Raw genomic sequence first — 60,948 nt, forward strand, 5'->3', positions numbered from 1 at the left:
GTGAAGCTCTGGTGGGGCTGGTGAAAAGGAGCTGTGAGGCAGAACTTGAAGTACCATCTTACTGCAATCAACTGTCAAAGCCTGCACAGACATACCCATGATTAACAAGTTGGTGATTGACACACAGCAGAGGACATTAACCGCCTCTCCTTTCCTACCACTCATCCTTCTGACTGGCTTCACCCTTTCTGGTTTTAATGTTGTCACCCCTCATTTTAATTAATAAGAGCTGGTTGTGGCGCAAACTGTCCACCTGTTCCCCTCAAAGTGCAGTGAAAGCCCATTAATAACTGAAATACAGGACACATGTAAGCTTTCCAGCAATGAAACGAAAGCCTAGGAAATACCTTGATACTGTTGTCCCAGGGAACGCTGACTTTCATTTCTGTTCATTTCTCTAACATCTGGTACGCATTGCTGGGGAATGATGCTCCGTTCAGCCTTGGACTCCTTCCACCCTGCGGATTCAGTAACAGAGTCAAGACACCTGTACCTAAAGACAAAGCCATCCAAGTCTGATCGGATATGCTGCCTGAGAGTTATTATTCTTTTCAGATGAGAGTTAACTATTAGGCCCTGGCTATACTGGAAAGACAACACTATATTTCTTGCAAGGACTGGGATATTAGTTTCTGGCACAATTTAGAGTCGAGACATTTTTGCTCTCCTAAAATTCCCCCACCCTGAGTTTACAGTTGGTGGTATTAATCTCTATTACCCCACCAAAAAGCACAAACTCAATTTCTGTTGCCTTGCCAGTATCGTCTGGCTCAACAGCCCCAACGCAGAGTTACGATGTTGAAGGAATGTGCTGCAATGCCGGGGCTTGCCAAGCCTGAGGTAGGATTATTCTGGCCTCTCCAGGCCTATAAAAACGGCTGTACTTTTTTACCTACCTCGCTTTCCGGCTGAAGGCTGCTCTGCAGCAGGCAGGAGGCCACAAGCCCCCTCAGATGTGTTGCCAGGAAGGGGATATACGCTGCTGCTGTTGGGGTGATAGCACCGATCTCCGGAGGAGGCAGGATGGCACTGATGGATCAGTCTGTGCATTGGCACAGCTGAAACAACATGCACGTTTTTGCAGTCACCGTTGTGGGAGTCACCCTGGGCTGTTTGCTCGCCGTAGTCCCAACAGTGGCTGTTGCGGTGATGTAAATACAAAAGCAGAGACACGCCAGTGACAGTTCAGGTCACGGAGTATCTGTGACGGAGGAGCTTTGACCATGGTCCTTGGCAGGCGGAATCATGAGCCAATACTGCCAAAGTGGTATATTTTACTGATGCAATATTATCACAGCATAAATAATGGTGCAAATAGAAAACAGATTCATTTACAACAGTCAAAAGTGACACTCTAAATCTCAATCTGTCTCCAAATAAAACCTCTCGATGCCATTGCTAAGACATGCACTCTCCACCGCAGGCTTTGTCTAGCAAGAGTGCAGACTCAAATAAATATTGCTTATGCCAAGCTCACAAAACATTTCTTTCCAATCCAGGGCTTGGACAACCCGGCCCAAAAGGCAAAAATCATCTCAGGTAGATCTGAACGCCTACAGGCATTGAGCAAACAGCCTTGCAAGAGCCGAGCGCAGTAGACGGGGCTATTTATCATAAGCAGGGGCCAGAAACAAATGAAGTGACCTGTAAAACCAAACACTTCTGTGGCTCTGATTGAAAGAGCGCAGGATATTCCCGTTCCAGGATCCGACACAATGGCTGTGTCTAGCCGGACATGCCTTTAAGCGATTGAACTCAAGCTCTGTCTGGGCAAGGCGTCAAACTCCACAAATCTCTATCCAAGCCTCACACCTGATGGCACTTTGAGCCAGTCCAGACAATAATCTGGAGTTTATGTTCCACATCTTCAAGCCCCTCCATCCCCACCACCAGCTGCCAGCCAGCCTGCCTTCGTTCAGAGAGAGTAGGGGAGATCAAATGCAAGCGGAGCATTTCAAAAAGCAAAGAAGCCCTGCAAAAAATCAGACGTCTGGCATCGGTGTGGATCTTAGGGCTGAGGAGGTGTGAAACCATGTGGTCAGCACTCACCTCCAGGCACCGGCTGCAAGAAAGACAGCATCACAGAGCAATGTGGCTTCAAAGGGGCCTCTGGTAGGACCAACTCCCTGCTGAAAACAGGGCCAACTACTAAATTATATCAGGTTTCTCACAGCCTTGTCCAGCCAAGCTTTAAAAATCTCCAAAAATGGGGATTTCACAGCCTCTCTAGGACTTTGTTTCAGCATTTGAGCACACTTGTTGAGTGGCCACCTCTCACTGCTGACTTTCACATGGACACAGCGTCGTCAGTTCCTCATGATCCTTATTCCCACTAGACATTACATTACAAAGATGCATCAGCACTGGACACCATTCCTAGGGGGACAGAATGAACTAAAATTTGAAGTGAGGCCTTTATTGATGGACTCAAACTATTCAGAAGGCAAGAATATGATACTTTAGTCAGGGTGATTCTTTGGGGGGGTTCCTTCTCCAACGTTACTGAAGTGTCAGCATTGCTGTCACCTTAGCAGTAATGTATAGAGTCTGCAAATCAGCTGAACTGTCACTGTATTTGACGCAGACACAGGACTTCAAGATGAAAGGAGGAAAACACAATTTCCCTCTTGTCCCACTCACCTCAGATTTTGTTGTGGTCTAAAGTCCTAATTTAGGGAAAAAAAAAGTAAATAAAATTAACACCTAAGCAAAAGTCGCTCCTGAGCAACCTGCTCTTGTTGACCTTGCTTTGAGCAGAGATTCCCTCCAACATCAAATATTTTGTGAGATTTTAGTGGAACTTAAAATAATTTTTCATGTCGTTTTGAACATAACTGTATTTAAACATGCATTTACATGCATTCCTGAAATGCAGCATTAGTGAATCACTTGTTGATAAAGCCGTGGTCTAAAACCGAGAAATTTTTTACAGTCAGATTTTATGTAATTCCAACCCTGGTCTGGAAATGAATTTAGCTGCTTTAGCATTTTTCTGCATGAGCTCCCCAACTCCTACATTTACCAGCATGGCTGTATGGATTTCATGGGAGCGATGATGATTTGCACTCTCTGAGGCACTGACCCCACTTTGTTATGTCCACACTCATATTGTCTCCCTATCAAAGCCACATGCCTTCTTTACTTAATTTATTGCACTGACCCCTGAAACCGTTTAATTCTCTGGATTCTTTCTAAAGCATTCGGATGGATGACATTCAACAGGAAAGAAAAAAAAAAAAAAAGCCAAAGAAAAACACCCTTCTCACAGAGGAAGAATAACCTGTAATCTTATGTATGTGGCTTTCAATTTTTGGCAAGAGCAAACTGACAATTTGCATATTCTAATATGCATCCTTTTGATAGTAATTACGCTGCCCAAGGTGCGCTTTGAATGAGCCATCCTTGGGGTCCTGATGCAGTGAGTTTCCAGAGGAAAATATTGCCTGTTTCATCCTAGCAAAAGGAGGACCTTAAAAGGTATAAAATGTTAAGCTTGAGAAGGGATGGAGGCTGAGGGAAGAGTGAGATGAATGTGGATATGGATTTAAAAAGGGAGAGAGGACCAGAGGGTGGGAAGCTCTGGGGTCTGAGCATATATGCACACTCTGCACAGGCAGCGATATTGCACCAGGGAACAACAGCTTCCCCATCTTCTGCTCTAAATGTCCCATCAGTCCCACATTTAAGTAAACTGCAGACAGAAAATGCAAATATTTCCAAAACCTAAACCCTTCTGCAGCTCAGCTCATACTAGAGAACGATTTGGTTGGAGCAGAGATGGCTTGCAACGTGAAGGTCTTCTAACAGTTTTCAGAAGACTGAGAAGGACCGCAAGGAAACAGCCTGTCCCTGAAGATAATCAAGTCCTATAACTATGACAAAAAACTGGGAATAACGCTGGCAACAGAACAGACAGTCTCTTCCTGGGGACAAAAGCCAGAACACACTGATTTATTGCAAGAGGAGGAGGGAATTATTTTTTTAACCAAGTCAATCTGAATCATTGTAGAGGCAAGAACTTAAAAATAAAGACCAGATCCCATGTCCTGTCTCAGTTTAATTGCAGTCACTTTAACAGGATTTTGTTTGAACAAGGATGCTTGATGTTATGTCTACTCAAAAAAGAAAAAAATGTTTTTATTTCAGTTTGGTCAACCCCAATGAGCTAGCCCGGGTTAAAATAGAGGTGAAAAGACTACAAGAACACAAGAACATATGGACTGGTTCAGATCAAAGGTCCTTATATGCTCAGGGAGGAACATATAAGCATGGGAAGAAGTGACTAATTCCCATACTATATTCAGCCCTTAGAAACCCACATCTTTAGAAATGTTTGAAGTCAGAGGTCCCAACCGACAGACATGTTTAAGAGCCTCTCACGGGCCCATGCTTCATATGACAGTTCAGCCTTCACAATATCCCACAGAAATGAGCTCCTCATCAGGCGATGGATGGTGGGACAAATTACTGCTTCTCAGTTGATTTAAACTGGGTGCGTGAGCACTCCAGCTTCTTCAGTTATGAGTAACAGCCAAAAGATGATTTAGGTTTTAGGTTGGGGTTGAATTCAAATTGCTGAACTGAGTGAGAACCTATGCTATTTTCCCTTCTATTTTTCATCAGTGTTAATTAATATAAATCGGTGAATTGGCACTAAAAACATATTTTTTCTGCTTCTGTATGTGTATAAACATACCTTAAGCTAAAACAGAATGAGGATGTAGAGATAAACCAAGCCAAGAATCCAAGCACACTCCAGGCTTAAGGAAAGCCCATGCTCCAATCTAAAGTTTGTGCTCCAAGTCAAGAAAAAAAATATTTCAAATTGGTGAGAACAGTTTATTAGTCTACAGAATTTTAGTCTACCTGGGTTTTATTTTAGCTAAGCCTACCTGATATGCAACAAGGATGAATGACTAAGTTTTTTTCTCCTAAGGCTCTAATCCAGGTAGCATACATCCCTTCATTTTTCTTTCTTTTTCTTTTTCTTTTTTTTTTTAATATTTTTGGCAAATTATTTCCTCCTCTGGCTTCTTACACCATATTTTGTATAGGAAGGCTAAGGACATGCCTGGCTACACAAAGAGGTCACCGTCCAGGTTACAGATTAGGAAATAGTACAGTTTGTCAACATCTGGCTCTGAAAAACTTTTAAAATATAAATACAGATGGTTTTATTTAAAAGAGAAAAAGTCCACATTCTAGTAAAGGTTGAAGCTTGTTTTCTTTCCAATCTTATTTCTCCCTGAATGTTTGGTACATTGCGTTCCATTGTTATCAAGTTTAATCACATTTATGTAATAAAATGTAATTAGGAAATGGAAATAGAAATTGGGAGTCCTTTGGTTTTGTGGTTTATTCAAGAAACTCCAAGCCCAAACTGTGTAGAATTCATATGTGTCAAGTATTTCTGGGAGTATATTCCCATGTCAGGAGGGAATACAAGCCCAAGTAAAGCAGAATAAGGAGTACAACTCATCTAATTGATACATCTGTAGACCAGAAGATTAATTCCCTTCTCTCACAGTGTGACTCTGAACTGCTGTGGCTGAGCCACTCTGAGCTCTGATCCTGTATAAGTTGCACAATGCCCTGAATGCATTTTAGCAGTTCTTGCTCAGGTGGAGATTTCTACCCCAGAAGATAAAAATTGAAGCCTTTACAGTCCAGCTCTGCAATAGATCTCTCTGCATCAAAGTTCACAGACTGACAGTGGGGTCCTGAATTACTAAAGAAAACTGCGCAATAAATTTGGCATAACAAAAACAAACTCTCCACCAAATGCCTATAATGTTGATAACCTAACATACGGCTTTCAAGAAACCATGCGATCCAGCACTTGAACGTCAAGAAATCAGTGTAACATGCATCTCAAGCCTGACACTTTCAGTGACCTTTGGATGCTACTACTTTAAAAATACCATGTATCATGCAAACTTCATGCCCCAGGGCTAATAATCCAATAAACCCACATCTTGTCATTGCTTCCTGTTTTGCTGAAGCTTTTCATCTCAGTCTCTCCTAACAAAAGCAGAGGGGTTCATTCGCTATGTGAAGCATAGAGTAGACGATAGCCCTGGGTTGAATAAAGTAAAAACAGTGCTATTGCTCAAAAAAGGGACACATTGAGAAGCACAGAATCAACATTGTGGAGAAAAGGTCTGGGTTAAGACCACTGTTTTTATCAAGAGAGGTGAAAAAATACAGCATTCCTTAGCTAAGAGCTAGATAATGTTCATAGCAGGACACCCGTGAGTATGGAGAAGAAACAAAGTCTTGGAGATTTATTTCCCTGGGAATCTTACTGCAACTCTGCATGACATTTGGACAAGCTAACATGGGTAAATATGGTGGAGACAAAACCCCTTTAACATGAATCTGAAACTAATTAAAACATCCTGCTCAGTTTTGTCGGTTCAGAGTCAGGTCTTTGGGGTAGACCCGAGAATCTCTTCTAGGTAGTATTTGTGCTCAGGACTTGGACAAAGAAACAAAGAGCAAACTTGCAAAGGCTGAGATTGTATCACAGTAGGAAGGTTTGCAAGAGATTTACCAGCCAAGATTAAATTCCAAATATTCTTGGAAAACTGGTGAAATAGGCTGAAAAAAAAATCATCAAATTGCACAAAGAGCAAAGGGTTGTACTTAGAAAGGAGAAACCAAGTGTGAATGGGGAACTGGTGGCAGGGGCTGTACTTCGGTGTGAAGAACCCAGGAGCAAGACGGAGACGCAGACTGTCAACTGGGATGAAGTTGCTTGAGATAAAGCCAACCTCGTGCAGGGCTGCAGTAACATGAGTGCTTCAGGGTTACTCCATCCTGCTGCTGGCTCTTAACTCAACCATCACCTTCGTTCAGGGATGGGAAAGGTAAAGAGAATGAACTTGAAAGAAGACAGAAGAGAACAGCTGGCAAAAAAAAAAAGGACTTTGGAAAGCACAGTGTATGAACAAGAATTTAATTTGTCTAAACTAGAAAAGCAGCAACAGGAGATGGGAAATGTGTGTTCACAGCTAAGCACATAAAGATCGTTATCAGGAAAACAGCAACCAGCAGATCTCCAAAGCTGATGCAATTGGCTTCATTTGTAACAAAGAATACTGAGGCTGGGTAGTACAAAACATTTCAGATCCTAAGGACAGCTGGGGCAGGCTCAATAGTGACAGTTACCTGTCCCAGATAAGCCAGATATATCTGATTCTGCCTCAAAGCAGAAAGGACCAAGTATCATTTTGCCACCCTCTTCAGCCAAAAACACATTTCTGGAATTTCTCCAGCTGGGAACCCTGAACACGTCTTTGGGCTTAAGCACTGTGTGTAATTGATACTTTGGTATAATTTCACCCCCCCCTTTACATCAAACATCCTAAAGGCAGCAGTAAATGTATGTATTAACAACGTGATAGCTTAGCCATGCCCCCCACAGAAAAGCTTGAAAAACTTAAATTTGGCACAGACGCAAAGACACTCCAACCTCAAGAAGAATGTGGTCCATTTTGCCATGGACACTTTGTTTTCAATGCAGTTTTTGTCCTGAGCCCATAATAACTATGACATCTGTCCCCTGGGACCCGCAGCTGAAGGAGCAATGAGTTACACGTTGAGTTTTCTGTCATCAACATGCAAGGCTGGTTTGTATTATGCAGAACGTGTGGTCCAAATGCATCACACAGTACAAAGCATGAGCTATACTTCATGGTTAGATTTTGATTAAAATATGGTTTTGATCTCCTTAAGATTTAAAGACAATTAAAAGAAAAGTAGACCTGAATAGGAAGGAGAATGCACTTGAGGAGCACAGTGACATTAGGGTGACATTTGCACCCTTCCTATCTGAATGGAGACAAAATACATTCACTGAGGCAACAGCTGAAACTCCCCTGAAGCCCCTCTACTGGCCTCAGCAACCTGCAAAGCTGCCTTTGCACCAGGTGCAAATCTCACCCAAAAAGCGCTATTTTTGTCCCTTGCTGTGCCTGTGCTTTGCAGAAGCACAATTCTTGCAACACCTGCACTCCTGCAGCGCCAGGAAAACCTATGGGGACGTGCCGAATTCCCAGCATAGGAAAATCTCCGCTTTCCTCAATAGGGTGCAGATAATCATTTGACTATATGACGTATGATCGCATTGGGCAATGTTTCCTGAAGCAATCTATTCCCCAATCCAGATGGGAAGTGATGTAAAAACTGAGAGGGGCTGCGGCTAGCAAATTATAACGGAGATTAAGGAGATTGTAGAAAATATTCCTGAAGCTTTCAACTCCATGTGCAGCTGCAGCATGGAAGGCAAACAGGATGTCGGTTGCACTGATAGAGGAATGTAATATAATCAAAAAGATTTGGTTATTATTGTATGCGGAAATGATAAGATCTTGTGCAGAGTATGGTTTGGTCAAGAAATGATATGGGAAATAAATTATATCAGTTCTTCAGGCTTAAGACAGGAGAAACATCCAGGACAATGGGCTTATTCTCATTTCTAACAGCCTCTGGTAGCTGGACCAGCTATAATGTTCAAGAGAATGATGTTTTGTGTCTGTCTGCTTTGTCCAGCTGCCAAATGTGAAAAAACACTTTCAAGCAAACTCTCAAAAAAGTTTCCCCTCCTCTGCCAGCACAGCTCTGCAGCCACACACCCAGCCTCACCAGCGCTGCCAGAGCCTGCTCCGGCATCCAGCACTGCAAAGCTCCTCTCCTCTGAGAAGACTGCAATGCAGTGCCACCACAAATAGTCCCAGGGACAACCTCAAAAAAATAAATAAAAGGAAGAAACTGCCTCTTAGCATAAGGTAACACTCAGGGTCACCTCTGGTGACGTGACCTCAGACAACTCTGGTTTTCATTTGCAGATGTCATGCAAGGGACTATACTCCAAAGATCTCTGACACAGCAAACCATTGCCAGCTTGGGCTTCACCCTGAGCTACATTTCACGCTTTGCCACATGTAACGCAAATATTTTGCAAACATTACTCCAGCAACTCACCGATGAAAGAGAGAAAAATAACAAAACAAAACTGTTACTAAATTGAGCAAATGACGTAAGATTGATTAATGAAAGGGGTGACTACTACACCATCAGCCTTCTGTGAGGGCAAAACCAGAATGAGTTTGTTGATATACCTTCAAAAATAGATGTAGCAGCAAGAACAGATGTACTCACATTCATGAAACTACAGTTTTGGACAGATGTTAGCTTTGCTGGGGCCAGCCACACACGATGATTTGTCAACCATGGCTCTGAAAAATTTTCATAAAGACACATACTTAAACCTATACATCTATAATAAAGGCAGGGCAGCTATTGGATTTGGTTACTGAGAGAGAACAGCAATGACGACACCTGGAGACATCAAATCCCACTTTTCAGAAGGGACAACGGGACTGGGAAGGGTTTGTGGGATCCCTAGAACCCTGTATCTGCCTTGGTGCTTCTCACACAACCAACTCCAATAACGTAACTTCACCAGTGGCTGCCTTTAACGCCAGTTTAAACTGGCTTAGCCTCGTTGTTCCTCCCAGTTCCTCCCATAACACAGACTTTCCTTACCTCAATTAAGAGCTGACCTCTTTCGGACAAGTCTTCAGATGGCTTGTAAAAAATGAGAGATACCATCTAAAGTAATGATCTGCCCTCCTTCTCTGGTCTCTCAACCATCAATAGAAGATCCTTGGGGTCCCCAGGGACACCTGTCTTTCTGCAGGGATGCGGAGGCAGGCGTAGATGCTCAGCATAGACCACTTGACTCTCATTAGATGCTAGAAGGTATGTATGACCTCATGGATGCCCATCCAGGACACCAAGCCACAGCAAGCCCAGTTACAACACTATCCTGGAGTCTTCAGTAATAAATGCCTCTTCAAGGAGGAAAGTCACCAAATCATGCTCTTCTCATTGTTACTGGGCACTTTTTTAACTTTTGGTGATTCAATGAAACCCCTGAAGTTCAAGCAGTTGTCTAAAACTTTGTGGCTGCCAAAGACTGGATGGGCGACAGGTGCCAGATTTTAGACACATTATTTCACTGGGGAACAGATGACAATATTCCATGGAAACCAGTGGAAATTATCATAGTATTGTCTAGTGCTTAGTGGTGGTCAAGCATAAGAGCAAACTTCATCCTTCTCCATTTGATCTAAGCACAACTACCTCTTTTTCTTTCTTCTCCACATTTCAGTACCTGTTTAGATGATAAAAATGCAGGGAGCTGGGGAAACCAAACAGAAAACAAGCCCCAGAGGAATATGCAGAGACACGGGGTTTTCTCAAAGCATCAGTAGGCTTTTTTCTTAATTTTACCTGTTCTGAATTTTACGTATCAGCTCTGGTTCTTCTGGAGTATACCATGGTAGCTTTATACATTTTCGCAGTAGCAGAGATTTTACACAAACGTCTTGTATTTTTCAATAGCTTCAAGAAAAGAACAAAGAGAAAAATATATGTGATTTTTGAAAGCATTCCTTGTGCTCTAGTTTTGCAAAAGACCAGGCCAGATATCTGCCAAAGAAAAATTCAGCAAATGAGAGAGATTTGAAGGAAACTTGAAAGTGGTAGAGCAGGGAAGGAAAACAAATTAAGCAGATTTATTTTAGTCTATTTTTTCATCTCTTAAGTATAATTGAGCATTATCTGACTATAGACAGAGACACAGGTCATTTTTGCTAAAGCATTTAGCTGTTTATCTTTTCTGCTCTGTATGCTGTGATATTTCTGGCCAGAAAAAGGCGATATATCAAGTTCATACCTTTCTACTCATTTCTTAATAAAAATCAGCTAATTGCATCATGTCCTCTCCCTGCCAAATGGAGACTGTCGTTTTACTTGGCCTACTCCAACTTGTTTTCTGTAGAAGTCATGATATTTCTGGATGTTTCTTTCTCGTTTGAGAAAATAAACTTTGCAAAATGGCATAAAACTTCCACAAACACAAGCCGATTTGGACCTAAAAAATGCTGTGTTCAGACTAGGACATTTCTTCTGAGGCCAGTGGAACTATTACTCAGTGTTTGCCAGTGATATATTTTAGAAAAAAAAAAAAAAAGCACGTTTAATTCTGTCTAAATCTCCTCAACTTGTATTACATTGGGCTTCAATGTAGAGCTTCAGTGAAGTTGAGTAAAGTAAATGGAAATGTTTGCTGACTCAGCAGATCTTCTCTTGCAGCCCTACCAAATGAATTGGTGCAGTCACAATCATACTTTAGAACAGAACATACAAACTTGGCTAAGTGGCTTCTCAGATTATACGATTTGTTTACCTCTTGCACACAAAGAACACATGAAATATTTTGTGTCATCACTATTACTTTTATCCTTCCAGCTATCAGAAAACTATGTTCCTTTTTGCATCTCAAGGCTTTTGAAGAAACATTCATTAGAAGATAAAGTAGTCTTAGAGGATGGGTTTCGCCTTGTACTGCCTCATGAATGACAGCTCAGCTACCTCTGAAAGGTTGCTGCTTGAGGGAGCACAAAGCACTGCTGAGAGTGTCTTGCACAGACCTCCAGAAGCACACACGTGTATCTGCACATGCAGCTTCTCCTCCTGACTTTCTAGTCCCTCAAATCACTACCAGAAATACAGTCATTGCAACCCAGTGATATATTTCCCTATGAGCAACGCAGACATATGTCTTTAGTTTGTTGTGCTTGATCTTTCATGTTGGTTTTTTTTTTTTTCTAATGACTATCTCTAATGCTGATACCTCCCTCACATGAAACATGACAGACACAGGGATTCAAGAGCCTTTAAAAACCTCAGAGGAGGTAAATAAAGTCAGGTTTGTGGGAGACATCATAGCTTCATAAGACCAAGTGGACAAGCGCTAACTATAACTAACACAGTGCTTGAGATACAGCCACACAGGAATACTCTGCCTTCCTTACACCCCATCTTCTGGCAGCTTTTTGGAGAAGGGGGGGTCTCTTGCAATGGGTACATACAGCACCTCCAACCCCATTTGTGATTAAAGCATTGGTGGCCTTATATGTTATGACACAGTTAATGCAATATAATTATTTCTCACCAGACTTTCAAGTGCTACTACATATTTGTATTTGATGAGTTTTAATTCTGAGAGGCCTTTCCGTGACCGAAGTCTTCTGCAACCTTTATGTGAAATGACAAGACACAAAATGGTGACCATACCTCCCCCTGCAAGGCACCGAGCTTCTTTATTCAATTACACGCAACTACTTTGAATAATGTGGTCCTGCTTTTTCCTTCGGGAAAGTCTGGTTTGCCCATACTCAAACAGGAACCCTTTGATGCTCATGGGCTGCAACGGCTCCGAGGCTGCCAAAGCCAACTGTCGAAGTGCAAACAAGAATAGACTCATCCATCCCACCACAGTGCCATGTCTGCAGACATTGCCCTCAAAGACACTTTCTTTGGGCTATGCTCTTCTCTCAGTTACGCAGCCTGGGAGAGAAGCTGGGTCACTCACACAAGAGCCGGGTGGCAGAGGAAGGGACCATCTCCCTCTCCTGCTACAGGGCTGATGGCAGCCCTATACAAACCTTGCTATAATTAAACAGGGTGGCTGCTGGGGTAAAGATAACAGGCCATACATCAGTGAATTCTGTAAGATAGTTTCTCCTATCACCTCTTTCTGTATTAGCTGTCTCTGTGCTTGCATCCCACTGAAGGGGGGCCAGGATGAGCAAATGCTCAGCACAGGCTGAGTCGGGGGTAGGCTGCCTTTTCCCTTGGTTCTGCCCTCAGGACCTCCAAGCAGACATGGAGGGCTCCCACCAGGCACAGAAGCTGCAGTCCGTGGTGATGCATCCTCTCCATGTCTATCCCTTCGGTTCCCAGCCCTCTCAGCTGTATCCTGCACCCTTGCAAGCAAACCAGAGGACACCTCATTAACACTTCAACAGTAGGATCCAAGAGCACAGGCTTCCTCCCGCAGGAAGATAAGAAGAAAGAATAACAAGAATGCAAACACCACTTGGCACTTCCAGTGATACTGGAAGTATCCACTTTTGGGATAAAGCCTTTCCATTCGAAAACTCAGATGCTGAGAGGCTGAAAATGATCTGCTGCTGGGATTTTAGCCTGGTTTTCTAAGGAAACAACAAATCAAATACTGCAAAAGGCAGTGAAGGTTGGCACTGGGGTCGTGTGGGTGTTTGGCTGCTTCTGTATCCCCCCCCTTCGCCTCCCTCCAACTCCAATTTCAGCTAACTCCAACAATGAGACCCAGGCTATCTGCCCTGGTTGCTCTTCCAAATCACATTCTGCTTGCAGATATCCTTAACTTTGACTCTTATTGATCAGCAGTGTCCAAAAGCATATTCTGAGTTGGAGAAGCCAAACATCCCTGCAGCTCGGCACCATCAGTTCACCTCCATGGCCACCTCCACGGCCATCTCCACCACTTCCAGCTAGTGGTGTGTCCCGGCACCAGCCCTCACGTTGCAACCTCTTTGTGCTGCACGCTAAGCAAGAGGATTTTGGCCCGAAAGTTTAAAGCAAAGCAAAACTCTGTGCAGATGCCCAGAGTCAGGAAAAGCACAAATGGTTTGCATTGGCCTGCTGAAATGTTGGCCATGTTGTATAATTGTACTTTTGCACACCGGTTTCCAAAAGAAAAAAAGAGCAACTATGTGCATTTTATTGCTGAGGTCAGGTTCCTGTCTTCCCAGTCCTGTTTCTCACTCTCTAATCAAACCATTACTCTTAATATGACTAGCTCCTAAGAGCCTGTTTTGCCATAAAGTACTTTAACCTTAGAATCTTATTTTCTATGACATTAATTGAAGTGTTTATTCAGACTTAATCTATAAACTGTTTTGTGTAATCAGCCAAAAACTCAAGATCAGCAGCAAGTCCTGGGCCCAGAAGCCAGCTGTGCCAAGCTCAACCACTCTCTAGGTGACCTTAAACGGGGTTGAAATAACACTCTGGAAATGTAGAACAATACAGTAGAGTACAGCACATTTAGAGGAAACCACCCCAGCTACAGCTTTTTGTTAGCCTTTCATGAGGATGTAAGGTTAATCTAGAATAAACTGGGTCTGAGCCACCTCACTTTCAGACCTAATTTTTCAAGTTCTCTCATGATGAAGTCAAGGAGAGTCCCACCTCTTTTCCCCACTTAGGAAAAGAGGCAAAGTATCAGGCATGCACTGAGAAATTTTTCCAGGGAAAAGTCATGAGCTGGTAAGTAAGAGCTTTTTGTGATCATTTTGTACTGCTGGAAGCAACATATCAGGGACACTGAAATGTCACGATCTGGTCATCTGTTTCCAGGAAATGATCAGCAGAAAATATCTTACTCCAGGCCACTGATATATGTCTGAAGGTGCCCTTCTTCCCTATACATCTCCAGTTATTGGTTTGTTTACAAGATGCTTTTTGCTGAATTTAGCAAGAAAGAAACCAAGTGAAGTCTCTCATGCAAGTGGCTTTATAAGGTTGCTGTGTCTTTTTACAGATCACACATTGCTTCCCATACTGAAAGACATTCTACTCAGCATGAAGCATTCAGCATCATGGACAGTCATGTCTTTATAGTCACAGCTTGAACTTAACATGGCTTTAAAAAAAAAAAAAAAAAAAGTGTGCCCAAACTTTCATGTTTTCTGGAAACATTTTGATTTTCAAACTATTTGGGTATCCTAAGACAGGAAAAATGCTTGACAAAGAAGAGCTGCTTGTTGAAAACATTACTTGTTTCATATTTCAAAGAGAAAATTGAAAACACTTATGAAGGGTGTAGCTATTTACCAGTCAAGAGTGTTCTTATAAACAAAATAATATAAAACATGTCCTCTTTGCTGTTTTGTTGGTTAATGTCTCCCAGTGTATCACCACGTAGAGAGCAGAACAGAAGAGAAAATAGAGTGTAGTTCCAAGAAGCCTTGCAATAGATAAAAAGGGTAAAGGCCAATAGTGTGGCAGCAATATGTTTTAGCTTTGTATGCACAGGAATCAAGAGATATGAGATAGGTATCAATTTTCCATCAGTAAAGCTGAAGAGTATCTCTTACGACATCTACCTCCAGTTCCAGTTGGGCACACCAGGAAAAGTGAAGAAACCTGAAGGCTGAGAGAAGAGTTGAGTTCATCCAATGGGCAAATGCACGTAGGAAATCCTTGAACTTCTTTGACAATCTCTTCACAGAAATTCAGCTCAAGAAAACAAATTAGTAAGTGAACAAATTCAAGCTCACTGTTAAATTATTCTTATTAAACATTGTTTTCCATTTTATTTACAGCTGTTATGCTCATTGTAATTACTTTACTCACGCCATTTTACCCACAAAGAGCCCTGAGACTATGAAAAATATATTAATGTACAAAGCCTAAAACGCATCTCTCGCAGATGGGTTTCCAACAGTGAAAGCATGGTGAGGGTGTTTGTTCTTTCTACTGGGGTGGAGAGGCTGTGACAGTGCTTAAGAGACTGCATGCTGAAGAAGCAAAGAAGCTGGTTTGTTTTAAAAAGAGACAGAACCAAATGGCTTTCTATCATTTCACATCTGTAGAACAGCTGAATTTACCCTGTGCTTTATCCAACGATTTTAGCAGCTTTCTGTTCTTTGTAAACCAAGCAAACTTCTAGAAATAACATTATAGTAAGTGAAGAGTGATGCATTTGCTGACGCTGGTCTCTTGATACACCATATACCTCAGAGGAGCAAGCAGTCAGTCAGAAGAAATGCCATCTGAAGTTTATTTCTGTTTCCAGGCCCACGTGATTCCCTGAGAGAGGGAAGCTCTGCCTGAATCCATGCAGCCTTTCCAACCGTAACAGGAAACCACCATCAGCAATGGCATAATTCACGGCTAAGACTTGCAAGCCCCACCAGGTCATGTTCTGAACCCTGGACAGTGATGAGATTGCTTTTAAGCCTAACTGCCCCTGAATGTGAGGTTGGGTTTAGCATGCATGACATTATATATCTTACTGTGTTAGCAGCAATAGTGTGTGGCTTTGTAGGCTGCAAACACCTGCAGCAAGAATGTGAAGCAGGTCCATCGACTGCAGTGAGATTGTGCCAACTTACACCACCTCAGATACTGCCCGTGAGGATTCACTGTGCCTTGAAAAACCGTGCCCCATTCAAACCCTGAACAAGTAATTTACAGTTTCAGTCTTATGGATAACTTATGAGCAAGAACACAGGCTGAGCCATGTATTCAAGTGCTGCAAATCCAAAGCAGAATACCAGGTTTCTTTCATCAGGGAAAATGAATTTCTGAGATTAAACTTTCCTTTAAGAGTCTCATTCATTCAGCTAAGAAGTTGAAATAGGATTACAAATTGTATTTGCCAGATACCTGGGACCAGTTAGACAGATTTTCCAAGACATCAAAAGAGATCAAAAAATTTATTGCAAAGCAGAGAAATTGCGTCTAATAAGGACATGCTTCTATCAAAATCAGGAGTACTGCAATATAGTAATTGTCAGAGCATAATGCAAGAACTCTCTCTCCTACTGTCCAAATTCCTATCGTGCAGTGTCAGAAGTCAGGGTGGCACACCTACAGGACAGGTTGGAGGGGTTTTCTGTAAAGCAAAAGAACCACACTTGATAACTGCACACACACTTCCATGGAAGAAGTGTTTCAAGCAATAGGTGACTTTCTTTAGCATGTAGATTTTGTGTGCTCTCATCTTCCCAGGAGAGAACTAAAATTTTCCAGAGAAAAAGTCAACTCCTTACTTAAAACGCCACAAAATTCAGATGTCAGAAGCTCAACTTTCCCACCAAAAAAGTTTTGATCAGAAAATGGCCACACCTTAGACCAACTTTGCTAAAGTAAGACTCAAAGCTTTCCAAATGACTTGTGCATCTCTGTTTCTCTGCTGTCCATTGACAAAAACCCAGTTGCTATCTTGGGGCAAATAATTCATAAAGGAGAGCGCAGTGTTGTGTTGATCTGCTCTACGATCAGAAGAATGTCCTGAGTTGACATGTTTTTTTTGGAGATGTACTAGGCAATCTTATCTTCATTCCAAAAATAAAGCTCAGATTGATACTAGTGGACATTGTATTGAAGAGGACAAGATAGGGGTAAAGGAGAGTACAAGACTATAGTGCAATATGGAACTGTTTGTTCTTTGTATCCTTTGATGACTGCTGATGGGAAGTTTTACTTGGAAATCATCCACACAAGGAACTTGAGAGTCCAACTCAATGGTTTGGGTGTATTGCTAGCAGTTGGCTTTCTGAGCAGGCAATACTTATTTCTCTCTTTCCCGAAGCCATGAGTCAGGCTGTGTACAGGGATCCAACATGAGTAAAAGCACAATGAAGGAAAATCTACTAAGCTTCAAAATGTGGCTGCCTTTTCCGTGTCTCAGGACATGGGCCTGGTCTCTTTGGCTCATGGTTAAGATTGGTTCCTCTGGGTGAACAAGGATGTGAGCAGCTCTTGCTTTTATTGTGAAGAGGCACAAACACTGGAAAACCTGAATCAACCAAATAGGGCTAGAAACAATGTAATAACATCTTTGACGTTATTGGAAAGATGTTTCACATCTGCCTTCCCTACTTCTGGAAGGGAATAACTGGCCTTGTTAGTAAGGAGACAAGCAACCTTTCTTCTTCCCAGCCCTCCTCTCCAGAATCCATGTCTCACTGACCCAGAGCAACACAGGCTCCTGCTGACAGGCAGTACTTGGAAGCTGATTTCGCCTCCTGGCCCAATGCCCATGGCACATCATGAAGACCTCCATGTCTGCTCTTGATGCAGTCAAGAACTGAAACAGTTATGTCACACTCTCTTGAGACTTTCTTGCTTTTCTCACACATATTTCATCAAAATACAGTCTTTCTTCCTAAAAGTTCATTTTATTCCCTCCTATCTTGTTATTGGCTACCCAATAGAAAGAAAACTATATCCATATAGCTTGAACACTAAGCCCTGCTACAATGACAGGTTTGTGGACAATTGTCCAGGCTAGTGCGAGGCAGAAGAGTGGCTGAACATCTGAGAGCATGCATCTATCAGACCCATCACAGTCGTATCCTGTTCTCTGAAGTCAAGACATACTTGGAAATGTTCTTCTCGCTTGTGCTGTGCATCACGGGTCCTCCCTCACAGTGCCTGATTCTGGATTAGCAATAGTAAACACCTTTCCCACCCTGTAACTCCTGCTCCTGCCATAAAGCAAGCTAAGACACCAAAAGCTCATGTTGCACCGTGCGATGGAGATGCAGTGTAAGGCGTGACACCATCTCATCATCCATTGACTCAATTGTGCAACGGTTGGTGTCCAAGCCAGGGCTCTGCCAGCAGAGTTATGTGGCTTAACGAGGGGTGATTATGTTCAGGAAGAGGTACTACCGTGCCCAGAGGGGACCGTCTGTGCAAAACACTCCATTCAAACACCAAATGACGCAACGCACCAACATTGCTCCACATCAGCCCACCAACACTCTGCAGTTATTTTAACAATGGCCCTAAAGCAGACCTCAATAAAATAAATGAGGAAATGAGCACCAAGATAGTTGCAATTTAGTAAGCGGCTGTTACCAAATGGCGCATCACGTATACGTGAATCAGAGCAGCGCAGTTTGCAGACTAGGACGTACACAGCTGCGGTTCAAGTCTGTGGAGTTACTATGGCCCCCGATTGCCTCTTTTTTGCTAGGCAATATCCTCCAACAAATTGTGAAGACCACTCATGACCCTTTAATTAGAAAATTCATTGGTGAGCCTGTGTCACAGACCCCATTCCACAGCTCTGTGGCTACCCACAGGAGACATTGCACATACTATTATCTTAATGCCAACTGTGACAGCACAGACATCAACAACCAGAGGCATGGCTTGATGCCATCTACTGCCCTGCTTCTTCCATGGTGGATATCATTTGTCCTGTAAAGACACCCTCACCAAGGTGCCACTGCTCCAGAACATCTGCATTCTCCTGCCTGGCTGGTTTAGAGCCCCTAATTTGTACAGAAACCTGAACAGGCAAACTTGGGGCAGAAGTGTAATGACTACCTCGGGCCCTGGCTTAATGGTTCCATAAATGAGATCTTAACAGTATTTTGTGAGCCTTTCTTTTAGAAAGGCTATCCGTGTCTTTGCACCCTTTGCAATACTGAGTTCCTGTCCCAGTCAAAACAGATGTTGAAATCTACAGTAATTTTCAGTACACTCGTTAAAAGAAATCAGTGGTTCATTTTTGCTTCCTCTTCTAATAGTTTTCTTGTTACTCTGCTCTCCCAGCAAAAAAATTCCCCCTCGTCCATTAATATGATGCAATAATACTCTGAGCACAGCCCACGCCTACAGATTGCTGCCTCTGCTGCCCTCCATGCTCAGCACAGCCCTGTCTGCCCCCCTCTGCCACCAGGGAATGGAGAGGGAATGCAAAGGGGAGTGTGTGTGCAAGTCCCAGGGGTCTCCAGTCTGCTTTTAATTAAAGGTGGAGATCACAGAAGACTAGACTGGTCGGCAGGCGGTAATAAGAAGGGATGGGAGAGCTCAGCACAAAGTAGGGCTTTGATGAGAAATTCACATCTGGCAAAATTACTGTGCCCAGAGGGCTGGGAGGTAAAAGGTGTTGGTGGGAAGAGGATTTCCCTGTGTTTTGCATGCCCCTAGCTGTGGGAATGACTGCTTTACCCATCTACAAAAAATGAGATGCTCCCATGGATGGGATGCAGCTAACCAAGACACAAAGCCTCACTGCACCCCAGCAAGGGAGCAGACTGGTGTGCATCAACAGGTGGGTGTTTAAACTGGGTCTACAAATGGGGTCACTACCAGGGACCATCCACTTGCCAGAGATCAAGCACAAAATTAACGATACCTGTCATTGATGTAACAGCAGAAGCTGGGGGTTTTGTCCAGGCTTGTAATCCCTGGCAGTTTTCCAGGTTGCAGGCATCTCGGTGCTATTTGAGCAGCTGAGTTAGCTGTTCCACTTCATTTTCTCTGAGGAAGGCCTGCTGGGAAGCCATCGATATGAAGAGGTAGAAACAATGACCTTGTTGTCTGCCCACCCACCAAGCTGGAAAACCGCCCATTAATTTCCAGAAAGGCCAAACGTTAGCTCAGGAAAAGCGAGGCTGCTTGTGGCTGTCCTTTCCTCATGAGAAATTTCCTTTACATTGCATTTAGTTGAAGTGCAGAGTATTGCAGTCTGGTACCTCACAGTAGATGGTTTTCCTGGAAGAAGGCAGAGCTGATAGGGGTACCCTTCCACATGCTTTCAGGGGAAGGGTGAAACATGTCTTCCACATTTTTGGACAATTTCAGCATGATGTGAGACCTTTCAGTAGAAACCATCTGGAGCAGGTTCGAAAGACACGGAGTTATCGCCTACAACCCTGAAACCCTCAGGCTAAGAGGAAAGAAAACCAGCTCTGAGTGTATTTGCTGGCATCTCCATGCCAATACAGCTCTCAGCTCAGTAACGAGGTATTTTCCCTAGAGCCTTTTCTCTTCACATCAGAGCAGATCCAGGGTCAAAAACCAAAATCTGAAGATAAACATCCATTCCCAGAAAAGGACCTCCACCTGCACTGCCACATAGGACCAAAAAGCTACCACTGAGAGGTGCAGACCTTCAAGCTAATGTGTGTGTTAATTAACAAATCAACTGCTCAGAGTGAAAAGCTCTCAAGGATTCCTTGCAAAGCTAGGGTTTGGCTTAAAGGAGCTGAGGAACAAGAAGCCGGAAGTAATTTGGACCACCTAAGTGGCAGCAGGCTCCCCACCGCCACACTGGACCAGTCTTGGTGGGATGGGCTGCAGAGCCAGGGCACAGTGTCGTGAAATTAGGCACTAATGATGAAACTGGGTCTTTCATAACTGGCAGAACAAAATGCTTTTCTTTTGGGGAGGAAGAGGAAAATATGTTTGTGGTGGTTCAAAGCACCAGGATCACCTCACATCCTGACTTCCACTCACCCTACTGGTTTTTGGGGACTGGCTTTCATTCAATGTCCAAGGCAAAACTGCCCTCAGATTTGACAAAAATAAGGCCTTAGACTCCAGTTTGAGTCTTCGTCGTAGACCCTTGATCCTCACTCCTCCTTTTGCTACATCCCTCTGAGAAAGGTCTTTCTCCTTCACAGTTCTGGCTGGAATCTCTCTCTCTTTTTTTTTTTTTTTTAACTTGACAACTTGACACTCCTTTTCAATTTCAACAAAAAAATTGTCCCCCCTTTCACACAGACAACACCTCAACCTCCACCATGAGCCAGCAAATACCAGTTTTACACCATGGAAAACTAAAAAAGAAAAAACCTAATTAAAATTTTCCATTAATGCTTTTCAGTGCCAACAGACTTTTAAGAAATCATGCTTTCAAACATCAAATGACTCAAATAATTGCAATTTCACTTTTTAAAACTCCAAATTTTTTCTCATTTTAACTTTTCCATTTTGATCAAGAAAACCACTTTTCACTTAAAACTGCCTCGCTAGAAAAACGAGGGATGGTTCTCACTCCATTTTGCTCCTTCATACGACAAAAGTGCTTTGGAGGATTGGGTGGTTGCATAAACCTTGCATAAATGTGGTTGGCTTGGGGTTGTGTTTTTTTTTTTTCCAGAGGTCAGTCTGGCAATGAAAAAAACCACCCCTCATTTATCTGCAATTTGCAATTATGGACTCAAACCCTTCAATTCCTCAGGAGTGCCCCGCTATTGACCCCCGGACGAGGAACGCTGCTCAATGCCCTCCCTGCTTGGGTCCCTTCCTGTCCCGTTGTGGGACTCAGACACCAACCAGCTTCGCCGACCCAAGACCTCGGACCAGCTCCAAGCCTGCATCTCAGACGTGAAAGGTTGGCACACGTAAGACAAAAAAAAAAAAAAAGAAAAAAAAGAGAGAAGAACACATACCCAATTCTGTAATACTGCACATAAAAAAGACCTTCCTTACAGACCCTGCTAGTATTTCTGTTCCCAATGTATGAATTATTAGTATTTAGTATCTGTGACTCACTAATATTTACTTTAGGAAGTATTTTTATAAAGTTCGACTGGTTTTCTCGACGTAGGAGCTAATGGAGGCTCCTGTTGTTAACAGCCAGGGAGCCCTCCCTGAACAAACTTTTCTGGTCACTGTTTAAACTGGGCTGCTGGGCTCTTTTATGGCCCTGAACCTCTAACACCGAGCACTGAGGCTGGCAGGGATCGCTGCCGATGGCTCTGCTGAGATGCAGCTAATTTTAAATCTGGATCTCAAGGCAAAGGAAAAACCTCTCTTTTACTGGCAAAACTGTCACAGTCGAACGCTGTGTTCAGATTACGGGAAGAGGCTGCGAGACAGCACACACAATCCCTTTTTTGGGTACTTGGCATTAATTTTATCTGAAGTCATGGATTATATAAGAGAAGAGCAGAGACCTCACACAAGTTTCTCCTGCGTCAGCACGGGACACTCGGGGGGGGCGGGGACCCCCTCAGCACCCAGCCCTTGCCATCATGCTGTGCTGCACCCATGGCCAAGAGGTCAAGGCTTGACCATTTTCCCAGTAACTCTCCTCAAAAGAGGATCACAAACATTTTCTGGAACTGCATCCTGAGCTGTCCACAATATCAACTAGAGTTGGGTTTTAAAGTCCTTTTCTTGGTCTAGACTAGAGAGTTTTGAGCTCATCAAAACTTGAGTGTTTTCATAATTTTATTGCTCTTGTTAAAATGGTTGGTGTCCAAAACAAATTCCAATTAAGTGCTTTGGATTTACAAAGATCATTGTTTTCTGATAAAGAAGCTGATCCCCAGAAAAGTGTTGACCAGCAAGCAGTAGGCTACTTAGCTCTGGGCATCTGTTTTGCTGTAACGGTTTAAGACAGTTTGACTTCACTCGCGTATTTGGAAAGGCAAACGCAGCCTGCTGAGCTGGCCGGCTGCCCTCGGACGCCTGAGATTGTTTCATGACTCTGCAGATGAGAAAATTTCCATGGTCTCCCTCTTCCCACCAAAAGCCTGTCCTCAGATAGTGCTACATGCCTGGCAGTGGTATGAGATGCCTCCTCCGCATTTCAGCAGTCCATGTTGCTCTACAACAGCCAATGCTCAGTTTGTGTTACTCTGCTCAGTGACATCCCTACAGCGATGCCCTAAATCATCCCTTGTCAGCATTTCAAATCGGCATTTTCCTAGGTTTGTCCCCAGTACTTTACCTCAGAGGTAGCAGGAGGTCCATGGGTCCATCTGCAAACCCACCTCAGATTCCCACAGGACTCATTTGTCTGCCAAAAGACCTACAGCAAAAAGAATCTGAACAGCAAACAGTTAGGAGAGCAATTTTTGTTATCTCAAAGTTAGTTTTTTATCTCAATCCATACTAGCATGACACTGCACACCTTTACCTAGGCCACTTCTACTGGAAGGTGTCCCTCTGTATAACCCATGGGACAATGCTGGTCCATGATTGTGCACTATCATGGTCCAAATAGAAGATAACCCTTCTCATATGATTTTATGTTTCCTTTATCCTTGAAAATTATAGACATTGCAGTTGGGAGGGCCATCCAGACACTTTCTAGTCCATCCTCTGCTCAAAGCAGGGTCAGCGGTGGCTATCTCATTCTTAGGAGCTATTCAACATTTTCTTAAAAACCTTGAACAAAAGCCTGAAAGGTGATGCAGAGTACCCGTCCCAGTCAGAGCCCTTCCTAATGGCCAGTCTCAATGTTTCCTACTACAGTTTAAGCCCATTATTCCTCAGTGGGGCCCCTTTGGGCATGAAGAACAAACGCCCTCTCTTCCCTTTCAGTGCCTTTACACACTTCAGGAGTTCTCTCCCTCTCCTTTGTTATCCTCTGCAATCCTTCCTCCTTTCTCAAGGGTTGCTTTAGCTCTCAGGTCACTTCCTTTGCTTCCTCCTGGACTTCCCACAGTCGGTTGCATACTTTATGGGCAGTATTGTACAAATCCAGACATCATACTACACTAGAGACCTTAACAGCATGAAGTAAAGCTGAAAGGTTCCTCACGTGTCTTGCAGACTGCGTCCCTCTTTGCACATCTGAGATGACATTTATCTCTTTGGCAATAGAGTGATGCTTTTGACTTTTTTATCTCAGTTGGGCTGAGTTATTGCTGGCTTATTTTCTCAGACTATTTCTCCAACTTGTAGGGTGATTTTTGTTTTCTGGCCTTACCTTTCAGCGCACTCTCAGTCCTTCTCAGCTCTGTGCCATCCATCCCTGTGCAGACTTTATAAGCATATTCTCCACTCTACCACACAGATTATTAATGAAATTATTAGATTTAAACAGATGAAACAAAACAGATATTAGCTGTGAACCATTGAGAATTACTCTCCAGACAGACACAGTTACTGATCCAGTTACGGAGCCCCCTTGGATTCACCTAAACCATATTTTGATTACAAGCACATCAAGTGAGATGGTATCAAAACCCCTCCTACAGTTAATCTGTATCAGGTTTTACTCATTTTTAAATTATTTTTTTTTCTACTCACAAGGCCTGGTAAGCTGGTAGAGAAGGAAATTAGGCTGCTTTTAAGATTTGTTTCTAACAAACTTGTCCTTCGGCCCCTTGGCATAGTTCATAGATGGTATTTTCTTAGCTTTCACAAGTGCATAAGATGGGTGTGCAGAAATAACCCTTGAAGCAGCTACTAAAATAAAAACCCGAGGATCAGTGTCAAGCACTTTTCAGGACAATGTGTTGGCAGGTCCTTTCTCAGGGTCATAGTCACCCACAGCACCCGACCCAGAGGAGCCCCAAGCCTGTGAGAAGCAGCATTTACTTGTAAGACATTCTTAAGCACTGAATTTGTTTTACAAGCCAATGCTCCCTTCTCCTCCAGCTTTCAGCTATAATATTCCAACCTGAGCCTCCTGACTTTTAGCCTGCCAGAAATAGCCTTGTATTCAATTTGACACTCAATAGCACTGCGATGTGCTCGGCTACGCAGCGGGTGATGAGGGAAACTGCATATAGCCCTTGCCCGCTCACGTGGTCCGAAGGGTGAGGAGCAAATGCTGCAGAGAAGAGTGCTGCATAAGGGAGACCTTGTCTGTTGATTTAACTCCATAACCCTATTTTAACCACTGTCAACAAGATATAAGGGTGGTTTCTATTTACACTGAGGCTTCTTTACACTGCTCTGTCCACACCCTAAAGTGGCATAAATGTCTTCTAAGTGCCTTAAAGTAGGTCCTTAGTGTAAATGAGAATGAACCCCATCGTTTGCAAAATGACTTTGAAAACATCACCCGGGTGCATCCTATAAATGAATGTGGGTTTTTGGAAGAACACCCACCCCAAGGTATGCCCGTGCTATACATAGCCTCTGATGAGCTCAGCATGGGGTGAGGAGCAGCCAGCAGAAGGCAGAGCAACAGGCAACAAGACATTTCTCCTGAATCAGCAAGCAGGGACAGCCCTGCATCTTGCTGATCCCAGAGGACTCCCAGCAATGTGGGAAAACAGGGTTATCAGATCCCCTCCTTTTGTAGCCATCTACCCTCTCTCAGGTCCACATGGGTTTCTCTGTCCTTTCCCCTCTACTTTAATTCAACCTTCCAGTTTTTATGTTTTCTCCACTAAAGCACGAACCTGAATCCCACCCCCAGCTGGGAAAAAAAAAAAATTAAATGTCGCTTTTGCACCCCTTTGTGTTGTCCTCTGTCTTCACTTACCCGATTTGTGCAGCTGCTGTACAGAAAGAAGACACCACTTTGTCCGCAGCATCGCTCACACACAGCCCTTGCGGTAACACTGTGCTTTTTGTTGACCAACATAGGATAAAGCACACGGCTGGAGCAGGAGGAGACAACAGTTAGCAAAACCAGAGACAGCATCAAAGGGAGGAAAGCTAATATAAAGAATAGGAACATCAGCCTTAAATTTTGGGTGTTATGCTGTTTTCCTCCCTAGGCCAACCAGGATCTAAATTTTGCAATAGTGCTTATTTTGTAGCACTAGCAAATAGGAGATCACATAAACGGTGTAATCAATAGGATGGTCTAAGCAGACTCAGCATGAGTCTGAATACCCTTCGCTTGCTTTTAAGCTCATGAAAATCTTTCCTGGTATTTTCAGCAAGGGTGATATTTTTGCAGCAGTGAGTGGGGGAGAGCAAGCACAAGCTGGGAATGAGCAGGTTCAAGCAGGCAGTTTGCAACTACAGAGCATGCAATAGCCATGAAACTTTCCTTCTGCAGAAATCATCGGCAGCTCAATAACTGTGCTACCACGTCAGTCCTTGGTTTGGGTTTTACGGGTAAATATTGTTCAACCATAACTGTCTCGGGCCAGCCTTGGAGTAATGCAAACATCTCTGTATTTTATGTTGATCTTGTTGTATATGTAATGGCTTTCTTGTCAATCAGGACTCCCTCCCATGGCTCAGTCCACATTTTTGGTTAAAAGCCATATGGTGCTCATTGCCTGGAGGCTGAGTTGCAAACCTCCTTGTCGTGATGCTCCTTTAACCAAGATGGTGTTGAATTACCATGAAACAACTTGGTTTGATTTGTGGTGCTGTCGGCAAGTATGAGCTTGGAGAAAATTTCAAGGGGAATTACAAAAAAACAACCCCAATCCCCCCCCCCCCCCCCCCGCCCTCCCCCAGCACCACATCTATATACTTTTCCCTTCAAAAAAATAAGGGTACATTTAAGAGCAGCCTGGTCAGGTGGGGAGGAGTTCATCTCACTTGTTCTTTGCAGCACTACTTCATTGAACGCTATTTCCAACTCTATTAATCTACTTCATCCCTTATGTTGCAAGGACTTAAAGACAGACACCGATTTTCCCTTACTCTCAGGATGTTTCAGGAAAGGCTGTATCTTAGTCTTGATGCGGTAAAGGTTGACTTTTAATACGTGGGTACTGGGCAGTTTTATTTATTTGTTTGTGGAACAGACTCTGCACATCCTGATCTCGCTTAGGCTCTCCGGAGGATGCTCCAGTCCCTGGGGGTAATCCCAAATAGCTCTTCTAAATTCAACCCCAGCTCTGGCTGAGCATTTAAGACAAGGGAGGCAGTCATTCTGGGAAAGTTTTATTTCACAAATAATTCAGAAATCAAAAGAAAATGGCGGGGGGGAAGGGGGGGAAGGAGGGAAGATATTTTACAATTCTGTATTTAGAAAAAAAATTTATAGTTTATAAACAAACACACAGCCCCTTGAAAAACATGCAAAGGCACACAAAAATTTACAAGAAACTTTTATACATAGGAAGTAAAATACATCATTTTTCATAGAAAAAAAAGCAACTCTATGAACTGGCCCTAAATATTTAGACTGCACCACCGACCAACTGGAGACTCCGCAATCAGCTGTTGGCTGAACATCTTAAAATGAAGAAATTAATGGAGCCCACAGACCCGACAGCACCAGGGGAAGCGCCACGCTGGTTGTGTCTTCTGGGGATTTGGCTATGCTGAGCCAGATGCTCTGCAAGGGCAGGGTCTGCACTGGCCGTCTCGGTTTCAAAAATAGTTTTATTGGAAAAGAACCGCCAGGCAGCATCAGCTTTGCCAGGGGTTTAACCAGACACTTCAGCAAGGCTATGCCCGGGTGCTTCTAGTCGGCACATGCTTACTAATCTGCTGAGCTGAGGTCTAAGGAGGAACGTATCTGTTGGTATAAAGATATGCTGCATCTTTAAGCTGCAATGAAATACATTAGGCTGAGAAATGTTTTGATATCAGAAATAAAATCAGTAAATATTTGGCTAAAAACTGGTACTGTCCCACCTAGGTATGAATAGCTAGCACACATGATTGCAAGTAATTGATATATCATGACTGCCTTGGAGGACCTGATCGCACCTAATTCTGGTGGAGGTATGTTTAAATTAATAGCACCCAGGACCTCGAATAATATTTGTGTAGTAAAGTCACAATTTCTCTTTTGTACAACAAATATAAAAATAAACAGATACAGACTTAAATTAACATCGGTTTTTAAAAATCCAAACCAGTTGGCTGAAGATAAAAATAGGCAATTGTAACTTGAATTAAGCATTTTAGGATATTTCTGTTGGAATAATAATTCTTCCCTTGCTCCCTTTTTGTCAGGTAGATACATCCCAAGCTGTTAGGATTTTTATGTGCTCACAATAATCCCCTGGACTTTTCTCTAAGAGCCCTCATGTTTCCTTCCATTATTTTACAGTATACGTAATTGTCACAGACAGCATATTCGAGGTGGGATCCTACTTTAGCATCGAGGCGTTACGTGCTCGTGCAGTCCCCATACCTGACTGCACCTCTTACACTTTCCAATTCAATAAATAGTACTGTGGCCCATGATGGTCATAGATTCATGCTGCAGTATTTAGTGGGCTTGAACCAGACCATGTATAGCATAATTATTCACAGTGGGCAGAAACAGGGAAGCCTTATCTCACTGCCAAGATCTCAAGCACTTCCAACCAGCAGCTTTTCTAAGACTTGTTCCAGCTGTTTTAACATCAATTTACCTAGTAAGAAAAAAATAATTCAGTTTTCCTATCTAAAGCAAATACTGTACACCTTGGAAGACGATACTATATAAACAACGACAACACTCGAGTCATTTCAATGATGACAGGAGAGTCATTTCTCCCTGTCCACCCCAAAGGTAGGTTTGCTGTGCAGCACTTTTGGAGACGATGCAAAGCAGCTCCAATTTCATATTTTACAAAACGTCTCTTTCCAAATTCAGATTTCACAGAGAAAGAAACCACAACGGTGAGACAAACTGAGTGATAAATGCAATTTTCTTGCTGAGTTTGTGGTTTTTACAGAATTAAAGAAGTGCTTAATCATACAAACATTTTTGGTCTGTGTTTTGAAACAGTTTGAAGAGATGGCTTTTATATCTCTCTAGATTAAACCAAACGTAGCCTGAGCATAAGAGCAGCTATGAGACTTCTGCCAAACGGGGAAATATTTTCCCATTTGGTATACAATATTACAATCAAGTTATTGAGCAGAAGGACTATGCATTTCCAAGAACTGAAAATTAAAGTTTACGTTGCCTTCTCATGAGTAATGAAGTTACTGAATATGTGTGCATCAAAAGACAACCAGATTCATGTTTAGACTGATTCTAAAAATTCATTTCCAATATAAAGCAGAGAATACTCTCCTGCCTTAAATAGCTGGTCAGGCTAGGCTCTTCTCTTGGCTTTGAAATGCATTTCAATTCATGTTGAGATATAAATAACAAAACATTGAACATTATCACTACAACACCTGTGGGTTTTGCAAAACCTACCATCCTGGATACAAATGCTCATGGGTACAGTCTTTACACTGAAAGTTGGGATCTGTTGGTGTCACAAACGTAAGAGGAAAAATTCATCTACCCCAGTTTATGCCGTATCTTTAAAGTCTCAGAACCGCACACACCACAAAGAGCTTCACAAAGGTGAAGTGAACATGCTTCCTATGGATGCAACCATTCCTAGCAGAAATAAGATTAACTTTATCACTACTTAACTACTACAGATAAAACAACCAGCACTGCTGTATGAAACAATACACTGCATTTAACTGAAATTTTATTTGAAATGGCGTGTAGTATAGGATGAGATGTGCCAGCACAGGAGCCCCGATTCACTGACTTCTCATAGGTTGCCAGACTTGCAAAATACCTGCGAATGTTTGACCAGCAAACACTAAACCTGCTGTTTTGATTATCTGGTAGCCTCATTTTCTGCAGCGAGGACCTCTGCCACCATTTCACACCCTGCTCCAGTCCCCAAAACACCTTGATGTCTGGCTGACAAGAAGGTCCTCTCCCCAAACATGACACCACCGTAAAACGTAGCCTAGCGCGATACCCCAGCAGCCTCACACAGCTGTGCTGATGCATGCCACCTCGTTGGGAAACCACCAAATTTCCTCTTCTTTTGCACAGAAAACATCAAACATACACAAAACCACTCTCTCAAAGCCCAGCCTCTCCCCAAAAGATGCAACTTTTAAAACAGTTTCTCATTTCAAATGGTCCAGCTCCTGGACAGTCGCTCACTTCTGAGTCCGCTCAGCAGTGCACATCCTCACGCCCATCGCAGTAGATGCTTCACACCCTGAAAATGCCACCCAGGGCCAGGCCGAGATCCCTACGTCCGCTGGATATTGAGCCACCACCGTTCTGTGTAGCACACCTCTCTCGTAAATTGAAAGTTAGAACAGTTTGTCATTGCTGAATGCCCCTAGAGAAACAAAAACATGAAACGAAAAGATACAACAACGCTGAACGGGTGCGATGAGATGCGAACAGCTGAGTCAGAACCTGGTGTCTTTTTTTTTTTTTCCTTTTCTTTTTTTTTAATTCCCTGAAAGAGATCGGCAAGGAGGGTACAGTCAGAGCTGATGCCATCAGAGGAGTCTTCCTGTCTCTGGAGATCAACAGAGCGCTCTCCCAAAGAAACCTGCACCTTCCCTGGGAATTTACTGCTTCACAGCAAAAATTCGGAATGCATTTCCATCTGAAGGATTCTTCAAGCTGGAGAAAAAGAAAAAAAAAAAAAAAAGAAAAATAATGATGCGATGAACCAAATGCAAGCACTGCAGGACCCACAGTGTGACAGCCCCGCAGGTAACTCCAAATTTCTTTGGGGTGCGCTGCTTCAGCACAGCAGCTGAAGCTGGTTTTTTTTTTAGTATTTTTTTTTTATTATTATTATTTTTATTTATGTTTTGTTTGGTTTGGTTTTTTTTTTTTTTGTTTTCAACCCCAATCTGCAGTGCTAATGCCAACAAAAGGAGCTGCGAAGCCACAGCCTCTCTTACAGAGCTAGCTTTTATCCAAGGAACACTGTGCTCCCTTATGCAGGGATTCAGGCATAAAGAGGAACATGCTTTCCTAAAAACAGTTGTCAAATTGGCTGGCAGGTTCCCAGAGCCTGTCTGGCCCATCTCCTGGTGCTGGCAATGAGAGTATCCAGGTCAGCTCACATTAAATGACAATAAATAAGTATATTCATTTTCAACCTGCAGAGCTGTCCCCAACAGCTCTGACTGAGCTGCTGGGGGTGGCTGCGTGCATGGGGGGCAAGGAGTTGTTTCCATTCCCTGCTCTTATTTCTTCAGCCCTGCTGGGCTGCACAACCCCAGGAAAAAGGCAAAATTTCATATTCCTGCAAAATAAACCTTCCAACAAGTGTGAAGACTCAATAAATCTTACAGACAACCTTTTCTCGTACCTGTTTGGGTATGTATCTTTACCAAAGGTTATTTACAGTGTCCTAAAGGGTAAGCTTTTCACCTTGATCTTTGAAAAGCTATTTCACTGTCCAGCAAGACCTCACAGCACGAAGGTGCTCCTTCTTGCTGAGTGTAAATAACACTTTCCAAACCTCCGTGCTCATCCCTGCTGTGAGAACGTCTTTGGTTTCTCTCACCTCCTAGATCAGCACCTGGTGCTCATATTGCATGTCACTGCTAGTGGTAGAGTTTATTCTTAGCTAGGGCAGAGATTGCCATCCAAGTAAAAAAGCTGTCTGGTAGTATAAAAGTTAAGTGAAAGCAAGACAGAGAGAGAAGAAAACTCATACGGACAGGAGGTTTGTCACCTAAATCCAATCTACTGCATTGCAAATGACACAACTACGAAATACTCACAATGATAGATCAATACTAAAGAAGCCCATACTTAATGCTTATAGCTTTCCTGTCTTAGTCTATTTTCACAGCATTCTGGGATATCCATTATTAGAATAAAAATAACAAATTTGTTTGGATTTCTAATGGTAATTATAAAGGAGGAACTACATAGACCAGACAGACCCATGTGAGGAGTGAATAAATCCCTCCCAAAATAGTGGAAAATTCTATGTTTGCAAAGATAGCTCTGAGAAATCACACCAATATCTGAAAAAATTCATCACAAACTGAAACAGAAGTTTCAAATTAGAAAGGACTGAATGGGTGTGACTATCATTGCGATCATCTGGAGGTGCAGGACTTTGGAAGCCCTGATTTGCAATTTTTCACTGAAACAAGCAAGGTTGGCCCAAAAGAAACTACAAAAAATTACAAGGATGGCAAATCCATCTTCAAAAAGTGTTTCAGCATCTCTCAAGAGGTTAATTTACTCGTGCTTCCTTCAGAGAGAATAGAGGAAATAACTACTTATAAAATACAAATGCATCCCACACCCCAGAATCGGATGGAACTCCCAATTGTAAGCCTGAAAGCATGACCCAGGATGAAAGCTGCAGAAATATCCATGCTATCTTTCAATGTGTTTAACACACACAACAAAATGTATTAATATGGATTCATACTGTAATAAAACAAACAAACAAAAAAAAGGCTTAAAAATATTCCATACCTTTCACACCAATCTGAAATCAACTACTCACTTGAGAAAGGCAAGAGCAGGACAACACGCTCTATTTGTTTGGGTCTCAGAATTCACAGTGACACTGTTAAGTCACATATTTCCAATCCATCAGCCTTTCTGGCTGATACCTGCCGACTTTGACGTACCACTGAACACACAGTCGAGAGTAAGAGGAAAGTACAAAGAAAAAAAAACCCTACCTCTCAGACTGGACTCCATTCTTCAAGGAACCAACATAACTTTTCTTCTTTTCTACAGGCATCACGTCCACGAAACCACCTCTTTCATCTGAAATGACTCCTGCGTGCACTGCAGTTTTGCAGATACTGGAGCTCTGAAAAATATTTAATTATTTTGACTTACAAACTGTGTGTATTTTATACCTGGAGATTTACCATCTTCATAAGCACCAAGGAAAACCAGGGGAAAAAAAATGAAAGAAAAAAAAAGGAAGAGTGAAAAAGTTATGAATGAATTCTGTCCCTCTTATGGACAGACTAGGGATAAATGATGTCACGGAACAGAACTTGCAGGTCTGTCAGAAGCCCCAGCTATAAGAAGATCCACCACCGCTGCAGAGGACGAGCAGCCTTTCCACCGCTCCCATCTATGGTGGAGCTGTGCCTGGGAGATTGTCCAGGTCCAAAGCTGAATCGAGGACAACTTTCCAGCCAGTGCCTCTTGGGTCTGCACCAGAGAAACCGCTGCGGTGAAATTCTTTGCTAGTGACCAGCTACCTCAGCAAAGTTTATTCACCCAGTTGCTTGAAAAGCAGATGCTTTTCCTGAATTAAGGTAAATGACCACCAGTTATCCAGGACAGTTCACATACTTCTTTCTAGGAAAAATAGAAGGACTATACCTATTGAGTGGTGTAGGTTTTGGACAAGCATTACCCCATAAGACAACACCAAGTGCAGAGGGAGATTAAAATTTCTGAAAAGATTAAAGCTTCTCTATTGCACATCATGCTGTTGCCCTGGTCTCCAAGATTTGCAGTGTCAGAAGAGCTGGAGGAACACAAAACACTAACAACTGATGACTGAGCTCCCAGAACATCCAGGAAATAGAGCAAGAGCAGAGAGGGCTTAGGCATAGTATAAACTTGGCCATCAACCCTCTAGAGGATTTACATACAGCAAGATGGAATAACAAAAAGCAAAAGCCAGCTTTGCACAGGGAACTGCAGCAGGTGAAAATCCCAACCCCACAAACTCCCCGGTTGCTAAAAACCAAGGTACCACAAAAACAGCGCCAAGGGCAAACATTCCCATCGCATACGTACAATACGGATCGTGCTGTTTCATTCTCACAGCCATATATGGCAGGTTTGCCTTGTCCCCTATATATTTATCACTTTGGATGGCCTATCTCTTGGCAGTTCTCTGAGTTTCGAGTGCCAATTTGGTATTTTGCTTCTATATATGGTCAAGGGAGCAAGGGAATGCTGTGTTTGGAAGATATGCTGTGAATTCGCCCTAGTATGCAGTGGGAAATCTGTAAATCTAAAATTGGCTCGTAAAATTAAACGGTCCTGAATCAATTTGCAACACTCTCCACTGGGAGACATCCTAAACGATGTTCCTTTCAAGGCATTTCTGTTTGTTTCCAGGACTTGCTGTGCTGCTTCTCGCTCAAAGCTTTGACCAACAGGCTTTTTATTGCCTTACCCCAAACCTCCCCTTATCACTCTGTTGGATTACAGCCCTCTCGTATCTCAGGCTGAGCTTTGCTTTGATGAATTGATCTCAGAGCTTTTGGAAGATGAGACATTAAAAGATGAAAAGCCTTGTCCTCATATTCAGAAGTACGACTGCTGTACGGACAATGCAACATCTTTCCATGGTGTAGCCCCTTGGGATGCTCTGGGGGCATTTCCGGGTGAAGTGGACTCTGAGGCATACACCATAAAATGACAATACTACTTTATAGTGGGCCATTAGCAATAGTCTGTGACTATGAGTTTAATCACCCATCATTTCCTCATTAGTGTGAACGGTTTAATCATTAATTTCCTATCTCCTGAGCGCTGAGCCACCCAGGTTGGTTTGCTCTGGTGATACATGCTTGCCTCGTTACACAGGTGATCTATCCTCCTCCAACTAATTGCTGCACAACTGGGGATAAAAGACCTTATCTCAAGAGCAGAACGCTGCTTTCTCTCCTAGCTCGATAACGCTCCTGAGCAGGGATGGGGACAGGTTTCCCTTGCAGTGTGTCACGCTAGGAGCCAGGCAGTGACAAATGACAGTGTCTTGTGACATTTAAAAGCTCTTTTACAGCCTTGATAAAGACCCCTGGGTGTTCACACAGCTCCAGGACCACCCCTGAACTGGTCCTGTCCACAGGAACTGGTCCTCTCCACAGCAGAAGAGTGGAGTTTTATTTCCTAGGCACAATCATGTGTCCATAGAATTTTTTTAGGTTTTCCGCCAATGTGCTACCAGGGAAAAGAGGTGACAAATTTTCTGTTCCCCACCACTGATTTCAGCACTGGAAGGATGATGGATACATTCCCCCCATACACTGCTTCCATTTGCAAACCCTGCGTGCAGGCAGCAAGGCTGCTCTCACCAAAAAGCAATGCTATTCAGTGGAAAGACCTGGGATTTGGGCACGAACTTTTCCCATCGCGTATTTTCTTGCATTTTGGCCATGTGCCCCAAATTTTAAGGCTCCTCTATGTCACTGTTCCACAGGCTTACTTATTTCACCATGAACAATTTCCTGCACTGCTTTTTAAGGCAAAGGCCACCAATATCTCTTTGTGCTTTAAGCCACCAGGAGTACCCAGGAGATAATCTTACAAACATGTAATCCAAGATAATTTCATGATGATGAGTAAAAAAAAAACCTTATCAGAATGCATTTAAAGTTGCTAAAAATTCCTTAACTCAAACTGAGTTAGTGGTGCCTATGCTGCCCGGATAAAAATCAGTGTTATCTCATAAAAATTGCCAATTCTCCATGTCACAGCTTTGTTCACGGTTAAACAAATTTTCACGTGCCTTCCTGGGACCACGTAGACTTGAACGCTATCTAGGGCCAAAAGCACAGTAAATCAGGTCCACTTACATGGACTAGCCAAGCATTTTTGTCATTGCAGCTTGGATTATTGACTCCTTACTTGCCAGAGCATTTAGCAAATGGAATTTTTAGAGGAGGTGCTAAAAGGCCGGAGGGCACCTTGCAGGGAGCACAGACTGGAAACAGGACAAGATGCTTCATTTTCTTTTAGATAACTTATTTAAGAAGACATAGTTGGGACACAAGTCCCCTCAGGGCCATGACTCTAGAAATGAGGCCAAAGAGCCCTCCCAGAAGACTAGCACTTGTCTCATCCAGCTTATTGCTTGCTTTAATTATTCCTCAGCTGTGGGCTTGGGTTAAATCACAGCATCCCCTCCTGGAGAGCATCCCACACAGCCCATGCTCCCTGGGAAAAGCCTTTGCCCAAACTCTCCCTGCACAGCATGTGTGTTGCTCTTGTCAGCTTTCCAGGCGGAGCATTTCTCAGCATCAGGACCTCTCTCTCCCTTTGCAGCATGTTCCATAGCCACCTCAAACTCCTTTTTCCCAGCTGGTTTTACCTGCTTTGCTACCAATCTCGCACTCTCGTAAAAACCTAAATGCTTTCCTTATTAAACCCACATCACGCTATTAGTACAGTAGTCCAGAAACAGGTTAACCAAATCCTCTAGGAAGTGGCCAAATACTTTTTTTTCCCCTCTTTTACTTTTCTCCCAAATCACAGTCCATGCCTCCATTTATGAAACAATACCCAGGGGGTACGGTAGGAAATGGAGCTTGCGATTCATTAAAGGACACTAATCCTTTTGCGTCAGTACAAATCGGGAAACAATGCCAGCCCAGGATGCTGGTCCTCACCTAATACCCTTGTAATCACAGACCCTGTTCGGGGGTGATCTGAGGTAGTTCTGTCCTCAGTAAAAGAGAGAAAACTATTTCCCATTTCCTGCAGATGGGAGCATGCAGAGAGGCAGGTACCGTGGGGTTGCAGCTGCCCGATGAATTTGGATGTCAGCTATCCCAGGATAACCTGTTTGTGCAGCTCTACCTTTAAAAAAATAGTTCCCAAGTAAAATTAAAAAAAATGGTTGGGTTTTTTTTTTTTTTAATTGCTTGCAAAATTGCTTGCCCCAAATTACTGTATGATTTCTGCAGGATGTTTTTTCTCAGGAGTCTGCAAAGCTCCACGCTGACCCCAAGCTGGGGGCCACAATCTGCCAACTCCTTCCCCCAGGCCTTCAAAAAGCACGTTCCTACAGGATACGCACCAGCCAGGGAGCTGGCATTTTCTAAACACAATCATCTCCTGCGGAAAAAAAAGAAAAAAAAGAAAAAAAAGAAAAGAAAAAAAGAAAAAAAAAAGAAAAAAAGAAAAAAAAGAAAAAAAGAAAAAAAAAGAAAAAATAGAAAAAAGAAAAAAGAAAAAAATAAAAAAGAAAAAAAAGAAAAAAAGAAAAAAAGAAAAAAGAAAAAAGAAAAAAAAGAAAAAAAAAAGAAGCACCCACAAATGGAAAAATGTTGAAACCCAGTTTTTAGAGGCCTAATATTAAGAGATTTTGAAAAAATGACTCTTTCTGTAGTTTTAGCATCAAGTCCATGCTCATCCCCATGAGCAGAGTTTAGAAAAACAAACCAATAAAACCAACTCGCTTGCCCTCTTTCCACTGCTCTGCGCTGCAACCCGACTGCTCAAAAACCCCGCTCAGCTCCCAGAAAGAAGAGGACAGGGGAGGGGAAAAAGGTCTATTTTTGCCAACTATATAGTGTGATAGGATATAGTAAAAGCCCTTTGGTGCTCATCTGTAGATCCCAAACCACTTTGCAAAGCTGGAGAAGTGCTACCATGGTTTCACTGCCATAGGCCCAACAGCACAAAGTGGTTAAATGACCTGCCCAAGTCCATAAGAATAAATCAGTGTCGGAGAGTGGAAGGGCTTCCCAAGCCCATTGACATCCAACTTCACATTGTAGCTGTTGGTGCTACTTCTTCCTTCATACCCATATCATGATGATCAAGGAGAGGTTGACTCTCTTCCCTAAATCGCAGAGTATGACCCCAGCTTTGCGATACAAACATTGTGGTACACGGGGTCACCAGGGAGAGGAGCATACTCACATCTGCATAAACGTTGGTGCCAAACACTGGTGCCCAGTACGATGGCTCGTCTTTACAGTGGGCTGGACAATAAATCCTAGAAAACAATTTATTCATATTTATTCTCTATATCAAGGCTCAACAGGAAAGCAAGCTGCATTCTTGGGAGATTTCAAGTGCCTGCATCTGGTCTGCAGGTGGCAACAGTGAATTTAATTATTTGCTCCCCTCAGATGACATTTGGTAGTTACTGCAGAACTGCAAATAGAGGGGTTTAGGCTGGTAAAAGAGGGATTGGTCTTTTATGACATTTTCGAAGGACAGTACCCATATTTTTGCACAATGGTATGCATGTAATCATTTGCACATGTTTGTGCCCCCCTGCCCTACCACCACTTACACCTGCACAAAGCAGCTTTCTAGAACAAACTTCTTACGTGTTTTAAGGTGGAAAGGGAAACTGCATCCAAAGACTAGCAAGTGCAGGGGAATCAAGGCAGAGTGTGAAGCTGCACGCTCGTACCTGGGGACGCGCTGAAACAGGATCGCGCGGCCTGACCTATATGTTACTGAAAGGGTCTGAAAGCTTAACGTGAATTTTCTATCGTGATGCCAAGAAAAGCAAAGGAAAGATGCCATTCCCAACCCCCTCCCTCCAGTTCATCCGGTAAAATCAGCTCCACCCCCCCTAGCCCTCAGATCTGGGGACCTCAGCACCCCAGCATCCTCCACCCTCAGTGCAGAGGCTTTTAAGCAGAGCACGAGCGGGCTCGGGCTCATGGCACGCAGTTACCTTGGGCAATGAGTTGCCGGCTTTTTGAACTGGCACAGCTCAGCTACTGTAGTATAGCAATCCAGCGTCTGTGCTGCGGAAATAAATACGGAAAGGCAAATTACTAGACCTAATAGCACAGGCAGCTGCAGAAAACACAAGCCACAGTCACGCAACACATCTGGTGAGACCCACGTCCAGCTGAGGGCACCAGGAGGAAAGCTCCTCGCTCCTTTGCCAGCAGGATGCACCCAGGAGAGGGCTGACCAGCTCTCCAGCAGAAATCCTGCTACCATACTACAATGTGGCCTGAAAAAGGTCACAGCTTTCAAAAGAGAAAAGCAGCTGATCCACAAGACGGTGTATTTTTGCTGCAGCTCCAGATGTGAAGTCCAAATAACCTGACACCATTAGTTTTCCATGAAAGCGGCTCAAGTGGATCTAATAAAAATGACGATTATATGGAGGAGGAGGAACTATTCAAAGACATTCAGAAAACAGGAATCATTTAAAAAGTAGACCTCCACAGTACTTATTTATGTACTCATCATAAATATGACTCACTGTTATAAACTAATTTCATATGCATTATATGTTTCATTATACTATTGCACTATTATACTAGGTACTTTTTTTTTATATATACAGTTTTCACACAGGACTGAGGCTTTCATTCAAGGATGGCTCATCTTCCACCACTTTGTTATCAGCAGCTCGTGACATTGCAGCTGATGTTTGGACCTGACTCTGATCCATCAGCAGGAGCTGCTGCTGGAAACGGCCCATTATCACTTTTTTCTGTATCTTCCTCTTAGATCCCCAGAGAAAAGTGAGGCGGTTGATGGTGGAATTGCCTACAGTGGGTGGTGGATCACCAATCTAGGGTTTAGTTGTGGTACTGAACCATTTGACGTGACCACTTAAAGTGAAAAAGAGCACCGTGAGGAATGATGCTTTCAAGCATCCCATAAATCTCTAACAATGATGGTTTCTTCTCAACTTTTAAAACTTACTTGTGACTTTGGAGACCATGAATGCGTTTGAAGGCTTACTTTTCCTGCAAAACAAGCAAAGAAAAACATTCATCAAAAAATAAACATGCTAGAATTATTTGAATCACTAGGTCTATCTATGGGCAATGAAGATGACCAACATCTGCCTATATTTAAAGCAAATTAAAAAAAAACCAAAAACATTTTCGTGAAGGTCATACCTAAAAGACTCCACGCCATTCCTGGTAGACTTCACAAAAGCTGGCGTCCTCCCCTTCCTCGTGATATCAACCAGTCCTCCTTTATTGTCCAGGATGCCGTAATGAATTGCAGCACGACATATGCTTGATGACTGACAAGAGCAAAAATACAAATAGTATGTGAAATAAATCTCATTCACAGAGTGACGCTGACCAACCGCTGTGCAAAAAATGAAGAAGAAATGAAACAACCACCAAAGCGCCAAATGGAAAATAAGCTGAGTACACTCCTTTGGAATCTGGTTGTTAAATCTCACTCTCCCAACACAGCCTTATTCTTTTTTTATTATTATTATTATTTTAAGCACTGCCTGATTGAATGGCAAGCTTTTTTTAAATAACAAACCCGTACATTTAGATATGATTTAGAAGAAAAGCAGCTTTGGAAATTAACAACCAGTATGAAATATTTCCAGTTCCCAACAAAATATTCAAACCCAAAATACTTCTGCGGAAACCACTTGGAGGAGGCGGCTGTCTGCAATCACAGGAGTTACAGGGCAAAGATGTATCATGGGCGATGCAGTCATGCACCGACAGTGAGAATGGGGAAAGCAAACAGACTTTTACACAAAAACCTTTTCATCTTCAACATTTCTTCACCCCAAAAGTAGTTTTGATGGGGAAACAGTGCCATGCTTCATTTATAAATTAACTTGTTAATTAAAGACCCAGCAAATCAGCCCGAAATATTATTTAGTTACAACATTTAACAGTGTTTTTCATATAACGTTTCTGTTCGTCATGACAGCTGCCCACACTACAGAAGAGATCTTTGTAAGAGCTGTCTATTGGTCCCCATCCCTCACTTTCCATGGGTTTCATCGTACATTAAGGGCATTCATGATAAAATCATGTCTGGAATCACTTTCCCTTTCCAGACTGCTGCTTTTTTTCATCACTAAGATGAAGAAAATACAGATAGTCTTTATTAGCACCATTTTACAGCACCCCAACTGGAGAATGCGAAAAGCCAAATTACACTAGAATTGTTGGCATTTCCCATTTCTGTTATTACCGCTACCTCCCCACAAATTACATCTATGAGCTATTAAAAGGTACTTACACTCTCATAATAAAATGTTCCAAAGATCTTTCCCTTACTGTACAAGCAGCCAGCTGGGCACAAATACCTAGTAAAGATATATATCTTTGAGGGTGGCGAAAAAACAATTCAAGAAAAACAGACTTTGACTCTATTTCATTTAATAGTCATTCCATTCATTTCACGTAACTTTTCCATTTAAAAACAAGGTTGCAAAATAGCTACTTTTTAAAACAGTTTCTCCACCCTCCTTAAAAGCCCGACCAATATTTAGATTCTGTGGATTTGGTTTTTCTCCAAGTGATAAACTGTCCCGTTCTTTGCAGAAACCTTAACCAGAAGTTCTTGACTGGCTGGGATGGGACAAGCCATGAATTATTGGTCTGGCTTGGACAGCAGTGGAATGCATGAAAAAGGCTCCAAAATGACTCTGCCAAAATTTATTAAACGATTTTGGACACCTGAAACTGTGGGTCATCACAGCTGAGTAAAATAAACTGAGTCACCGTATTGCTAGGTTTGGCTGAAGGCTTTGTATTAAGAGAAATGAAGGCTTTTTTTTTAAAAAAAAAAAAAAAAAAAAAAAGAAAAAGAGATCTACCTAGATAGTCACAAAAAATACATAGTATAACCTATCCTATGTTTGCAAGAATTGGACAATTTTTAGGCCATTTTTTTCCCCACAGCACTCCAAGAGGTATCAATAAAATGCTACCTGTTGCATGTTGAGCCTCTGCATTTGTCTCTCATCTTGGTTTCACAGGTAATGACTTGTGCTGAGGAGAAAAAATAAAATAAATAAATATTTTAAAGAGGAAAGAGTCCACCACAGCCTGCTCTCAAGCCACAGAGATGAGCAACCACCATGCATATTTCCTGGAGGCCTTTGGTGCAGCGAGATTAAATCTTATCACAGACCAACCAGCCTGGAGCGGCTCGTGCTCCTTTAGCCGCTCACCTGAGACAGGTGTCTTTGGAAATATTAGCAAGGAAGAAACATCTGACAGCTGAAGGCTTTGATTTACAGCCTGAGGCCTGCAGCCAGAGCTCTCATTCTCCAGTTAATTACAGACTCTTAAGATGCTGGTAGATAAACTTGAAAAGGATGTGTTGGCTTGCCTCACCTTGTTTTCACAATAAGTCTCTTTTAATTAACAGCGATTAGAAAGCAACTGAGGAAGTACTACCAGCTCCACAAATAACTTCAGAAATCTTCCCAAGCAAGAAATAAAAAGGAAACAAATTATTAAAAGAAAAAAAAAAAAAGCTGCAAAGGAGGTTAACTGTGGAGCGCAGAGTATTTTAAATAGGAAATAAACCAGTATTTACTAAATTGATTACTCATCAGGGGACCTTCGGTTCATTGATACTTCCTTGAGATGGCTTAACAGAGCAAATAACTACTGCAGATTGATGTGCAGAAGGCACGAGTGGCTTTTGAAAGCTTTGCTCCCCGCTTCTGGCAGGCTTCTGCTATAATTAACAGTGAGTTTTCACACAGATTACCTCCCCCTCCACTAAAATATCCTGCCAGGAGCTGAAAAAGAAAGAGATTGCCTTACTCATGTAGGATTCCGGGATGACTTTCTTGGGCTTGCTGGGTTTGCTGGGCTTGCTTTCTGGAGGGTAGAACCGCACCGGGGTTTGCTCCGCGACCTGCGAAATCTCCACTTCGTTGGTCTCGTCTGTCTCAGCGATGACTGGATCTTGGTAACGGTAATCTTGTTAGAAGAGGGGATTGAAAAATAATTACAGCGTGTTCACACTGATGGGGACGTCAGGCAGGTTCATATTTTGAGGGAGGCGATTTGGTTTGACAAGGAGCTGCTTTTAAATGTTTGGAAACTCAAAAATGAGTGTTAAAGGCAGTGCGGGGCTATTGCCAGGGCAGATGCAGCACCAGGAGGGGAGGTCTGGTCCTCTCCCACTCCTCTGCACACAAAGAGGCATTTAGAGCATCTTACATAAAGGTTTGAACTATCCCCATGAATTAGTAAAAAAGAGTGGTGATATTTCTTCTTTTTCCCATGCAGTTCTTTCTCTCTGGAGGGAAAAACAAATTTTCTGAAGGTCGCACAAAGAGAGGGCCCTAGTGTTTGGGAAGGTGGGTGAAACCTTCTCTCCTCCCACCTGGGTTTGCTTCTCCAAACCACCCCATGAGCACGGTTTCAGCCATTCCTCCGGTAAAGCACAGGTCCTGCTACATCAAGTTCATCCCTCACTTCACCCTTCGATGGAGAACAAGCTGCCTGCTGTTGCAGCCGGGCAGAGGGATTTTGGAAAGGGTGCCAGCAAAATTCATTCCACTTGGCTGGTCCTACCCGCAACCCTGTCCCGCTCTCATCCTTGGCAATGAGGAAAGGAACAGTGCAAACACAGGGATGGTGGATGGTGGCTCCAAGAGGGCTTTCTACCACCGGGGCATCCCCTCCCCTCTCCCTGCTGCAGTCCACCTGCACCCTGGGGACCCCCCCTGGACCCACAACCCCAGGGCTAAAGACGATAAATGCAATGTTGCAGCGAAACAAGCCTCTGCTTTGGGCAAGTCTCCAGGAAACCTGCCTGTTTCCAAGAGCCCAGTTCTCTGTGAAGCAAAACACACAGGAGGAAGAAAATGCCCTCAATGTGTGACCCTAGAAAATCCTGCGTGCTGGGGGGGTACAGCACTGCTTCACTGGGGGTTGCAGCGTTAATAATATTTTTCACTCTATTGCCCTCTGTTCTGGGAAAACTCCACAGGTCAGGAAGAACCATCCACGATCCCCTCCTCTCCTCCAAGAGACACGAATCCCTCTATTCATCATGCAGCCGTGAAAACCAAGGTGGGGAGAGAGGGAAACGCTCCGTCCCTGGCCCCTGAAGGATCGGGGCGGGCAGCCAAGCTCTGCCCACCCACGTCGCCTCTGGTAAGCGCCGGAGAACATTCCCTTCCCAAACAAACCCCGCGAGGATGGGATCGCTCCTGCCCACAGCCTGCCAGCGCTCAACATCCCGCCGGAGCTCCCGAGCCAAACCCATGTAAGCTCAGAGCAGCTTCCCCCCATCCCAGAGCTCGCTCTTGTTTTCACCGGGGAAAACACGCCGAATCCCAGCTCCAGATTTTAAGCAGTTCAGACCTTTTTGGTTTCAGCAACAGCCACCGATTTACTATGTGCCATGATGTCAAAATATTAAGGATAGATAATTAAAAGGCGCGTAAAGCTGCAGCTGCTTCTAATTAAAAGTTTCCAGGCAAAAGTTTGCTCCAGCATTTTCTCCCTGACCCAGGAGGGTTCCCCAATCCCCCCACCACGTACCTTTGTAGCAGAGATTGTTCTGGCAGCCTCCTCCATAGCTCGGCGGGCACTCGGAGCAGGGGCGGCCAGTCTTGTACGGGGCTTCTCCGATCCAGTTGCCCCTGCAAGCACAGGAACAACGCGCACCCGTCAGGCACCCAAATACACATCCCAGCCCCCAAGACCACCTGGCACTAAGGGAGTGGGGAAAATGGGCGTTTCTGCTACACTCATCCTTGGATAGGGGGCTGTAAACAGGGAAAAGACGACTTGCCCCCACTTTTTCCATCCCCCTGCTGCCTGTCATCCTCCAGCAATAGCTCAGCGGGCTCAGAGGTTGCCTGCCTGCTGCCTCCATCTGCCCAAATCCCTTCATCTCTCTTGTTCATCAGAGACACAAGTCTCCCCAACATTTTCTGCAACACCCCCAGGCAGCTGCATGGGCCAGGCTGGAGCACAGCTCTTACTGCTCTGTTTTCCATCTGGAATCATTTCCAAACCGAAAAAAACTACCAGAAATACATGGACCCTCACACCAGGTCATCTGGGAACCAGAGCAGCACTTTGGACTCACCAAACCTAGCTATCCTCAAGGCCCCAGTTTTGCCTCTGAAGTTGCAGAAACCATCCTGGCCCAGAGCTGGAAGCAAAGACTAAACAACAGCCCAGGAAAGCCTTGTAAGGAAAACGTTCCTCCTCATTTCACCTCCAAAATTACGTTTTTAGGGATTTACTTAAATAAATTGTGTGCAATATCACTTTTACGTTAAACTCCAATATAAATACTGCAATCTTATGTAAACAGAAGTAAATCAATTGATTACTGCATTTTCCTCAAGAAACTACCCAGAAATAGAAGCCCTTTCTGGCACTCTGTCCTGCAAACTGTAGGGGCTGAGAAGGTTGAAGGAGCCAGAGTTCAGCCCTTGGGTTATTGCTCTTTCAGCTCTCTCCACCTATAAGGCTAGATGAGGACAATGCGCGCTGGTGCCAGAGAGAAAAGATTAAGCAGAAACTGCAGAAATAGAGTATTTTTCCATCCAGCAGCCCCGAATGGATGACGTGCAACTAGCCCAGCCTGCTGCGGGAGCTCCAGGGAGATGGTGTGATCCCACATGAGGAGCAGGTTATTAAATCCCGCCAAACCACAAGCATAACGCGCTCAGCAGCTAACGTGGGGAGAGGGGCTTTGACACCCCCCCCCCCATAGGGCTCTGCCTGGATCATGCTATGAGCCGCCAGCTCTGTACTCGCAGCTTATTTCTCTGCGTCATTCTGCCCTGCAACCTCCAGAAGTCAGATACTCTCCAAGCCACTTCATTTGAATATAGTGATTTCCCTGTTTCATTTTGCTGCTAAGATTTAAATTGCCGAGGACTTGGAGTGGGAATATTTCTCCTTTAGCCATTAAAGCAGAAAATATTAATTGCCATTGCCAGGGAGGAAATTCTCCTGGATGCAGTAGTCAAGAAATGTGATTTTCATTTTAAAATTTAATCAAACCAACAAGTTAACTGCATCAGTCAAGATCCAGGTATTTCACTTTTTTTTTTTTTTAAATCCACAGGGTGCTCATCGGGTCTGGGATTTATCCCCTCGCAGCTCCTCGCGGTGGCCCCCAGCTCGCTCTGCTTCCACCAGCGACGGCTGCAGGGCTGGCTTTGCACGAAGCAGTGGTGTGTTTAAACCAGCAGATTTTGCAGGAGGAAGTGGTGGAAATGTGTCAGGATACGGGCAGCCTACCTGGCTGGGTACAGAGGCTGCTGCTGGAGCAGTATTAATCACCACCCCATCCCCTCCCACCCTCCAAGCACAGGGAGTGAGCAAGCCTCCCTTGGCAGCTCACGCCAGCTCCGTCCTGGCCATCTCCTGCTCCTCCTTCCCGTGGCAGGAACATCAAAGCTCCAGCCTGGCCCCGGCCCCTCATTCAGTTTTCCAGGCAGAGCCTTGAACCAGCCCCACGCTGCCGTCTAAAGAGAAAATTTAAAGCCACAACCACCAGTCTAGACTGCCTGAAATCTCTTCCCCAGATCCCGGGCTAGTTCAGCAACATGCCAGTTTTAGGGAAGCTGGCGCGAGCCCAGCTCATCTGCCTTACTTCGGCGAGTAGTTGCAGACCAGGTAGACGGCGTTCTCCCAGATTTCTCCCCAGACGTTCATCTGCTTGCAGACGTTCACGGCACAGCCGATCTTGTTCGTCGTGGCCCAGACTATCTGCAAGTGCAGCGCAGGAATTGGAAACAGGCAAAGCCCCCCCCCGCTGCGGGCACACGTCGCAGTGGCAATGGGGACACAGAGGGGGGATGCAGAGGGTATCGGTACGAAAGCTCTTCGCTTCCTTTACCTGGGTGTAGTGCGTGCACATGGAGCCAGTGCATCTGTCCGGGCACCACGGGTTGCACTCGTGAGGATACGGGTACGTATAGTCTTTAACTTCATCATACCAAGACTGGACGTGGAAAGCTGGAGAGCGATACCTGAAGGAGCAAAGAGAGTTTAAATCACAAAGTCCTGGTAGAAGTTTCCAAACAATACCTGTAGCCTCCTGCCGTACTGTAAGTTCAGATTTTTTAATATGTTTTGTTAATTTTTATATAAAAGTTTCTTAAAGCAAGTTCCATTCACTGAGAAGGAGTTGCTTGAAGAACCCAGTAATATGGTCCAGTAATCAGGAGAAAAAAATCTCATTGAAAATGTTAAAGATTATTTTTTCCCCTAAGATTCACATCCCGGTCTGACTTTCTGTATTATTTATAGGTTTGACATGCTCTTCAAGTGCCGCTGACCTGAAATGTCCTCCTGACTTTTCCACACAACTACAAAAAACTTGTAGTTTGGCGGAAAGTTGTATTTTTAAAGTAAACAGAAGTTAGGGTTTACCAAACATCTTAAACCGAAAGCCATCGCGTACCTATTTTACCACCAGGCAACGTGCTAAATCTGGAAGTCCCCTAGCAGTTCATACTGTAAGACCTTTGAAAGCGAGTGGGCTTCTTCACCCTCACATCAGCACCAAGAGCTGGTGCAGAATACTTGGTGCCCCACACACGTACCCCACCTTTTATTGCAGCAATTTCCCTCTGCATCGAGCCACCACCACCACCACCCCCGCCGATACGCTGCGTGTCCTGTGCACAGCGAGTAGAGCAATCTGCAAACTCTCTATCAAAGCAGAGCAGCGCTTCAAACCCACCACTTTTTATTGCTTTCAACAGCTCGCATGAAGCAAGCGGCCAGAAATACAAATGATATCATTACCAACTGCAGTTTGTTCTTTCAGCCAGCTCTTCATTAAAAATCATTCATTAGAAACATTTTAAAAGCATTAATCTCATGATGTCATTAAGTGAATACTTTCCGAATCCTATTTTACAGGAGAGGAAATTGAGGCAATCAAGTTATGGCCCGTACCTGAAAAAACTGAGATAAATCTGATTTCTTTTTCCTCTCGGTGGCTGCAAAGGGAGCAAGATTGGATCTACCTCCCTCAGTAACCTATGGCCATCTTGAACGCTTGTAGGAGAGCCAAGAACAGCCCAATCTTTTGACTTTGTTTCCAATGGATTAACCACTCTACTTTCCAATCATTATTTAATTCTGCCAACAAAAACGAGGCAGATTTTTATATCAGGCCAGTTTCACACCAGCAAATTTCCATTGCTTTCAACCAAGCTCTACCCGATTTACAGCAGGCGTAACTGCATTTCCACCCATTAGGGCTCCTGAGCACATACAAAATATTTGCGGTACGGAGTAGACTTAACCTATAACAGGCTTAATAATAGGGTCTTAACAATAAACAAATTTCACTGTGAGATTGAAAGGCAAATCCACTGTTAATCCTAGCTGGATTAACAACTCCAGGTTAAAAACCTTCCCCAGGAAGTTGCAAAAAAAAAAAAAAAATTCTGCAAAGTGGTTTCAGCAAAGAGAAATGTGGAGCTGGATAAATATTTATGGGAAATACAGCAAGAGATAATTAAGTTCTGAACTAGCAGCTGAGTCCAGAAATTGCTCCTGAGAAACCTCAGCTTTCATCTGGTTCTCAGCATGGTGCTATAAACCCCCCAAACCAGCAGATTTAGGAGCAAGGTTTATGGCTTCTGTAGCTGTTCTCCTTAAGGGGTAGGAGTGACCCTAAGCATGTTACAGCTGCACTACCCAGGGATACGGATAAATGGAGTAACTCACATCAATGTGGGCTTGCTGTGAACAGTCAGCTGAAGGTGGCTGCAGATGTTACCACTGTAACCATTTCACCAGAGCAACAGCAACTAACGATCCTCGGCTTTTCTCCTGTCTCCCCAGTGCTCTACCAAGCATGAACAAGGCAACCCTTTCCAACTGGCTCTAAAGGAGGGTCCATAAATTGCTCTTTGCAATGAGCTTGTAGCACCCCAGCTCTTACCTGCCCCAGTGAACCGCCAAGTTCTGTCCAATTGACCTGATGAGGGCACTCGGCCCATGGTCCCAGATGCACTGCTGAGCCCAAGCATGGGCTGATCTTTCCAGCTCATCATCCCAGGTCTTCAGGGCATGGGGAGAGAAAAGAACAGGTCAATTCATAATCTCAAGCTCATTAGATCAAGAGACTCAACCAACAGTAGTTCGTGGAAAAAAGACTAAATCACAGCTCACCCCGTGGTGTCTGGCCTGTCCTTGTGAAGCCAGCACATTTTAATGATATGCCCTGACTAAAAACAAGTTTCTCAAGATGTTCCCTTGCCATGGAAATGCAGGGCACTGAAGGGTCTATTATTTTTCCTGCTTGACGCCATGCTTCTTACTTCTATACTTTGCATAGATCTGCAGAAAGCATACCTGGGAAGACCTCAAGAACCCATCCACACCTATTTCTGAGATCTGCAAGACTTCTAACATGCAGTCAGTGCTCTGATGTAGCTGCAGCATGATTTTCCATCTATTGTCCTCAATATCAGGACATTTCCCGGCTTTCCCATCAAGGGGGATTCCAACAGTGAATGTCGTCCCTTTGCTTCCATCACAGCTGGAGATTCTCAACCCAACTTCTTGAGCAAGGGGTGTGGGTCTGAGTCTCCCTTTCCCACCTCCCCTTCTCCTTCCAGAATAACTGCTGAGTCCACCAATGGATCCAGTCAAACTCAACAGGGTGGCAAAGCCCAGAGCTGTTAGGCTAATATCACTCTCAGTGAAACAGCCATCAGGTTAGAAGTGACAAATTCCATTTATGTTCCCACCGAGGGAAGGACATTGGTGTGACATCAGTCCTCATTGAATATCACCCAGCTGTAAGCCAAATGAGCTCAAACACGATACAAAGGCAAATAGGAAAGCAGGCCTCATTGGCTCCACTGCCCAGGAGTGTATTTGTTTTAAAGGCCAGACTTGCTGGACCCAGTAGACAGTGGCCTGAATTCATTGTGTAATTCCTGACAGCTGGTCTATTCAGAACAGTCCTTAGAGGATAATTCATTGGGATTAAAATATTACCACACATTCCTACAAATAAAACCAAAGGGAAGGGAGGTCTTGTAATGTGTCTCCAGCCCATTCACGTGCCAGTGCGAGATTATCTCCTCTTTGGACATTTACTGTCACAACCAGCTGGTCCAAGTCCTGTCCTCTCCAGAAGAAAAGCAGCTCCTGATCTCAAACATATCAAAAGGACCCATAAGAGACCATTTGGAGGAATGGAGGGCATTCAGGCTCTCAAACACATTTAAAAAACATCAAGTGCTCATTCCAAGTAAGTATCTGAACACAGTCTCAGGCAGTAATAACTGGGATGGGGAGGGACCACATATCCCTGGCTAAGATGACAGGAAAATGCAGTGTCTCTTGGAACTTGGTGTGTCTACTCTATCTTTGTAAGGCAAACATGAGCTCATCTAACTGAGCTAACAGCCCAGACCTCCGAGAACAGCTTATCATTAAGCATGCTCAGCAGCCCAAATTCCAACAATATCCCAGAGCTGCTCTGAGCTCATTAGCTTGGCTTTGAACTGACCAGTGGCCAAGAAAATTCGTGTCAGTCTGCAAAACCCCATGCGGACACAGCTCTGACAGAGGGAATAAAACCATTTTCCGTTTCAGCCCTCCAGCTCCTTGAAGGTGTATGGGATCTGACCCACCACGCACACGTTTCCAAACCTCTGTTCAAGCAGACTATTGCAATTGTGCCTAGACACACAGCTTTTTGTGGTCTCCCACTTTCTGCACCAGGCAATGACCAGCCACAATCCGTCTTCCCATCCAACACACAAGCCACAGAATCTCTCCCAAGACGTTAAGCGCTGCTAGTACTTCAGACTTTCTAGCAGAGCATTATTCCCTGCAGCCTCAAAGGCGGAGACGTTCCAGATCTCCTAATTTAATGCAGAGACATTATGAGCAATAGGCCATTAAATGGAAATTGATGTGAACATATGCGTTACATCTTCCTTTGATGCCTACGGATAGAATAAATGAACTTGGACAAAAGATACTCAACAGGCAATTGGGAATGAGCTACGTCTTTGCATGGCTTTGTGCTTGATGAGTAGAGAAGCTCATTTCTGTGGGCATCAGATTACAAAGCCATCCCATTTAAATTAGAGTAGTTATTTGCCTCTTGCTTCTCAGACGTGAATGCGGTCAGGAGGCTGGAATTATTTCAGAGCAATAAACATATCAAAAAAAAAAAAAAAAATAGATTTCAGACTTTCCCAGCTACGCTTCAAGAATTTTTTATGCCAATATTCAAAGCAGTATCTAGGAAGACTACTGAAGCCAGAGGGGCAGCGTACGTCTATGCTCAGTCTCCTTCTCAAGCAGAGATTGAGAACCCTTCCGGCATGTGCAATTCCAAGTGGTTTAACACATAGACTCTCTTTTTTTACTCCTACAAATTTATAGGTTTAGATTCAATAAGAATACACCTCACAAAAAGCCCATTTACTCAGTCCAACTAGTTTGTAAATCTAACCCCAGATACCCGAGTTGTAGTGACCGGGTTACTCCCTCATTTTTATCCCCAGCTTGGACTTTTTTGCAATACTGGCAATTTACTTTTAAAAGTGCCATGAGAGTCCAGGGCTGCCGTGTCCTGGCAGAAGCTTGGATATGCTTTGCTAACCCAGAGCACAGAAATACCAGCCCATCCTAACAAGGAAAGTCGCCACCCTACATTTTAGCGGGAGGACAGATACCTTACACATGAAAACAAACTATTTCCCTTCCAGCAATCTGTACTGAGAGCAATTTCGTTTTATCCAGCTGTCTTTGAGGCCTCCGCAAGAGGAAAGGTTTCTGCCTTTCATCACTGCTGAAAGCCATCTGACTAAGCCGTCTTAAAGGTCAAGATGTCTTAGGAACTATTATGTCCTTTTTACTCTGGCTTCATTTACAAGGAGTTTGTTTTGGTCTTGGCTCCCATCCACGGCTGTGACTGCTGTTATAAAGTCCAAATACACGATGAAAGCGTCGATCAAAGCTGTTATAGGGTTAAGACAATTCTGTATTTGACCAGTTTCTTCAGGGAAAAGTACACTGCTCACTCACTCTCCCATTAACACTGAATACCTGTGCTAGCTTTCAATTAATTATACAAACCCAGCAGCAAAACTGTTTCTTTCTTCATTTCTTCACTCCACTTTACCTTTATCCCATATGTCTATCATTCTTTTGATCTCCGGATAAGTCACGGGACTCACTGTGTTATTGCTTTCTTATTAACAGCCTCCACCGACTAAAGTTCATCCTGTAGTAGATAAATATGTCCCTTTCCTGGAATACATTAGTTCCCCTTGCCACTTTAGATCGCTTAAATACATCAGACATGGAGCTGGGAGAAAGGACTTTCACAAGGCAGCTTTTGGAGGTGGATGGGCAAGAACAAGTTCTACCTACTTATCTACAAATTAGCACCACACATCGCCTGTGACGCTCCACACTGGCACCAAAGGAAAAGAGAAAAGTTTATCTACGGTACTAAAGACAGACCATCCTCTTAAACGAGGCCAAATGAGAAATGTCCTATGCAGAACAAAGGATTAAAGTGAAAGGATTCACATTCGGAATATACACAGCATTTCCAAGTAATATTGGGTAAACACAAACACATGAAAGACTGATTATAGCCTTTCCAAGTAGCACCATCTTATACTCAGCTTCTTTCTTCACAGCATATAAGGCCCTTTCATTTACCCTCAATCGCCCATAAAAACCACTAGAAAAGCACACTGAGCAAAGGCAAACATAAAAGTGTAACCACGCGCTGCAAGCGCAAACAGCCGTCGGCCAGTGGACAGTCCGCAACGGCCGCCCCTCTCAGATCCTCAAAGCCAACCAAAACACGTTTGGCTTTCTCATGCTTTGTGTTTACTTTCTGGAAATTAATCAAGTCACCTCTCCTCTGGCAGTACCTTGTCTGCAGGATAACGTGAGAGCCTGCTGAGAAAGAGAGATACAAAGCACCCGTTCTTAGAAAGGCGTGCGATTCCTGACAAAAGTGGGATGAAAGACCAGGGGTGTGAATGCTCATGGGGGACCAGCTGATGGACCATTGTCCTGCCTTACTGTCCTCAGCCCTCCCTTCTCTTTTGCTTTTCCCCACAGTCACAAAAGGCAGGATTTTCCATTTGCAGCACTCATTTCAGCACAGCTGGCAAACAATTTTATATTACACTTGGTGTACTATTTCTTTTACCCTTTTAAACACAGTCTTAACAAATCATTAATCGTTTAATCTGTCAGCAGGAGCGCACAGTCGAAGTCAGGCTAGTTTTGGTCATAACTATATTTGCACATTGGGAAAAAAGCACCAAAAAAAAAATTATTTACCTACATCATTTTCTGGCCCAGCAATATTTTGGTGGCATGTCAAAAATAGCTCGAAGTAGGGTCTCTGGCATCAGGTGAAGAAAAACTATTCATCTGAATTGTTGATGGTAAAGGCATATTTAATACTCATACTTTTATGTTGTCCCTCTGAAGTGGGAGAATACATTGACCAAACTTTTATTTCGGTTTCCTGAACTATGAAAAGCCAATAGCACTGACCCATCCATCCATGAACTCCCAGAGTTTTTGCAGCTAATTCTAGGGACTGAATTTCTTTGCGGATGGAGCCACATTCCTCAAGCCTTGTTTCTCGAAGGTGGTGAGCAGATTCCCAGCAGCATCGTGGATGCTTGGCTCACATCATTGATAATTTCTGGTGATCAGTGTATGACAAAAGGGCAGAAGCTACTCCAGTGCTGGGCGGTAGCTGATGGTGACCCAAAGACCATCAGAGGTTTCTCTGAGCTGGCTGTGTCATTCCAAAACACGAGTCACAACAGTCTGAAAGCTTTCACAGGGAGAACGTGGGTTAAACACTAGGGAAAATCTGATGCTTTTATGACATTAAGGTAATGGAAGAACCTGCTGAGGCAGGCAGTGGAATTGCCATCACTGGAGATGCATCCAGGGCTGGGCCAGACACTAGTTTATGAATAATGGAACCAGGCCTGAAACTATGCAGCGGATGGACTCGATGACCCATTGGTGGTCCTTTCCAACAAAAACAGTCCAATGATCTAAAGTATCATTAGCTCTGGAATGAAACTGCTCCAGGAAACCTCTTGAGAAAAACTTACTTTAGAGGAAATTTGCTACACCTCCTGCACTCTAAGGAAAATTGAAATAAAAGGGTTTTTTTAAAAAAAAGTAATAATAAAGTTAAGTATAAAGAGGTAGACTCACCATGTATTCCATATTAGAGGCCACTGGGTACACTTGACCTCTCAATTTATTGTGGAGCATCAATATCTCTTGTCTGTCTGAGAATAAAATGGCTCTCTTGGATCTGGAGTGAGCATCCCCATCCTGATATTTACTCAAAATGCTCTCCAGGTGACTCGAGTTGGGCAAGATAAAGCATTCGGCTGCCTTTGTCAGGAGCAGTACACATCCAAGAGGAAGGATCCAAGGCAGAGTGGGATTCATGCTTCCTCCTCCTCTGCAGCCAGCAGACTCAGAGACGAAGACGACGGTAGATTTTCTTGCAGGGACTCCTGTGGCTCAGCGCGGTTCTGGATTTTGGGAAAAAACAGGCAGTCAGAGCAGTGCCAAAGAAGCTCTCAGTGCATATGTCCTCCAATGATGAAGCCACACAACCCAGATTTTTGCTTGGAAAAGAGCGGTTCTTACAGTCTAAGCAAATTATCATTCACCCTAATGACAGGAAGAGCCGGACGTTGCCGTAAGTGATGGTTACTCCGTTTATTACACTGGGGAAATCCCCTGACATGGTGCTGGGAGCGAGCATTAGCCAGGCAGCACCTGGGCATGGCAGAAGATGCCTTCTCCACCAAGTGTGCCAGGGGTGCAGGTGTCACCCAGCAGTGCCCAGCAGCTCTGAATAATCCCAGCTCCATCCTTCAAAGGCGGGAAGGGGAGACATTTGAAGGTATTCGCCCAAAGAGCAGCTGTCAAAGTGGAGAACGGATATGAATAAAAGGGAAAGTAAAATTCCCAGCAAGCCAGATCGCAGAGGTCAGGCATCAGCAGGAGCTATTTCGGAGGCCCCGCTCTGCCGACAGACTCCAGCAGAGCAGCTGCCAGACTCCGTGAAAGCGGCTGTTTATGTGAAATGTCACCGTAACGTCGAACAACCAAAATCCCCGCTGGCGAATGACGCACCGGGGTGTTCTCGCTGACGCATCGCTCTACGGCCAGCGGGAACGTGGCCAGTGATATGAGTTATGGCAGATTTGGAGAGGAGCCGGAGCACCCGTCCTCCCCCGGCCAGAAGATTAGGTGTTCCCATGCGCGCTCGGTAGCTGTCAGCACCAAGGCCTCGGGGAGATGGTCTCAATTTGGTCATTGCCAGGTTTGAACAGCTTTATTTAATCCCCATCCCCTCCCTTGCTCCATGGTGCTCACCCTCCACCTGCCATTTCCAAACTCTTCCTCCCTTCCTCTCCCCCCGGCCCCAACTTCTCCATCTAACGAGCCTTGTGAATCTTGGCTGGTTTTATTTAGATCATGAGCCACTGAGGGAAGGAAATATGTGCTGCTGTAGGGCTCTGCAGCACCTAGTGCTCTTTAGGTGGGATCTAAGAGTCAGCAGAGCAAAGTCAATCCATCAGGAGGATTAAGCATCCGTACAGTTGGTACAAGCACCTCAGCTCTGTCCTTAGGGGCTAAATTTTGGAATTAAGTTTCCCCATCCCTGTCTTCAACACTAGGTGAGGATCTGGTTTTGACAGCACTGAAAGCATTCCTACACAGCGTCAGGAAATAAATCCCAGATTAGCGTGAATTACTTGAGAAGTTTCAGCCCAGCGACACGGCATTTGGACACATTGAGACAGGACAAGTTGGAAACGTCCAAGGCCGGGAAACGCCTTCCAACTCCCAGCTGGAAAAGCTACGCTCGAGCACAAAGTCCCAAACCCCTGCTCCCCAGAGCCACACAAGAGCAAGCACTAGGTGCTTTGCACAGCTGGGGACACCTCGAAAAACTCCGAGGCCATTGAGAACCCCTGAAAACTTGTTGGCTGTCTACACGAAATCAATAAAGTCCCTGCTTGAGGTTTTTTACTTGTACTGTATTAAGCCAGATGAAAACCAGCTGCCCTCAGTCTCTCTCCAGGCAGAGCATTAAGCCTCTGCCTCGGTGGAACAATGCGGGAATGTAATTTGCTCAGTTTAGGTAACGGCTCCTCATTATTTCCTGCTCCGCAGAGCAAGTCAAACACACACGCCTTGTCCCCAGCTCCAGGCACACCTGAAAGACAGGACATTTGGTGGCATCGGGACAAATATTGCTTTAACCTCATCCTCTTCTCAGCCCTGTTTGTTGGCATTTGCTTCCCCCCCCCCCCACCCCAAGCAGAAGCCCAACTTTCTAACCCAGCTCCGGAGGGGTAGGGGAGGCAAAAGGAGCTGTTGCTTTTGTAGACTGTCTGACCCAAATTCAGGGAAACAATTCCTACTTTGAGGCACTTCCCTAAGAGTTTAAAAATAGATGCTCTGCCACAGCCGTTTACAATGTGCCCATTTAGCACAAGCCATTTTAACTGCAGCCTGCCCTGTAGGTAGAGCGGGCAGGAACAGACAGCTAATACACGCTGCAGTGGTACCCCCTCATTTGGCCGGGTGCCCTTTGCTAAATAGGAGCCCGTATCCACCACCCATTTAAGGCAAACACTGAACTTACAGAAAGGGCAGCTTGGAAAAAAAAAAAAAAAAAAAAAAAAAAAATCAGCTGTAACATCTGAAAGCCCAGAGGAGCTGCCCCACTCACGGCTCCGCCACGAAGCCAACACGTCTGGTTTCGTGCCCCGGCCAAAACCTTGCAACAGATGGTACATTATTCATCAGGATGTTCTTCCCTGCGTCCCATTTGCGAGCGAGGAGACGCGAGCACCTCTCTAAAATTAGGTCACTTTGGCACTGTCATCTTCTCCTCTCGGGATGTGCAGGTCCCTTCCTCTGCTTTGGCTCAAGGCGGGGAACGCTGAGCATCCAAAGGAAGGATGAAGTGATCTGAGGGAGACAGGGAGCAAAGAGCTCCCTGGCCAGATTAATTGAAAGCAGCAGAAAGATGCTCACATTTCAGAAAGCTCTCATCGATTTCAGATGTCCAGCTATTTGCCTCTCAATATCCATCCTCATGCCCAGGCGCAACGAAACACTGGGACGTGTGTTACAGCTCAGCCAGCCCAAGCGCCCCGCAGAGCTGGGGCGATGCCTCCGGGCTGCGTCGGGAGCCCCTCACTGGGGAAGATTGAAATCATACTGCCTTTGAGTTAGGATTTGACATTATTCGGAGAAAATTATCAGCTGACAGCCAGCTGAGGAAGCTTCTGCTGTTGTTTTCAAGGGTTCAGGAGGAGCATCAGCACAGCCTCCCTTTAAACGCATCAGGCCCTGGATACTGGTGCCAGGTAAACATCTGGGAGCGATCAGAAACGAGTGAGTCAGCAGAAACCGACTCCTTCATATGCTGTAAAGCCTGTCCAAACTGGGGACAAAGGGGAGGCCGCCTTCTGGGGTCTGAGGAAGTTAAAAAGCAGCACTGGACTTTAGAAAAAGGTTATTTTTAGAAAGCTATTTCCCCCGCTACTGGATGGTGTCTGCGTTTCACAGAAAGCAGAAGAGTTGGTAGCATTTGAAGCCTGGCATGCAGTGCCGCCTGCTAAAGCCACATGCGGGCTGACTTCTGTGCCTCGTTACGTCCTCGCTTCACCTTATTCCTTACAGCTATTGATATGTAACTGCCTCCCTGGTAAAGTGCAGGAGTGGGTCTCTACTCCTTGGTTATGGATGACACGTGCAGCTAAAACATCCCAGGACCTGTGGAGTTATACACAGGAGCAAGCTGACAAGGCAGGAAAAACGCACGAGTTACCAGGGGATACCAGACAAGCATCTAAAAGAGCAAAGCAGAGGGGAGTTATAGCCTTGGATCAGTTTAGAAGCTGAGTTAGCCTGGGATCAGCTTTTAACTCGTGCAAAGAAATCCAGTGATAAAGCCACAACATACTTAATGCATGAAACGCCAGGTCATCTATTGAACCGAGATGCACCCGTCAAGCTTTGAGGAATTGCAGTGGCTTCAAAAGAAAAGCGGGACGACAAACTCCTTGACACAGGGCATAACTGCACAGAAGACAATATGCATTCAGCATCTATCGGGGCCACGGGCCAAAACATCTGGATCTTCCATTGCAATCCACTCCCACAGAACCGAAGTGGGTGAGTTTCTACGCAAAACCGCACGGAAAACCCACTGGTAACAGACACAACATGTGGCGACGCCGTGAAATTCCTTTTGGACAGGACTTTAGGGCAGAGTTGCACAAACACAGGCTTCCTGAAGCAGGCTAGATGCGCCCATGGGTAGTCAGCTATTAAGAGACTGCTACAGCATCCCTTGGATAATTTCTATTTGTGTAGAAATCCACTCCCGTACTTGCAAACTCCTCCCATTCATTCAAGTTTAATGTTTATTGATCTTGCGTTAACCTCTGCAAAGCACACCTAGGTGTGCTTTGCAGAGGTTAACGCAAGATCAATAAACATTATGACTCTCAGACAGTATTGTGCTATTTTCTACCGTGCAGGCAACTTTTTGGAGAAGTTACTAAAATTGTGCCGACTTAAATAGAGACATTTCTTGCACACATCACCAGCCCCCTCCCGCCCCCCCCCCCCCCCAAACCACATTGCAGAAGCAGAGACTAAAAGCTTACACTTACCTCGCCGGGTACTTTCAAGTCCCCAGGAAATCGTAGCTCCTCCAAGCCTGCTTGTGGAAAATAAATTATATATCTGAAATATTTAAAGTAGGAGGGGGGGGGGGGGGGGGGAGGAAAAAGAAAAAAAAAAAAGGATGAAATAAGCCTTAGGAGGTGCGAGAAATGCAAGGTCTCAGCTCAGCAGCTCGTACCAACTGCAGTCTCACAGAGCTCCCCAGTGGTATTTATGCTCTCCAGGCAAAGAGGACAAGCCTGGATCATCCTGTTTGGCAACAGGCCTGCAGTAATAATGAAAAGAGAGGGGGAGGGAAAAAAAAAAAAGGGGGGGAAAAAAAAAAAAATAACCCACGAAAAGGAGGCAGGATCAAGGAGCAGAGGGGTGTCGCTTGGGATCTCAGCAGTTTGAAGATAGTCATTGGGGCTCAGCAAATTCGGGCCATCCCCCAAAAGGCTGTAACACAGCCCCCGGGGAGGGGGAGAGGAGGAGGAGGAGGAGGAGGAGGGAAGAGCATGATGCTATAAAAGGGTTTGCAGTCAGCTCTCGGCAGGGCTCGCAGTTCCCGGGGGCACCAGAGCATCCCCCCAGCCACCAAGGGGGGACCGCGATGCCTCAGTGAGGGGCTCCGGTGATGAGGGAGGGGGCATTCAGGAAAAGTGGTGGGTTTTTTCCTGCGAGGGACTAAAGCCAGCGGTTTCCTCTCAGCTGCCAGGTCCGCCGTTTCCCGCTCCCCACAGGAAAATCCTGCTGCTCTAGGGCTGGGACAGCTTTGCTGGACCCCACAGCAAAGTGGGGTCCCCAGGGCTGGCAGTGGGGCTCCCCATGGCAGCCCCTCCTTTTTTTTTTTTTTTTTTCCCCAGAGCTGGGTGTTTGCTGGGAAACAGGAGATTTATCACCCTCTGCGGTTTGTTCCCAAAGCTTTCCCTCCCAGCGCTGCCATTCCCCACGCACACCCGCCGTTCAGCCCCGCTGCTCCGGCGCCACAGCGGGAGTTACAGAGAATTAGGAAAATAAAAAGTTAGCGAGACACCACCTTGGCAAGCAAGGCTCACCTCTTCCACCGCACGGCTGATGCCCAAAAAGCCCCAGCTTTCGCATCAAGCTCCGTGCCTGCGTTTGCAGTTCTACGTCCGCTGTTGAAACACGGTTTCAATTACCGTGAAAGAAAACGGTTGAGCAAAAGACAAGCTGGAAGTTCTCTTTTTTTTTTTTTTTAAGTAAACAAACAGGAAAAAACCAAACCAGTGTCATGGGTAACAACTTGAGTATGTTACAGCACCTCTGCCACAGCAGCCACCAGCCCACAGCGGGATGCTCCGGTGCCAAGCGCCCAGAGCAAGCTGGTCCAGGCATCACCACCTCTGGGGAATCCATAGGGGTCCTCACCTGGCAGCTCCATGGGGTTGGCACATCTGCTGGCACATACCTGGAGCCACCCAGCCCCAGCCTGGGATGTCCCCCTGTGGACAGGGCACCCAGTGGAGCACCCACCCCCTGGCTTTGGCGTACCCAAGCAAAGCAGCTATGATTTTTCCAAATCCATCATCTAGTCCTCTCGTCAAAGTTCTTGGGAAAAAAGTCCTTCCATTCTTCTAAACAGTCAATATTTATTTTTTTGAGGAAAACACCAATCAAATTTATTTGCTGTTTACAAGAAGGAAGCTTACAAGATACTCTGCTGCTGAGAGGCTTGTTTAAACCCAGCAGTGCTCAAAAAGCAGAATGACATTTATCAAACTTGTTCAACAGCGCGTGAGCAAAGCAGCAAATATTGGCAAATATATGCAACTCCATGAGCAAAGAAAACCAACCCCTCTGTAGCCAGCTCCAAGATATATCTGCTGATTTAATCTCTTGCACCATTTTCCCGAGAATTTTTTGAGAAGCAGCAGCTTCTCGTCATTTGAGGTGTACCTTCAACCCCGTTTTGGTCTGCATCTTTTAAACTGAGTCATAGGTGGGGACGCGGGGGAGCCAATCCTCCCCAGTCAGTCCCAGTCCTGCAGCCTGGTGTGGCCACGACTCCCTTTCTGGCTGCTCTTCCCCTCTGGCCACACTCTCCCAGCTGTATTTACAAAGAGATTCTATTTACTTCAAAATAAACTGTGTATGTCAACCAACAACATATGGCCCATCGTTTGCACCTGGCGCTTCTCCCCTGCTACAAGCTATTCAGTGCAATTTGGGCAGTTTGCTCCCAAAAAGGCTCAGCTCAGGTGCTACCACCAACATGGGCCATTCAAAGACCACACAGAACTGGGTTGACAAGAGGTTCTGCTCTGCTTTACTTTAAAATCACCCTATTCTCCTTTTTCTTTTCCCTCGCTCCTCTAATTCACTCTGGATCAATGAGTTTGCTGTATTTGTGGAAGGCTTATTTCATCAGCTGTAAGATGCTGATGATGCCCAGTTTCCTCATGTCCCCGAATGATGAGGGCCAACAGTGGTGAACCATCGAGCCCCTGCACAGGCTCCCACCCCGAAACCACGCAGCTCGACAGCCCTGAGTCACGGCCCTCAGAAGGTGCTGTTCCCTCCAATTACCAGAAAGTTGGATTAACTAATTTTAAATCTCACGTACAAATGATTTCCAGATCTCAGAGAAATCCAGTATTTTGTAATCTCCACAAACATTCCTATGGGAAATTCATCCCTGTAGAATGGTCAGAGCTGTCTGACTTCTCCATCAACCCTGCTGCTTTACAAAGATTTGATTCTTTAAACGTATTTTTTCAATCCGCACCGCACCAGTATGGTTTCACCGTGCAAATCACACAGGGTTTGTGCTTAGGGATGAGCACAGCCTCCCGGAACGAGACTTTTTATGCACCTCGTTTTGTCTCGAGTCAGCAGTTTCAGGTCATACATTTGACCAAAGCCAAAACAATCAGAAGTTACTTTTAATCATTCCGCGTTATTACCGCCTTGATTATAACGTCTCCGTTTCGTATGTGGTAAAAGCCACATAAAGCAGGCTGCGTATATAAGTATATATTAGGAGAGAAGGCTTTTAAAGTAATA

The 60,948-nt window shown here is 44.3% G+C and overlaps 1 protein-coding gene across 1 annotated transcript; it reads right to left on the bottom strand.

Annotated features, from left to right (window-relative positions):
* Positions 1-26,958: 26,958 nt before the first annotated feature.
* On the bottom strand, positions 26,959-53,875 carry CRISPLD2 (cysteine rich secretory protein LCCL domain containing 2). Its single transcript, XM_074157895.1, has 14 exons — positions 53,425-53,875; positions 48,128-48,246; positions 46,064-46,196; positions 45,818-45,933; positions 43,741-43,841; positions 42,007-42,165; positions 41,160-41,220; positions 40,466-40,532; positions 39,361-39,491; positions 39,161-39,204; positions 38,169-38,241; positions 37,397-37,472; positions 32,452-32,585; positions 26,959-30,409 (listed from the first exon to the last, which is right to left on the bottom strand). Exons 1-14 carry the CDS (start codon positions 53,665-53,667, stop codon positions 30,355-30,357), a joined length of 1,512 nt encoding a protein of 503 aa, XP_074013996.1. The 5' UTR covers positions 53,668-53,875; the 3' UTR covers positions 26,959-30,354.
* Positions 53,876-60,948: the final 7,073 nt, after the last annotated feature.

Source organism: Numenius arquata, chromosome 13 (assembly GCF_964106895.1).
Source record: "Numenius arquata chromosome 13, bNumArq3.hap1.1, whole genome shotgun sequence".
Classification (NCBI taxonomy): domain Eukaryota; kingdom Metazoa; phylum Chordata; class Aves; order Charadriiformes; family Scolopacidae; genus Numenius; species Numenius arquata.

Bases quoted from the DNA above. Each gene is read 5' to 3' on its own strand.
- CRISPLD2 (XM_074157895.1), bottom strand. From the start codon at position 53,667: ATGAATCCCACTCTGCCTTGGATCCTTCCTCTTGGATGTGTACTGCTC. The intron at 41,221-42,006 runs GTAAGGCAATCT...TTTTCTCCTCAG, and splicing joins CATCCCGGAATCCTACATGA to CACAAGTCATTACCTGTGAA. The intron at 30,410-32,451 runs GTAGGGTTTTTT...CTTTTTCTCCAG, and splicing joins AATGGAGTCCAGTCTGAGAG to CTTGAAGAATCCTTCAGATG.